General features: G+C 41.0%; 3 protein-coding genes across 3 annotated transcripts in view; 1 reads left to right on the top strand and 2 right to left on the bottom strand.

The window, feature by feature from the left end:
- Positions 1-2685: 2685 nt before the first annotated feature.
- LOC111662344 (potassium voltage-gated channel subfamily A member 2) lies at positions 2686-10004 on the bottom strand. Its single transcript, XM_023416178.2, has 2 exons — positions 9628-10004; positions 2686-8666 (listed from the first exon to the last, which is right to left on the bottom strand). Exon 2 carries the CDS (start codon positions 8527-8529, stop codon positions 7033-7035), a length of 1497 nt encoding a protein of 498 aa, XP_023271946.1. The 5' UTR covers positions 8530-8666; positions 9628-10004; the 3' UTR covers positions 2686-7032.
- Positions 10005-19819: 9815 nt separating this feature from the next.
- On the bottom strand, positions 19820-24752 carry LOC111662343 (potassium voltage-gated channel subfamily A member 3-like). Its single transcript, XM_023416177.2, has one exon. The coding sequence runs from the start codon at positions 24657-24659 to the stop codon at positions 23106-23108; it is 1554 nt and encodes a 517-aa protein (XP_023271945.1). The 5' UTR covers positions 24660-24752; the 3' UTR covers positions 19820-23105.
- Positions 24753-50796: 26044 nt separating this feature from the next.
- Positions 50797-72089, top strand: part of ngfb (nerve growth factor b (beta polypeptide)) — a 23024-nt gene continuing 1731 nt past the window's right edge. The window contains exons 1-3 of the mRNA XM_023416206.2: positions 50797-50953; positions 67948-68096; positions 71664-72089. The exon at positions 71664-72089 is cut by the window's right edge and continues 1731 nt beyond it. Of these exons, the coding sequence (XP_023271974.1) occupies positions 71675-72089 (415 nt within the window). The 5' untranslated portion in view covers positions 50797-50953; positions 67948-68096; positions 71664-71674. The remainder of the gene's footprint in view (positions 50954-67947; positions 68097-71663) is intronic.

Below are 72089 nucleotides of genomic sequence, written 5' to 3'. Positions count from 1 at the left end.
CGTCCCCTGCGAGATGGGATGCATGGTTGGCTGACCCAGCCCATTTTGTCAACCCCAGGGGGGGTGGAGGAGGGTGTGTGTGCTGTTGTGTATGTGTCTATTTGTTCTCATACCCACTCAATGCGGCCATCACACAATATGAGTGTATTGATCTTCCATATGGCTGGGGAGGGAGCAAGGGTAGACATGTGGCCTATTGTGCTTGGAAACCCAATGCTACTGTTATTTATCTAGACCACAGACTGAATTACTGATCAGACCGATGAGGAAAAAGTATTCAGATCCTTTACTTATGTAATAGTACCAATACAGCAATGTAAAAATACTCCACTACACTCCAAAAAACACAATAATGCACTGTACTGTACTGTACTTCTAAAAGTCCATAAGTTTGATCAATAAAGTGAAAGTACTTGTTCTGCAGAAAATGGCCCTTGTGAGTGATCGATATGTTACACAATTAGATCTTATACTGATGAATCAATGTGTAAGCAGCAGTTTATCATTGCATCAGGTCAAGTTGGTGCTAATTCATCTATGTAGTTCAAGTCCAGTGGTTCCCAACGCAGGGGTCAGTCCCCTGCGAAGGATCACAAGATAAATCTGAGGCGTCGTAACATGATTAATGGCTTAAAAAAAGAAACGATGCTACAATCATTTGTATTCATTTCTCAGACTTGTATCTAATCTTGTATTTTTGATTGAAATATTGAATCATTTTATCTCTCCGGGCCTAAAACTTAGCGGTTTTGTTGAAGAGACATTTCCACTCTAAACATCTATCAACTCGCCTGAAATGTGACAAGGAGGCTATCGTCACGGGTCGCAAGCCAAAAAACAACAACAATGCATTCCTTATTATAAGCTTATGTTTGTTTTCTTTTAATCAGTCTGAAAAGTAATTTGTAACTACAGCAGCCATAAATGTTGTAGAATATCAAATGTGGTGCGGTACAAGTTTTAAAAGTGTAAAATGTAAGTACCTAAGTAGAGTAGCTCATAATTGCACTTAAGTGCAGCGCTTTAGTGAATGTAGGTACTTCTTCTACCACTGATACATGTGCAGGATATTTATGTGTTCTTAGTGTCAGAGAAACTGAGGCACAAACATTGTCATTTCTTCCAAAACACCTCTAGAGGGCAGCGATGTTTTCTCCTTCATTTATCTATCACCAAACAAACAAGGTTCCAAGTGAAACTGAACATCTACCAACATTATCTTCTTTTCAAGCCAAACAAGTAAAAAGCCAGCGAGTGCTGAAGAAACACCCATCTGAGCTCAGCCCTTTACAGACTCGCTGCAGTGCCTCTCAGGTGAGGACAGAACAGCCTCACTGGCAGATATCAGGGCAGGAGTTAATGAGTGTAAAAAGCTGAACACCTCCTAATAACGGGGTGTGGTCCGGTGCCAGGGCAGCCCTGTTGGATTAGCAGCAAGTCCCACAGCGCCTGTCTCCTAATTACAAGCTGGTAAGCACAGCGCAAGCCTTTATGACTTGCTCGACCGTGCTCCTGTGGGCATGCTACCACCCCTGACAAACAAGACACACACTCACTCACTCCTCCCTGACAACAACAACAAGAACGACGCTGTGGCAGCCGCGGCCACCTGCAGCAGGCCTGTGCTCCTGCTGCCTGTGTCCTTGGCTGGGCTGCCTCTCCCCTGTTTGCCCTGGTTTCAGCAGAGCGAGCTGCAGAGTGCTGCACTGCATCGCTGGATCAAAGCAAGACTAATGACTACAGCAGAGATGTAGCCACAGAACCGAGTCCCCAAGTGTTCCCGCTCGCATTGCAGCGCTGTAGTTAAACCACAAGTGGACTAAAGATAGCAGATAGCTGCCGTCTTGTCTTGCGCTAACTCGAAAAAAACTGTGCTCTCGGGTGTAGATGTGACAGGTGGAGGAGAGGGGGCTCGATCAAACAGACAGAATAGAAGAGTACAGCAGTACAACATGACGTTAAAAGGTATAGCTGTGACATATTTACATCACCTTGTATTATCTCAGACTTCAGCAGTAGAATTTTATGGATCTGAAAGAAACATCTGTATTTCTTCCCCCAAACAAAAAGCATCTATACAGAAAAATGTCTAATGTTTCTGATTGTGGCTTGTTACACGCGTCAGGCCTGTAGTGACACTGAAAGTTCCCAAACCAAGAATTTTTTCCCTTTCTCCTCTTCTTGCCATTCCTGTCCACCCTTCTCTCTGTCTCCTCCTCTGCTCACGTTTCTCCTCCTCCTCCTGCTGCTATCTCTTTCTCCAACAAAAAGGCTATTAATAGAACACCCTGCGCTCTCTTTTTAAACTGAAGGGAGCATATATTGTGCACTTAAAGGGAGGAAGAAGCTCAAGATACCAGGAGGCGTTTGAAAATGTCCTCCACGCTGCCCGAGGCTACAAAGACGCTGGATGTCCTAAGAATAACAACAAAGAGCCTCTGATCGATTCATGGCATTTGGTATCAGCGCAGACGCTCTTCGGCTAAATTTAGCTCCTCAAATCATTTTGCAGATTAAATACTTTTGCGAACAATGTGATGTGAGGGGAAAAAAAGGGCTGGATAAACATTTGAAAAACACCTCTCACATGTTTTCAGTCACTCGTGCTTCTTCCATATAAATATATATATATAAAAAAAAATCAGAATTAAAGACACACAATAAACACACTGAGAGCAATTTCAGTTGAATTATTATTGGCTTCATTATTGATATTACTTTGTCAGGGTTATGATCATTTGGAAGGATTATATGCATTTTTTTTTTTTTTTTTAAATTCACATGTTTTTCTTGTCCATAGATTGTCCTTTTTGTCTTGTAAAGTGCAGATAATACTACGTTTTAAGTCCAGACTTCACATACAGTATATAGTACATGGTTTTTGCTCCATCATCCACTGGTTATTATTTACATTATTCTCTCACATTTCATTTCATAGAAAGAAAATCAATTATCCACTGTACCAATGTTGATGGATGTTTTCAGGCCTCTATGATGTGGGGGAGGACGTGGGGGTGGGGGTGGGGGTGATGAGGTGAACAACTTGAACAACTGTACATATTGTTTCAGTGGATGCCACACTATCAGGCTCTGGGGTCAAATCAAACAAACAAACAAAAAAAAAATTGTTCTTTCTCAAACACCCACATGCATACAGATTGCATATTGATCATCTTGTTTCCCGTATGTATGAGTTTCTTTGTTGGGCTTTTTTTGTTGTTGTTGTTGTTCATGTAGGAGCCTTGTCTCAAAGAGCTGACATCGCAGTTCAAACAGACCCCGAGGTTCACGAAGCTCATATTCACATTCAGCTAACGTTGTTGAGTGTTTGACGTGCAGCAGCAGAATATTGCAAAGTGTTTCACTTTTCCTTAAAGGTTTGTTTCAAATGCTCTGCCAGCTCTCAGGATCAACGTGTAATTAGTGCCAGATAAAAAACAAAACAAAACAAAAACAACTACCAGCTAATAATCATTCTCTGCATAGATTTCTCAGTGTATTCACTGTTGGGCACCCTTCTCATGGAGTGGATTTTGCTGGTGGGTCCCTCAGCAGGTGAGAGATGACTTTTTTTTTTTTTTTTTTTTTTTTTAGAGGCTGTGGTGCTCCCTATAAAGCAATACAAGATCATTGTTAATTGACTTGGTTTCCACTGAATAAAAACATTGTACAGGTTCGATCTGCAGGTATACAGATGAGGATGATTCTACTCGTCTTTGTGCTTTAAGCAGAAATAATCGTCAACTACACCGTTGTGTTTTCTGGTATGTGAGTTGCTACAGTGAATTTGGCTGAGGTACAGTAACAATTTCAAATGTAAAAGATAAATGTTAACATGTATCGGCAACATTTATCAGGAAAAAAAATGGAATGAAGACAAAAGGAGATGATGCATTTACATGCATAGACAAATATTTTTGGTCAGACTGTGAGTGTGTTTTTTTTTCTCCACATATACAGATATGCAAATGGCTGTTGCATAAATGCAGCTGCACATCCAGGCTAAGACACTGACATTCAGTGGTTCTCTCTCTTTCTCTCTCACATATGCACACGCACACACATACACGCACACACACACTCCTACATAGCTCTGCATCAACTCAACCACATCAATACTCAACTGATGATCAATAAGATCTTGGTTGGACTGTGGAGGCCCATAAAGGTTCATTCTTTTTTCTTTTAAAAAAAAAAAAAAAAAAAAACCCAAACATCTATGTTCTCCACACAGACCCCTCCACCAAAGGATTATGGGAATATTGCTAAACAACTATTTAATCAGGTCCTATCCTCGAGTTACTGACCATTTTAACATGTCGATCCACCTCTATGCTTCTCCTGGGAACGCAACAAATATAACCGCTCAAGTTCAGATTCTCTAAAAATCCTTTTCAAGATGCATGAAAACAAACAGGGATTTCGGACAGAGAGACGACCTCAGAAGCCTCATGTCAGGCAGGTGGACGAGGCATCCTGAGCACATATTGGCAGCGATGGCGTAAAAACATTTTGCTACTGCAGGTTAAAGACTGTAGTGAGCAGAATGAAACCCTAAGAATAAAGATGTACATCCTGGCATGACAGAATTCATTTAGACAGTTCTTGCTACAGACCTCCTCCTAATCCATCACCTTTCTAATTACCTAAGACATCCATGAAAAGATGGAGAAAGGCAAGAGACTCAGGAGTGAAGTCAGAGGACCCCTTGCCAATATCTGCTACACTGCTGCTAATTATCACTTCCCATATTGACATTACTGCCTTTGACTGTTACCTTGGCAGTGTTGAGCAAACGGAGGAAAGTCTCAGCTGGACACAATCCTAGAATCAGAACCTAATTCACATTTGATGCCAACTTTTAAAGACAGATTGAGCTTCTGGCATCAAAGACTTTCTCAGGAGACAGCCAGACTCCATTTAAATTCTGACCAGTTTAACGCCAATAAAAGCTTTCTGATGTAAGAATCTGGTTTAGGGATGATACAGTTTTCAACAGCGCCCTGTCTTTCAACAACTACTTCACAGAAGGCAGTTTTGAAATAAGTGAGGCAAACTTTCAGTATTCAAATCCAGGACATGTGTCAGGTTTGCTGGGTAACTCACCAGTGAGGAAAATATTTTTTGAATCGGCTAGTAAGAGTGTGTCTTTGGCACTCTGAACAGGCTCTGAAACAGGAGAACATAGAACAGTGCTCAGAACAGGTATTATTATTATTATCGTTAGAAGTAAAAACATGGCGATGACCTGCGTATTGTGGAAAGACTCTCACTTTCTTTTAAACGTTGCTATTTAAGTTTTTTTTTAAGTTCTCTGATAAAAGTATCTGTGTATTGTATATGTGTCTTGTCTGTATACATATATATTTTTTTTAATATATAAGAAATAAATATATCTATTGTATAGAATAATTTTTTGTCTCAGAGGCTTCTTCTTCGAGTTTAAACGCATGCTTCTAGGAATGTTTTTGAGGTCATGCAACACTAGGAGAGTAGCGTAAACCCAGATAAAAAGGCAGTTCAGGGGAAGCATTATTCTATACACGAGTCCTTAAAAGTTGCTATTTTGATCAGGAGGATGTGATCATGTGACAAACCTGTGAGAAAGACAGCACTGCAAGTCTACCGTATCTGCAACTGGGATTAATGTCCAAAACTGGAGTGTGAGTTTACGCCTGAAATCACAGCTCAGCTGCAGCAAAAGTTGAACAGCAATGACTCCTACATGGAATGTTAATATTGACGAGGACACCGCATCCTGTTAAGCGAAGGATTTGGGCTTATGATTATTCCTTAAGAAATCCTCTAACATACAGCTTTAAGTTTTTTTGAAACAGCTACCTGCAGGCATACTTTTAAAACTGTGGATTTGTATAGAAGGCAGTGTACAGACAAATATACAGTGGTGTGATGAAGCAAGTGGCAGTCGAGAAACAAGTGGAAATTCTCATTCAGATAAAAATGTCATGCAATAATCTACTGACTACATTTACTACTAACAGCACCTACCTACCTACCTACCGGCTATCAGTTAAGTCACAGTTAACCTACCTATCTATATGAATAAGTACCGTATGTGTGAAACCGTGAAAAAAACAAACAAAACAAGAAGAAACATTCAAGCTGTCCTCAAAGCTCTGCAGTAAGACCAGTTTGGGTGAATGGAAGGGGGAAAGCTTGCATTGCAATACATACAGTACATGTAAGACCAAAGCAGTGAAAAGTCAAGGCCATTCTCAGTCATTCATCAGATACTGATGTCTACTGGGAAAAAAAGGCGTCGAACCATAAGCTTAGCGCTGATGGCTGTCATTCATCCTTGAAATAACGTGGTGTACTTAACCACGGACCTCGTCACAAGTCACCCACAGGCCACATCAGCGCTGGAGTGAGCTTGCTTTATGCTAACACATCCTCTTATCTCTAAACGGTGTAGCATAAGACAGTTTTGTTTCATTGGCTCCAGGAAGCAGCATATGTAGCGCGCAAGTAGGGCTCTTCAGAAAGCGCATGGCAGAGCGGTGTGCCTTGGGAAATGAGGGACCAGGGGACGGGGGACTAAAGCAGGGCTTGTGTTGTGTTGCTTTCTTTAAGCAATAATCAATTTTTTTCTTGCAGTGTTTCTCCCTTTTTCTTTTCTTTTTGTGCACTACTGTTGGCTACTGTTGTGAGCAGGAAATCTTTAGGTATCATTATTATTCTTTTTTTTTTTTTCTTTTTTTAAAACAGCCACACAGACAAAGCCAACTCCATGCAGAAATACAAAATTTGAGATTTCACTCTGTTTGACAGTAATCAGAAGTTTTAAGGGGCAAGTTGTGAGGAGTGAAGACAAGATGAGCGCAGAGTGAGCGAATGGTCTATGTAGTATTTTTTTTTCCACTGTCTATCATCATCATCATCATCATCAACATCCTGAAATCTATTGCCTTGATTTTTCCAGCACACGTGAGGTGGTGAGCTGTACACCTGTCCCGTCCAGTTGCTCAGCTCCACATTTCCGGCTGTCACGGGGAGGAAAATAGCAGATGACTACACGTCTGTGAGCATTTTGGTGATGTTTACATAGTTTGTGTTGGCCAGTGTGCAGTTGGCTGTCTTGAGGTTCTCCTCCTGAAAGTCCTCATTGCTGTTGTTCACAGCCTCCTGGATCTCCATATAGTCCGATTTACTGATGGTGGAGCCGCTCCGGCTCTTCTTCAGCTCCTCCGCTGAGTCTGCTTTCTGCACGTTGACCTGCAGATACTGCGCCTGCTCTTCACCCTCAGTCTCACGGTGATAGAAGTAGTTGAAGTTGGACACAATGACAGGCACCGGCAAGGCAATGGTCAGCACACCTGCAATGGCACAGAGGGAGCCCACGATCTTACCACCGATGGTAGTTGGGACCATGTCACCATAGCCGACTGTTGTCATGGACACCACAGCCCACCAGAACGCATCCGGGATGCTTTCGAACTGTGACTCGGGTTCGTCTGCTTCGGCGAAGTAGACGGCACTGGAGAAAAGGATGACCCCTATGAAGAGGAAGAAGATGAGCAGGCCGAGCTCTCTCATGCTGGCTTTCAGGGTCTGACCCAAAATCTGAAGCCCCTTGGAGTGACGAGAGAGCTTGAAAATTCTGAAGACTCGTACTAAGCGGATGACCCTGAGAATGGCTAAAGACATGGCTTGCTGACCGGCTTGACCATCCTCTGGCCTGTCTGCTAGCTCTGTGCCAAGAGTGATGAAGTAAGGGATGATGGCAACAATATCAATAATGTTCATTATATTACCAAAAAAGCCTGCTTTGCTGGGGCAGGCAAAGAAGCGCACCAGGAACTCAAAGGAGAACCATATAATGCAAAGAGTCTCCAGGATAAAGAAGGGGTCAGTGAAGTAGGTGGAAGTGTAGCTGATGATGGTGGTGTTGGTCTCAGGTGAAAAGACTGCCGCATGAGACTTGTGCATTTCGTCCTCATCGTTGCGGAAAATGGGCAGGGTCTCCAGGCAGAAACTGACTATAGATATCAGGATGACCATTACAGAGATTATGGCGATAATCCTAGCAGGACCTGAGCTCTCTGGGTACTCGAACAGCAGCCACACCTGTCTCTGAAACTCATTGTCAGGAAGGGGCCGCTCTTCCTCCTTGATGAAACCCTCATCTTCTCTGAACATCTCGATGGCCTCCTCACCCAGCTCGTAGAAGCGAATCTCCTCTGAGAAAATATCAAGGGTGACGTTGACCGGCCTTCTTAGCCGCCCCCCTGATTGGTAATAATACAATATGGCGTCAAAGCTGGGTCTGTTCCTGTCGAAAAAGTACTCGTTCCTCAGCGGGTCAAAGTAGCGCATCCTCTTTTTGGGGTCCCCCAGCAGAGTCTCCGGGAACTGGGAGAGGGTTTTGAGTTGTGTCTCAAAGCGCAGCCCTGAGATGTTGATGACCACCCTCTCACAACACTCATGGTCGGCCTCCGGGTCGTAGTCCTGCGGGTGCCCCGGGTGTGCAGCCGCCTCATCAGAGGGGTCGCCTGTGGCAACAGTCATTCTGCAGGGGGAGGAGGCCTGCACTTTTCAGTGAGTCTGGGTCCTGCAGCCTGGAGAACTGCAGGCAGGGGCCAGGAGAGGGAGGGGGCTCAACACCGTAAAGACCTGACGGCCACAGGATGTCACCTAGGATCTGACTGCATGTAGGACAGATAAAGCAAAGACAGACAACAAGGTCAGGTAAACCTGAAACATGATTCAGCACTCAATACTGCTTCCATGTAGTCCAAAGGCAACAGGACTTTGCTTTAGAGTCTCAAACAGCTCAAAACAGATGCAAATGAAGACACCCTCTAAAACAATGGCATAAGATTAGATATGAGTTATGTAAAGTTAGACTGTCGTGAGGAGCCAGTCGATACCGAAATGAATCAGCTCATGGAAACTACTGCTCCTGACTTGGGGAAATTAATATGCAAATAACAATCCGCCTTGCATATAAATTGCTTCAATGCAGGTAAACTCACAGGCTAACTGGCATAGAAAACGTACAGAAGCTCGTAAATTAGGACACTGATCTGCTGCAATGGACAATATCCAATGAAATGAATGGGAATACCTTTTGCAGTGAAGCCATGCATGAATATGGCAATGCAGCAGGCACCAAATTCATACAGACAGCATCCTGTCTAGAATATCATAGATAACCACTGCAGTCTAAACACAAACGTACCAGACACTTTTAAGATTTCCTGCTTGTGCCACACAAACACACCAACACATCATATTAACTGACTTCAGTTTTAGTTTTGTTGGAGCATTTTAGTCTTGAAATGGTGCCTGTCTCTGAAATATTCAAAAACATCTATAAATAATTTATCCATAGAAGGAAATAGGTTCCAAGAGAAAAAACTGTATCTCTTGTGTCTGCATCATCTCCACTCTCAGAGCGGGAGCACAGTTTCACAAAAATGAAATCCTCATGAAACATACAACAAATATGTAACTGCATGTTTACTGGTCATTATCACGATCTCCAGTGAAGAGCAAACCAGTGCATGAACTATGAAATGCCACGACTAAAAAACCCCCCCACATCTAATCGAAATTAGAGCTGATAGGTGAACGTAAGCTGCCTTATATCTATGTCATACATACCTGCTGACATCTTCTTCATATCTGGATGCGAGTGTAGGCTCCTGCTGGACACTGGTATCAGGAAGGTGAAAAACCAGCTGCGACAACCAGGTCTTCTGTCTTCAGAGAGGGTTAAAAAAGAAAAAAGAATTTTCCAATTCGGGACAGTCGATGATATTCACCTCATGTTGTCTGCAGCATCCTCGCCGTGTACACCGGGTACAGTAGATGCGGGTGTGTCCTCGCTTTCCCCTCCCCGACTCCTTTCCTCCGGGTAGGCTGTCGTGGGATGGCGATTGGCAAAAAAGGGAGGAGGGATCCGATCAAGGAGGTGCTGGTGCTTCCCTTAATAACCAAAGGTGCTGGGATCAGCAGAATGATCTGCCTCCACTGTTCCCCTCCAACGCCTGTGTGACTGTGTGACGAGCTGTGGCTGCAGACAGCCGCAAAGGTAAATAGTCCTGATAAGGTGCTCAGAGAGGCAACATCTGCAAAGGGGGGGGGGGGGCGAGGAGGTGGGAGAGGGCTTAAAAAAAAGGATAATCTTATTACCAAGATTTAATAATTAGACGCGTTCAGGGACGTGCGCATCAATAATGAATCCTCTTTTCATTTCAAAATGAGAATAAATCTGCCGCTCAGAGAATTTAAATGTATTCATGCGTCACTCAGCCAATTTACATTTTTTTTTTCATTTCTAATTCAATCACAAAACAACATCTCGACAAGACGACGAGAATCCAGAGAGTGAGCTGCAGATATGCTCAGACAGAGTCAAGTGCGTCCCGGCGTCTCCTGCACAGACACAGTTCTGTGAGTCTTCTAATAGCCTACATGGTGAGCGGAGCAGCGTCCTCAGACACTGACTTGAATCGACATGGATGAAAGAATCGCCCTACGTAGTGGGCTAGAAGATTATGCAATTTCACTGAGCCACAGCCCCGCGTTTCACACATACACATGAACACATATTAAGCGGCTTTTATTGGACCTGCACGGTCCCAGCTGGGCAGGAGGTGGGAGATTTTGTTTTTTGAGGGGTGGGGTTGGGGTGGGGGTGAAAGAAACATTTGTGGTTGAAATATTTCTGTTGTCAGCAGTGGCCGCTGGGCTGGTATATAAAGCTTAGTCAAACCTGCAGTCGGGCATTGCTATGCATACCAAGAGACGTGCTGGTGATGAGAAAGCAAGGGCGAAAAAACGCGCTCTCCATCCGCACTGTAGCCTACCACTCCTTACCTTATCTGCAGTGTGGGCAATTTAAAGGGGTACACATCTCCTGCATTGTTCAGCAGCAATGCTGTTGGTCAGTTTGTTTCGTGTTTTTGAACCGCAACTCCAAATTAATGGGCTTTTTATTGGAGCCAGTATTATTTTATGTTATTTTTCAAGATGCCATTATCATAAGGTTGAGTGAAAAACATGAGAAATATAGAAGTGAATGCATCACCATGACATTTTATTAGACTGTGGCTGTTTGAGTCAATTATCCCCTAAACAATCTACCAGAAAGAAGACACACTTCTCATTCAGGTGTCTTCTCTGAGCTTTAATGTTGAAATTATTATACACAGAGGCAACGACAATCACACATTCTCTGTCTGCCTTGTAATTCCTGTTTCTTTTTTACTTTCAGTGCACAGCAGTTATATTTGTAACCTTTCCTGGCAACAAGCTTCATTAATAATAGATAGGAGGGTGACTAAAATAGAGCAAACCCTCCATCACGGTAGCCTGCTGGATTCAGAATGAAGTAAGAACTGATCGATAGTGAATCCTGTCCCCATTATCATCATTGGAGGTGGGAATGAAAGCACCGTGGCCAGAAGTGACCTCCAGAGAAGTCAAAGGTCAGCGGGAATCCCTTGGTCGTGGAGGGGAGGGAGGTGAATGGGGGGGTGGGGGGTAGGGGTGTTAGAGAGGCCAGCGGGATGATTTGTGTGCGACTCAGCTTTGCCAAGGTTACTCCTGGCAGACCTGAGACCAGCACGGCTCCCGGCGTTGTCCCTTCTGTCTGTCTGCCTGCCTGCTGCCACACATGCGGATACCTCTCACTATCTCTTAATGGCTTTCCCAGGTTCCTCATGACAGCACAGCCATTATTTATGAGCCGGGGGCCCGTTACAAAGACTGTTAATGCAGGCTCTAAAGCTCAGTTCACTTTGCATTATCTGGCTTGCTTTAATTAAAAGCGAAGGGTCCCAGCACTGTAAACGCTGTGCGTGCTTTAATCATTTTGGGACGTGAAAATGGCTGGTTGTGTAAATTGGCCGATGACGGTGTCAATGATGAATTTGTTTCCAAGAGGTATTGATTTCAGGACTCATCCTCCTCTCCATCAGATGTTGTTTTGGCGCAGGGACAGGGAGCAGAGAAAATGAACTTGAGGAATCTGAAGGTTCATTATTAAGGAACAACAGGTCATTTCTTCACTTGACGCCAAAACCTTTTCCTGTTGCAGGTTCATCTGTAGGCGGTCATCCAATCATATGCAACAAGGAGGATTTCAATGTCTTTGGTTAAAATACAAAGTTACGTGACTTGTCACATCTGAACTTCAGCTGCACACGGTGATTTTCTGCAGTCAGACGACATATATATATCCAACAGAAGATTTTCTAAATACTTGTGCTGATACAAAACCTGAGCTTTGCTGGTGATAGAAAAAAACAACACGTATACACAAACGCCTTCCTTTGAGATACATCAACATGCTTTTCTACAAAAGCTTTTTTTCATTAACTAATGACACTTAACATCTTAACTCTAAAACCAGAAAGCCAACGTGGTGAGAGAGAAGACAGACAAGAGACGTACTCTGAACCAAAGTGAGGAGGTTTCATTTAATGCAATGTGTCTTAAGGGGCTATGTTTAAGTTTTCTCTGCCTCCGAAAGTGGTTTCTCTCCAGGAGCAGCTGGTGGTGATTGTCACTTGACAAGAGCTTCCGGTCATTGCTGTGTTTACAAGACAAGAGGTTATAATTCATCCGCTGAGCAGCGCTACGTCTTCAGGGCAGATTGGAGGCTACAGTGAGTCGCTACTGGAAAGTGACGAGACAGGGCAGGGGTTAGCTGGTTAGCGTGCTAACTGAAAGAGACAAGAGTTAACATTGGTGTTGCTCTTCACCGCTGGAGACAGCTCTTGGTGAGTAAATGAATTAAGTTTCATGCTGAACGTTTCTTTTAGACTGGTAAGTAAACAGCTGTTAATGTTAATGTCGTTAATACTATGTAGTAAAACTTACAAACAGCTCCTTTAACAAGTAGGTCTCAAAGACACCTCAAACATCTGATTTAGATTAAGGGCTGTAAGAGTAAGTAAACAAGACTAAAAATCTGATGCCAGCTTTCATTTGAAATATTTCTCTTGTAGTTCCAATTGAAATATTATAGATATAAATAATAATAGTTCCAAGGCTCGATTACCAACTAGGTAAAGTGGGCAAAAGCCCCAGTTTCACTGCATTCCAGTTTGTTTTTAGTCATTGGATTACTTGACATTTTACACCATTGAAATACAATATGAACTATGGCTGGTGCTGGTGATTTTGTTGTCATGCCTTAAAATGAGACAATGTGTCAAAGTCTAATTTAAAAGCTTTATTATTGTAGTTTATATTGTGTCGACATGGTGCACATTCCCAATAAAGTTGTGTTTAATCAAATTCCCTCAAACTAACACAAACTAAGCACAGGAGTACTGGCTGCACTGGACTCAATAGGAAGTTTAAAATTGGCAAAATTTGAATTGAAATCAGCAACTATCTGATTAGAGAGCAAGTCGACAAGTCTATAAATCTGTCCGGACATTTAATGCCAACTTTTGGTCCTTAACAGATTTATATACTGTAGCACTTGGTGATAAAAACTAATTTTCAGTCGCTACCAAATACATTTCATTATGTGATAAGAGTAATGTCTATTTCTGGTGTGCTGTCTATATATAGCAGAGTATGAGGTGTAATCAATCTGTTTTTATTTTTTCCACCCAGATGAAGGTCCTCTGAGGTCAGCGTTTTAAATCAATATGGCTAACTATAGAAAGGCTTTCAGTATACATTTTCTCCTTGATTTGCCTAAAAGTGTCTGAAGAACATTTTGTTTTTGGTGCCGAAGAGTCCTGAGGTTCGATACCTGGCCCAACCAAGGACATGCAGTGGATCGATGTCTAGTTTGTATATGTAGTCCGTAGTAAAATTACTAGAAAATTAGCTGTGCCCAAAGTTCCCATGTGACATGAATATTTATCAGTGGCAAGTGTCAGTGCTGTTTAGCCCAGTCTCTGGTGTGCAGTGCTCTTTTTATGGACGCTGGAGATCTATTGTACCTCCTTGCTCCGAGATACTGCATTGCAGCAGCCACAGGTTTCTAGCACACACACACACACACACACACACACACACACACACACACACACACACACACACACACACACACAGTATGAAAAGGCTGCAAACAAAATGCTCAAAATTCCAAGATAATGCAACTTCATGACTCCTTATTACAAGCTCAATACAATAGTCAACACAATGCAGTAGGATGGAACAGATGAACTCTGCATATCATGCTCACTCTCAGATTTGCTGCTGCATTAAAACTGATTTTCTGCTTCTAGATATGATGATGCAACACTCTCCTGTGTATAAGTCCTCATTAGCAAATTCTCCCATGCAAAAATCATCACCATATTTAATGAGAATCTTATGCTGAAATGATAATATAAAATGATACTGATACTATATATTCTGACAATTTTCTATTTTCTACCATGTTTTTTTTCCCACTCCTCTCGGGGGTATTTAGCAATCCCACAACCTTGCTGCTAAACACTTTTTTTCCAATGCATCTTCACTGAGACTCAATTTATTTAACCCTCTGGGAGATGAGTCATTCCAGCATCACTGCTCAGGAGATAGAAAACTGAGGTGCCCTGCAAAAGAGGCCAGGTTAAACACACAACTACGGGAGCGGGCTCGGCAAGTGGAGGCAATGAATAAAAAGAGTGGATTATATACACAAATATATAGCAATGCAGCTCCCGGTGTCGTCCTCTGTGTCCCCTGGAGCTAAACGGTGCGTCTGAGGCAGAGAATAAAAGAGATGGAGCTAAAGAAGAGAATGACAGGGAAGAGAGAGCAGTGTGAAAAGAGAGGGAGGAGAAGAAAAAAAGGGAGGGAAAGGAGAGATTCGTGCGCGTCAGATTGAGGCCCAGCAGGATGAGGGCAGACGCTGGAAAAGAGCCAGAAAGCAGGGGAGAGACACAAGGACACTGGTCCACTGCGGTATACTGCCAAGCTGCGGCTCACTTAGACTGATAACCTCACAGAAATCTGCACACACGCCCACTGCACAAGCTTATCATCTAAACTTGTGGGTTTGAATAACACTAGTCGCTGCCTGGAGACATTTTCCTCATGATAACAGTTTACTGCATTGACACATGCTGCTGCTCTGGAAGTCAAAAGTTACAGCATGCAGCATTTGGCTGACAAGAACACACATGCACACTTCAGTATACGGCTTCTTCATTTGTCACTTGCACTGACAGCAGCAAAATGAAAGAAAAAACAAAAAAACTTGGCTTCATTCAACGCAGTGTGCTCTCCTGATGCTGAAGAGAAGGACTATGAGTCAGTGAGTGAGTGAGTCAGTGTCACTGTTGCAGGGATACCCTTATGCTGCATTATACAATGTGTCTGTATGAGTGAGTGAAATTCAAGTCAAGGTAAGTGCTTGCTTCAGGAGCACTGGGTTATATTACACCAAGGTCACACAGAAACAAGATACCTTTGGTATGGAGGGTGAGAGAATAAAAATAAAGCCGATTGTTTGTGTGTCTGTGGCATTAAGCTTCTTACATACGGAGCAGGGCTGTGAAAGGGGTTCGGGTTTACTTGCATCACATACAGCAGTGACTTTGAATATTTTAGCTAATCAGTGTTTTGCTCCACTTTTACTTGTTCAAATGTAAATGAAAAAAAAAAAGTCATTAAAGCACGAGCAATAAAAATATTCAGGCTGTTGTGTTTGTTTGCTGCAGCACAGATGCACATTATGGGACTTGTGGCATTTACAGTGACTGCTACTGTGCCACTGTGATGATGCAATGCTAGGTACTTTTTGTTTGCCAGTGAATCAAGGAACCAAAATATTTGGCTCAGCCTCACGCAGCAGCCTCATCTGTAGTCGACACTGCTGCTGCTGGACCCGACAGCCACTCTGACTCACAGGACACCTGAGGGACGAGCCAGGGTTGCACAGTTTCCAGGGTCACAAGGTCCTGACAAGGCATCCGACTCCACCCCACCCCCACTAACAATTTTAATCTCGTCTGTCAAGGTTAGGATAAACAGACTCCTGGAAAGCGCCTAAAAACACCAGAGCATCAAAAGAAATTGTTCGAGGTCAGCATTGCTACTGTAGTCGGGCGAATCTTTTGCTCAGCCTCATTTGGTTGCCATGGAGACCGTTTCTGGGGGCAGCAGTGGGAGGAGGCTGGGCGGTGACATCACGCCTACAGCGTCTCTGGTGCCGCTGGGATATTTCAGGTAAAGTTACAGCACGATGACAAAGCACTTTTCATTCCCCTGCAGTCAGCCGCATTAGTTAAAGATGAATTAGTAGTGTAAAATATGTGGATTACTATTTTTCCTTGATTCCCAGCATGACACCTAGGACATGTTCTCCAGCGTATCCCACAGCTACCTACAGGACACTGGTTTCACTGTCAGCTGTAGTGTGTCTGCCCTCTGGGGGGAGGATATATGCTTTCTTCGACATGCTCTCTGGGCTTTTTCTGTCTCACTGAAAGCCCCGAACACTGAGTCTTGATGCAGAAAAGTGAACTTTATGAATAGCCCCCAGAGTGCCATTATATCTTCTCCAAAGAGCAGATGGATGAATGGCACCCAGAGAAATAATGGCAATATGTCTCATGGTTTCTATTTTTGGCAGCACTGAGTTACAGTTTTAGGGCAAATACTGTACCACATAAAAATATCATCAGGGCAGGAAGAAAAATGTGCAGAGCTGTGAATAATTGCACCAGATGCAGCCGCTGCCTTCTACTCTTCTCCCTCACCAGCGTGTCATGAACGTGCATTGGTAAAGTTCAAAGATGACAAGCGGCACCTCTCCTGGCACACACTCCCCCATGCTGGCATGCAGGGTATCATTAGAGGTAGCGCGCTGCTGCGAGGCATCATTCCTCTCATGTGGCGAATGTTGGTATGATGAGGACAGCGAGGAGACGAGACGAGAGGGGAAGCCCGGGGTCTCCTCTACCACCCCACCCCGATACAATCGAGCACAATCCTGGACTCGTATCCTCTCGTCCGCCTGGAGCTGCAGTGTCAGAGAGGAGGACCAGCTGTGGAGCTGACTGCTTGCAGTTTTCTCCGTGTGTGTGTGTGTGTGTGTGTGTGTGTGTATTTGTGTATCACACATGCGAGCTTATATATGCGAGTGCCATGCCACTGACTGGGCGCAGACTGTGCACACGTCCTCTCCTGTACTTTCTGTTTCCTAATGACCAGGCTCCCTCAGCAGAGCGCATTCAGGCAAACCAGCTGTGACCGTCTTACAGCTGTGCAGCACTCAGGCGTGCTCATTCATACGCACACACAGACATCCACTCAGGGACAGTGAGACAATTAGACATATCATAACATTTCAAGTCATAGGTGTGCAATGTATTGTATGCTCTAAATCTTTCTTAAGGCTGTGTTCTGTGTTGGATCTGTTTAAATTTATAGTAACAAGTGTTATTATGTAACCAGCGGTTACTTCTGTGAATTCAATACCTAATGGTTCCTGATAGCTGAACAATACTCTTTGACATATAAACATATTTTTCTACAAAACAAAAGCCAAAGTTGTCAGATGTTAAATGTTATCTAAACACAAGCAGCTTTTCCACAGAAAAACTGCCTAAAACTGGCAAAGTTTAGATTGAAATCAGGAGCTAAGTGACCGAGATTACAAATACGACAGTTAAGGCTGCATTAATTGATAAAACATTTTTTTGGCCACTTGGTGGCAGTGGAACAAGATGAAAAAACAACTCTGACATAACATCACTTCAGATGTTGTCGCAGACAACTTAGCTCACAGTTACATATTCACACATCCAGCAGAGACAGAGCAACATTAGCCTCCATTTGGATTTGCGTTTCTGGCAACATGACAAATGTAAGTCCAATATTCAGTGTCTCCACAGACTCCTCCGGGAAATATCTGGCTCTTCAGCCACTAAATGCTGCACTTTGTTCACCAACTAGTTGCTCACTTTTCTCCATCAGCAGTTTGATGCTGGGCAGGTAGTGAACATTACGTTTATCAGAGCTTTTTCTTCTGCTGAAAAACAGATGTCTGCTGCAGGTGCAAGTCAGAAACAAAACAATGAGCAGAAAGATGCAAAAACACTGTGGAGAGGAGGAAACTGCACAGTCAGATGATGACACAATTTGATACCCAGCTTACATAGACAATGCAAGAAAAGAGTTTATTGAAAGAACGTATAAAAGAGTGTTTTCCTAATATTGGTGTTACGAGGTCCCAAATTCTGAATAAATATGGTCTTTAATTAAGTTTTTGTAATTCATCTTCTGTAATGAGCTTCTTGAATTGAGATTAGTAAACACAGAAATAACTGATAAGTTTTTTTTAAATAATTTAAAGAAAAGCAACATTAATCTCCTAATGAGGCCACAATATATCGGCCAACAAGTTTAGCCCCGATGCTTCTCTCTCCACAGGCCAGAACAAGACAGGCTGAACTGCAGGTGTCCCTTTAGCACTGCTGCCGACCTCTGCAGGAGATGATTAACGGCGCTGGGTATAACTTCGAGGCACGTTTTCATCTTCCCCTGGTTAAAAATACATTGAAGAAGGACTTTAACTCCAGTGGAGGAGACAGAGGGAACAAAGACACTCAGCAGTTCTGAGGCACAGCACCTGGAGCTGTGCGACACATGGTACCTGGCCTGGAGGAGTCGGGTCTTTGTAGCTCCGCATGTAAAACTGAAGACTCAGCAAAGCGGACAAAGGGTTAACTAAAATCTGTGAATTTAACTGCGTCACATTAAAAAGATTCTGTAAGGACAATCATTTTATGTTACGATGTCGGTGTGTGGAGCCTGATTTGTAGAAGAAATTAAGCATCAAATGTGGAGCAGGCGTTACTAAAACAGTCAGGTGACATTTAAAATCACTGTCATCAAGAACAAACTTTACCAAACAAATATTTAACTTAAATTTAGCCAAATTATTTTCATAGCAAATTTGTATTTACAGTCAATTATGAATAGAATTATTATCATTCATAAGACATCGTACGAATCGTTCTGCAGGTATTTTGGTATTTGTACGTATAATTTTCAAACACTAATAAAGTTTTTTCTTCTACTCTGCTCATGGCTTCATGTCTTGTTTTAAATTTAGCTTTGTTTAAGAAACTACATGAGCTTCCATATGATGCTGCAAACGTACATTTTGCTTTGTAACAGCCCGGGATACCGCAGAGTGAATTTCAAGTAACCTTAACGTCCCATTCTTTGCTTCCTCAAAGTCATGCAAAGTGTAAGTAAGGAGGAGTTTTTTTTTCCGGCTCACAAAGTGTACTTCTCTTTGTCTCCTGGGAAACAGAAATTATGGGTCAGATTGAAGCCTCTGGGTGGAGTTTTAAGGTAGTTTCCTGACCTGCATGAGAAATCCCATGAGAGCCACATGGCCATGCAGATCTAGGATAAACACTGTTCCTTCCTCACTGCTTGAGGTCTCACTAATCCCCAGTGCTGCATGTATAATAATAATGTAATAACAGCAATGATCAACAACAGCAATTCTAACTCTTCAGTATACATTTTTATTTTCCTCTGATCTGAATAGAACCCAATATGTAGTGTACTGAAGTTGTAACCCTTCCTTTTGCCATAAAAGGGATTTCACGTTTGTTGAAGGGAAAATATTTGATGTGCTTTGCATGAAAAAATATACCGTATACACTCAGTGGACAGGTTATTGGGTAAACCTGTACAGTCAAATGTAATCCAATACAACTGTCTTGCTATAAACTTTACTTTTATGATGTTTATAAAGTTTAGTTTTTGCCGACACCATCGTCAAGGTGTAAATGAAATGAGCTGTTTTAGTTAGTGATGGTATCGCGCTGGACTATATTTTATTCAGAGGTGTTTCTAATATTCTGCCTCTCTTATGGATGTAAATGGAAAGAATAAAAAAAAACCCAAAACAATCAGAAAGACCTCTCGGTATGAAGTAGTCCAGTACAACAACCACCTCAAACTATCCCCTCAAAAATAAATGCATTATTTAATTTACACATTTTTGACAATGTCAACACAAACTGTACATTATAAACTACATTATAAACGATAGAAGACTTTACGGCAGAGCTGCTGAATGGGAATTACACTGCCCAGGTGTACCTAATAAAGTGACCACTCCTGTGAATATTCGTTATGTCGTCCATAGAGAAAAACGTACAGTATGTTCTCCTACAGTGATATTAGGGTCAGATATACACAGAGGTTTAACTCCCTGTCGACCTCTTATGAACAAACTCTTCTATACTCCACTAAGGGAAACCCACATAGACTCATTTGGGAATTACAGATACAGATTAAATGAAACATTATTTGTATTGAACCATGTTTTACAGCTGAGAACCTAAAATGAATCAAGTTGTGTAGCTGTTTATAAACAGTTATCATTCATTTTGGAAAAGTCGTGAAACATCACGCTGATAAAACAATGTTTCTGAGTGAGTGTTAAAAGAGGGCACAGGGAGTCAAGGTAGTTCGGACAAAACATGGATTTAAATTATACTTTGTATTTCAGTAGCACGTTTATAAAAAGGCACAAAAATATATTCCCTCTTCAAATCAGTAGAACTTCACTTAAGTCCTGCAATTAGCATTGACCAGCAGTACAAACATTTAATACATGGTTTATAATACACTGTAATGTAGTTGTACACAGACAAGGATATTTAAGTGTTTAACATTATACAGTATTTGTCAATAATAATTGCTCCTATGAAGATATATTCCATATGATTATGTTATAATATATTGTCTTTACTTATCTGTTTATACACCAGCCTCCACTTGTGAGTGACCACAGGAGGCGTTAGAGTAGTTGATAAATTCATTAATATACACTTAGATTCACTTACAACTACATTACAGTGTTTATAAGTGCTACACAGGAGGGCTGTTGCTTTAAAATCTAATAAGAAGGAGTTAAATATTATCAGTGAAAGATCAATATTAAACTCCTACCCAACAGTACTGGCTCAGATGATCCACTAGAGGGCAGCGCAGAGCTATTCATCAATAACAACAACAACAACAACAGAGCTCAGCATGAAACCAGGCGGGACTACGCCTACAGTTCAGCAGCTTTACAAACATCATTTTACTTAATGATTCAGCAAGTAGTTTATAAAACTTTTTTACCTCATTATATAAGCTACTAACAAATGACAACAAAATGACACGGACAGAGCACTCCTCATTACTCTACAAAGTAAAGTAATTAGAGGTGAAATTATTATTATGATTAATTAGTCAACAGAACATTAACTGGCACCTATTCTGGTGATAAATTAATCATTTAAATCATTCTCTACGCAAAAATGTCAAATGTTCTCCAATTCAATCTTGGTCATTGTGAAAGTTTGCTGCTTTCTCTCACTGTAAACTGAAAATCTTTGGATTTTGGTCAGTTAGTCAGACAAAACAAGACATCTGAGGACAGGGCAGCCATTGTATTCTGGGAGGAATTACATTAAATCATTCATTAATAAATCTGGAAAAATAATCAACATATTAATCATGAAAACAACCATTTGCTGCAGCCGCCACATTAGCAGTTTTAAGAAGCTCTCATGCATATTGCAAGCCCAAATGAGATTCGGCCGTGTAATTAATTTTCAGTGGTCTCCTTTGAGTTTCACTGTTTGTTTGTTAGTGTCACTTTGTGGTACAAGCACACGTGCGAGTGTCTGCTGGAGGGGATGAAAGGGGGCTGACGTCAGGCTTAGTTGGCATGCCAACTCAGAGAATGGAGCTCACATCTGAAAAACTGAGCAGCCGAGGTGGTCTTAGTGAAGGGAGACGAAGGCCAGGCAACTTTTTTTTCTTATGATTTCCACATTTCTACATATGTGCCAATACACCACCTGAAGCTACAAGTTATTAACCTCACCGACCAACAATATTGATACCGATTTAGAAACCGATAAATGATTAAACTCATTGCAAACTGCATTTTAATTTTACATGATATCAAGAAAAAAAAACAAAATCATGCAGCTACAGTTCCCCCTTCAAGGACAAAAAGGTGAGAATAAAGGTGACAAAGAACCACAGTGGGGAAGTCTGGCTACACAATGCCATGGTAACATTGGTGGGGGTAACCCAGGAAACCACCGTCGTCATGGAGACTGCATCACAAGGCGTGAGCAGGGAGGCAGGACGTGCTGCACGTTCTCCCTCCTTTCATCCACTCTGTTTTCATCCTGTCATTACGTGAACTCTCTCTCTCTCTCTCACACTCACACACACACACACACACACACACACACACACACACACATACACACAATTTATATGTTTCCTCGCTCTCTCTCTTTGGACCAAATTTGAAAAGATATAAATAATTATCCAAAAGGCCATAATGACATTTAGAGTCGGGATCACTTCATGTTCGTTTTATTTAATATAGGCTTTATAGGCAGTTCTGAATAAAAATACAATTTGACGTAAAGCTCGACTTATAGTTTATGATAAGCGTCTCCATCTACACCACTCTGCGGTTTATTACCTGAATAATAATCAGCACAAGACTCAAGAGTCCATATCTCCACAGGTTATGATATTAAATATGACCTAAACAGGCATTTGGCTATGTAAAAATGACCAGAGTCTATTCTTTACATTACTGGACTATGAAACTTTTCTCTCCACGAAGCACGAGACGTCGTTTTTGACTGGCGCATACATACAACATAGTAGACTATAAGCTACACGTGTATCCCAATCATGAACACCGACAACTTCCGCATTATAACATCAAGATATGTAGGCATCATGTGGCAATATACACTGAGAAATATCTGTTTTAACAAGCCGCTTACTTCTTCATTAAATGTAGTTTGTTTTTTTATATCGACAACAGCTTGGATCGCATATGGATGAATACTCTTCCAGTGCAAGTGTTTGTGCGTCACATTAATACTTCTCCATCTCTTAGAAATACTCGAAACACATGAATCTACACTGGAGACGAGCAGAATGATAATTTCCCATTTGCGTAAATGAAAAAATAAATAAATAAATTACTTGTTAAAACGGACATTTCCACAGCGTTCATCCACAGATATGGACTGACACATTACGATCGGCTATATAAAAAAATAATATTAAAGCTACAGTGTGTTCATGCTCCAGAAAATGATCCGCTCTGGCTTCATTTACACGTCTGTGAAGATCTTCTTGATGTTCACGCAGTTCTGGTTGTTCTCGGTGGTGAAGTTGGGCTGTTTGAACGCGCTGTTGTTGCCCTCCTCTATCACCATGTACTCCGACTTGCTGAGGGACGAGGAGCTGCATGACCTCCTCAGCTCCTCTGAGGGGAGGTGCTCACAGCTGCCCGTGTTCGCGTACTGTGAGTGCTCCTCTCCGTCTGTCTCCCTGTGGTAAAAGTAGTTGAAATTGGACACAATCACAGGCACGGGTAAGGCAATGGTCAGCACGCCTGCTATTGCGCACAGCGACCCCACTATTTTCCCACCAATGGTCACCGGATGCATGTCCCCGTATCCGACTGTGGTCATGGTGACAACTGCCCACCAAAACGCATCTGGGATGCTGGTGAAGCTGGACGAGGGGTCGTCTGCTTCTGCAAAGTAAACCGCGCTGGAGAAGAGAATAACTCCGATGAAAAGGAAGAATATAAGCAAACCGAGCTCCCTCATGCTGGCCTTGAGGGTCTGCCCCAGAATCTGAAGTCCCTTTGAGTGGCGTGACAGCTTAAAAATGCGAAAGACTCTCACCAGTCTGATCACCCTCAGGATGGCGAGGGACATCGCTTGCTGGCCGCCGTTGGTTTGCCTCTCCGCCAGCTCTGTCCCCAAAGTGATGAAGTAGGGGATGATGGCGACAATGTCAATGATATTCATGATGTTTTTGGAGAAGCAAGTTTTGCTGGGGCAGGCGAAAAATCTGACCAGCAACTCGAAAGAGAACCATATGATGCACAGTGTCTCTATCACAAAGAAGGGGTCTGTGAACGGGCTGGGCACGTAGGGAGCAGTGCCGTTGACCGCGGGTGCCACCGTGGCTTGGTCTCTCTCATCCCGAAATTCCGGGAGAGTCTCCATGCAGAAAATGACAATAGAAATTAAAATAACAAGCACTGAAACGATGGCTATCCCTCTCGCTGGTCCCGAGCTTTCAGGATACTCAAACAAAAGCCAAACCTGCTTTTGGAAATCATTTTTGGGCAGCACGCGCTCCTCTTCTTTTATAAACCCTTCGTCCTCTCGGAATTTCTCCATGGCCTCATCACCCAGTTGATAAAACCTCATCTCCTCGGAGAAAATATCAATAGGGACGTTAACAGGTCTCCGGATGCGCCCCCCTGACTGGTAGTAGTACAGGATGGCATCAAAGCTCGGTCTGTTCCTGTCGAAGAAGTACTCGTTCCTCAGTGGGTCAAAGTAGCGCATCCTTTTCCTGGGGTCCCCCAGCAGCGTGTCTGGGAACTGGTTGAAAGTTTTAAGTTGCGTCTCGAAACGCAAGCCCGAGATGTTGATCACCACCCTCTCGCAGCATCCCTGGCGGCCGCGCTCATATCGATCCACCGACAGGTGAGGCGCCGACAGCACGGCGGACTCCTCCAGCATGTTTTCCACCGTCATCACGCCCCTCTCCACCTCGACATAACCCCGGCTGTCAGACGCGTTGCTGCCCCTGTGCCTGGCGGACGAGGGCGAATGGATCACGCTGGAGGTCTGCTCATCCATACAGGTGGTTATTGGTCTTGGGGAGGTGTGGGGGGGCAGAGTGCGCCACGCCTCTCTCAACCAAAGCCTACAGCTTTGGGGAGCTGAGGCCGACGCCACTTACATCTCTTCTAACCATCACCTATCTGTGCGTATCCACACAGTGAAGCGTGGCACTCCACTCTGTCTGTGTGTGTTTTTTTTCAGTCCAAACACGTTGGCACCCGCCCACGGCGCGCATATGTCTGACATACGTCCGCCACCCGTCCAATCGGAAATTAACTTGACACTTACTGTCGAGCACGCACCTTCACACCTTCATTCAAGTGCGGTGGAACAAACCCACTTGATGAATCACCTGTTTGATCATTCACACTTTGCCTTTCCTCGACAATCAAGAAATGACAGTGGCGCTAAAAGCACAGCGTGTATGCAAATTTTACTGCTTGAAAAATCAACAATAACACTGAGGTAATCTTTGCTCTGCAGTAAAGTCTGGCTATGATTGTGTCTAGCACTTTTGACAAACACCAAGTCATTTTTTGGCAACTGGCAAAAAAAAAAAGGTGTGCACAGTTGGTGTGAAGATATTCACCGTCCAAAATCTACAAAGCAGAATATTTAATTGCCTGTTCTTTTATTAAGTGTCTTATTTGTTGTTGAGGGACTTTTGCTCTCCATGGTGCTGAAAACAGGCGCGCACCAGTGTGTACAATCAATGCGAGCGCTCCTCCGCGAACGACCGCTGAGTTTAGTTTGTTATGTGCACAGTCCATTTGTGTGTGTGTGTGTGTGTGTGTGTGTGTGTGTGTGTGTGTGTGTGTCCGTCTGAAGATGCGTTTGCAGTTATTGAGAACATAAGACGGAAGCCTCGGGATCAGTCACCTCAGTTCCACTCTCCTTTCCGCCGCGTGGTGATAGAATCGCCTCAAAGAAGCGTCTCGAGTGTCAGTCTTTGTTACAGCTGTGATTAATGACGAAAATGCAAAATCCGAGTTGTTTGTAATTCATCCTGACAGGCTTCATCAAAGGCGTCTGTCCCCGTCTGTGCGCGGGGTTAATGAGTTCAAACGAGGTTCAAGTCTCATGCGCTGTGAACTCTGCTTTTATTTATTTATTTTTATTGTGCCACTCTGGGCTTTCATTTCAACACGTGAAACCCGAAGGAAAAGCTGAGCCTCTCTTCCATCCAAATACGGCAAACATCTAGTACTCAACTATGAACATACTAGAAAATCCTCTTAAAGCGGATGACACTCATCTAAAAAACCTATTGACCTCTTTTGCAGCTGCCTGAAAAAAAATTTGTTCACGCCATGGGAAAACCTCTCACTATCAGGAATACAGTGCAGTAAAAGAAAAGCACACTTCAGCAGTGTAGTGAAACTGAGGTAATAAATTTGAGATTATTAGCCAGTGTTTAAAAATATCAAGACCAAAAACAAATTCCACATTTTAATCCATTTAACTGTTTCACTGCTAGTTGAGGAACCACAACATCGGAAGCCCTTAACTTAAACCTCCTCCTCTGTGGAACCAGAGACCTGAAAGTGCCACAGAGACGCAGTGTTGGACCGTCCTGACAGGAGATCAGAAACACTGAGGTCTGGAATCTAAATTATACACACATGCAACATCCTAAGAAAGTTTTGACTTGCCACTGAATGCTTGAAAATGTATTCATTTAAGATAAGATTTCTGTTCACAGCAAACTAGCAAACAAATAAACTAAATATAAAGATAATCAGAGTAAGACTTTCAAAACCCCATGTAAGTGTCAGATGAAAGTTGATGTACCCACAACAAGTAACACAAAAAAAGTTGACTTTTATTTAATCTCCGAGTAAAATACTGGAACTCCTCTTCCACCCTTTGCTTCAGCAAGTGACTTGGTCAGATCTGAGTCTCTCCTTATTTTCCCACACAGGCTGAAACTCTACCTCTTCCAAGTCCATCTGCAGGGCTGCAAACACCCAGCCCTGATGTACAATTATCAAAAGACATGATGAAGCTAAAAGCTGATTTCTATAGTGGTAAGACAGAGGGAAGAGAACGATGGCAGATCGTGATGTCAGGCAAAACAGGTTCAAAACATTCAAAATGATCACCAATAACAACATAAACAAAACCCGACAGTTTGCAGCTACTAGAAAGTTTTGGTCTGGGCTTTCGTCTCCATGGCAACAAAACATGAAGCGCTTTGTTAAGAGAAAAGGAGTTAAGTTGAAGAAGTTATATAATTTCCGGTTCCAACCCGTGCAGGAGCGAGTCGACCAGAGACTAGTTTTCACATTTCCACTGAGGAATGAACAATGTTACATATCAGGATTAAAAGGAAACAGCCTGTTTTCTTTGTGTGTGTGTGTGTGTGTGTGTGTGTGTGTGTGTGTGTGTGTGTGTGTGTGTGTCTGTCTCGACTACAAGGCCACTTATCAAACACACAGAGATCGTCTCAACAAAAAAGGGGACAGATATGAGGCTTGGATCCTGGGCAGGAGAGATTCTTTCATTTCACAACACCACTTGTTATCGAAGAGCCTTTGGCTATAATGCCCCAAATCTCCCTGTTTCCTCCATTCAAACATAATATATATAAATACATTAAATTTAATTTCCCCTGGGCCATGAAAGCACTATTTACACTTGTAAACACAGACTGAGTGAGTGTATCAGCTCAGGGTCTGATTTCAGTTCATGTTTTGATTTGCTCTGTGGCTCTGACCAAACTCTGAGTAATACGAGGGTCAGGGATAACAATAATTGATTGCCAGAGCAGCAGACAGGGTCTCATAGGAAGTGAAATGCTGTCCCGATTACATTGTTATGAGACTGAATGCATGTGTGCCTCTGTAGGTTTGAGAGAGAGAGAGAGAGAGAGAGAGAGAGAGAGAGAGAGAGAGAGAGAGAGAGAGAGAGAGAGAGAGAGCAAATCCCCCCCAAAAACCCTTTGTTTTATGCATTTCCCATGCAGATAAGATCAGTCTGGGAGCCGAGGTGTCAGACTTCATATCAAGACTGTTTTTTTTACACTACAGCGGATTTATTGTCTTTGCAAACACAAGTCAAAAGAATGTCCCAAGATACTGACCTTGTTGCACACATGCTTATGTCCAATCTCACATGCATTCATAAAGAGACCATATATGCCTCAAGGTCATTCAGTCAATTTTCTCCATCATTTTCTAGCCCATCCTGTTGGCTCCCTGCTGAGGATAAAACAGGCCTATTATATATCCAAACCTCTGGAGCTGCACGCAGCTAAAGATAGAGTTTTTATCAGTCTGGGAAGTTAAAAAAATGACTTATTAACTCTGGCAGAAGCTGGAATTTTAAGTGACGTTACAAATGACACTGCGTCTGGTCTGCAGGGGGATGAGGGCATTTGATATAATAATCCCTTCCAAAATTTCTGAAGTGCATTTTTCATTCTTCAACACTGTCGACAGTGTCGAGGGAAAAGAGGTCTGGTTTCCATCAAAAGTGACGATGCTTGGACTGCTCTCTGAGTAACGAGGAGCGAGGCTGCCGGTTCGGTCTGGCTCGCAGGCACACACTGACTGATCAATAAAGGCAGAGAGAGAGAGAGAGAGAGAGAGAGAGAGAGAGAGAGAGAGAGAGAGAGAGAGAGAGAGAGAGAGAGAGGGACCAGCGTCTATTGATCAGTCACGCATTGGCTGTGATCCCTGCCAATGCCGGATCATTACAGTCACACTGTCCGCTGCCACAGCTATCATGAGTCAAGGTGAAGGCCAAGGTCATAAATAACGCTACAACACTTTTCTTGCCACGACTCGAAGCAGCTCAGTGAGGAGTTAAATGAGCAGTGTGACTATTGATTTCTCTTTCACGCCATATCTTGTGAAATACTGAAACCTCGTTGAGAAATCCAATAATATATAAATATGTATAAATATGTATATATATATATATATATATATATATATATATATATATATATATATATATATATGTTCTGCCACTTGGCCAGTAAGTTAATGAGAAACTTTTTTGTTGAGTAAGAACATGGCTCAGGTGGCTTTAATGTTCTGTCAGACTGTATGTTTCCTCGCAAATTAGTGCTATATAAATGTAACTTGTGTTGATGCTAAGAATTTGGATTTGACATGCTAAATGCTTCAGTAAGTCCGTCTCACCACCAAGGAAATGCGAGCAGCTGCTGCCACAGTGATGCATAAAACAAGTGTGACACACATGGAGGCCGATGAGGGAATTAAACTCATCAACTTCCTTAAGGCGCCTTAATGTTATGGCTGCTCTTGAAAAAACAAACACACAGGCAGCAGCACAGACTTGCCACTTATACTACATACTTATACATAGTGCATGATTATGTTTGCACATGTCACGCACACACACACACGCACACACACAGAGGCCAGACTACGCAACAACTTTCCAAGACAATCTCTTACAAATGTGGACAGAGAACAAAAAAATGGAAATGATTTTTGCTCAAACACAAATCCCATAACTGAATGATAAATACTTCTGATTAGCATCATCTGACCTTTAACAGCAAATAGGAATGTTTATCAGGGTGCTCTCGACTCAAAGCAGGTCAAAATTGGCATTTGAGGTGCAGCCGCGAGCGAGAGTCACGCAACCCCTCTGAGATGTGACAGGATGTGATGCAAGTATCAAGAATTACAGCGCCAGATATGGCATGTGACGCCGTACGTGTCATTGCTATTCCAAATGGCGTCCCTGCAGTGAAATTGTGAAGGTCGTGGGCAATGAGGAGGGCGTATGTTGGGGAAGAGATCCAGCCTCCTGGATTAGAGATCCCTGGGGAGAACAAGCTCTCTGGCCCTCTGCATGACATGCTGTCACAGTTATGGATTGGTATGGCTACACAGAAAGACCCCCCCCCCCCCAAGCTTTTGGCCATTGCTTTATATCTGAGCTGAGGGGAGTTCGCTTTCAGACCACAGGCATGGGCTTGGATGCTGATGAAGTCTCTTCGATTGAATATATTTTGTCATGATGTTGATGGGAAGGTGGGGACAGGGCCAAAGGAATCGAGAGAGGAACATAGGCCCTCTGGGATTTACCTCCACACACACACACCGCTTGTGTTTAATAGTTGTTTCTCATCTGAAGCAGAACCAGATTGAGTCAAAGCCTGAAGAAGAATGAGTTTTAATCACCAAGCCCACAAACAGCACACAGGGATTAAACTCTTGCATACAGTGCAAACTGATCAGAGCTCCAGTTAAAGATTATTTTCACTATTGATCAACATGCCAACTATTCATTATTTAGCCAATACAACATCAGACAACAGGAAGTAGATGAAAAACACCCATCTTAATTTTCTGGAGCCCACAGTGATGTCATCAAATGGCTTGTTTTGTCTAACCACCATTCAAAATCTCAAAAGTCAGCTGACGTAGATTAATGTAAAACAGGTAAGAGAGCAGCAACTTCTCATATATGTGAGGGGAGATCAATTTGACTCCTCACTGAAGTGCAAAGCTCATATTGGTCAATACATGGTCTGCATATACACATTCAATAGGTAATATTCATTAGTTATCAGCATTTGATCACCAGGGTGAACAGTATCCGTGAAGCCTGGAAGGGAAAAACTAATTTCATTCCTTCAACTTTTGTTCTCCAATATGTCTCAGAAACAGCACCCTGCTGTATTATTGCCCAAAGTTATCAGGCTTGCACCTCGCTGCAGTAGCTGGTGCGAGAGACACCTTTGAAGTGCGAACCACAGTTTGTAAGGAGCAGATGGGCAGACTAATGTAACTCCTGACCGGTGCTGTGTGTGTGTCTCGCTGCCAAATCACAGTGAGAGATGGCAAATCGGCTCATCTGGGAGCGTAGACGGATGCAGCAGGAAGCACCAGGACGGAGAGGAACAAGAACTCAATCTAAATGGTTATCACAATAAACAACAGCAGACGTATGCTTATTCAATTTCGGTCTTCTCAGCTACTGATTCTCTTGTCTCGTTTATCTGACATGATGATGTTGTTACTGATTCACTGTGAGCCTCAAGATGTAGCTGTCTCCAAGTATCTCAGCACAAGAATACTGATGCAAAACATATGCCAGTCATTTAGAGGCAGGTATCTATTAAGAGTGTGGCAGCGGTGACACATTAACGGAAATGTAGATAATCTGACCGATGTGTTAGTTTCAGCCCCGACATTGTGCGTAAATGAATGCTGATGGTAATACACTGACTGTGCGAGCAAACACTGCCAAACTGCCATTTAGTGGCAAATTATGTATTCCAGAGTGAAGGACCCCAGAGGCACGCCGACCTTTCAAGGAAAATTCATATGAGAAGAATGAGGAGAGTGTGTTCGTACGATGAGGGATGTGCAAAAAAGATCTACATACCTAATATTTTAGAGTCTGATTTCAATATCTTCAAATCTGTCGTTGTTGTTATTTAACATTTTAGTGAGTGATGAGTTAAATACAGATGTAACCATTTATTTAACTCCTACCTGCTGCCTGTGCGACTATTGATACTACTACATAGCAGAAGGCATCTACTATTCTTTCTGTGCCTTACACAATGATTGAACAAAGTAGTGGCCAAAAGTGATTAATATTGCCATTAATCCAACTGATACAAATAGACTTGCTTGCAGCCAGACATTGTTCCATGTTACAGGCACACACACTGATATATTTGGGGGGGGGGGGGGGGGGTGTACGTTAAAAAAAAAAAAAAAGAAAAAGAAAAGTTGTGCCAATCCATCAAGCAGATGTGGATATATTTTACTGGACCACTAATATGACTGAAAATCCAATACTGCCATGAAGCAGCCCTGACTTTGATTTTGCAACATTACCCACTGTAGCCTATACACACACACACACACACACTGATGGGACAGAAACCAGGATATAAATAGTACAGCAAAATGTATTCTGTCTGACAGAATATATCAACATGTTCCCCAAAGACCTACATTTATTGAAAGTCGCAAAGTCTTTTGTGTAACAAGAAAAAGAAAAAAGTAGATTGGCTGCTATAGGGTCAGCATTAGGAGAGCTGTTTTTTTTATTTGGCTTCAGTGAAAGATAGTCAAGAGGAGGAGGAGGAGGAAGTTGTGGAAGAAGAAGAGGAGGAGGAGGAGGAAGTTGTGGAAGAAGAAGAGGAGGAGGAAGGTGAGCAGTCCTGGTGCAGCTACTTAACAGTACTTATATATACTGTACATATAAGACCAAGTCAAACTAATATCAGCACGCACACAGATGGTAACAACGCTTTGATGGTATTTTGGCATGCTGGGGGTAACCATGGTAACCATGATAAAAAGGGGGGATCCCAGTGCCTCAGTGATGCAATGGGAATTTTCCTGCCCATATTCCTGGCTGTGAAATTAACACTTTGAGATTAAATTTCACAGCCTGCTGCCCACTACACACCGCTTTCCAAGCAGCTGAACCCCCACGTGTATACATACACACACTACACTAAATGCTTTTACACACACACACACACACACACACACACACACGGAGATATGCAAAGCAGGATTAGCAAGATCCTACTTATTTGGCTTTCATTTCCTGCGATAGGGAGAAAAATATAAACATGGCACGCATTTACATTGAGAATATATGGTACACGTGAACGCTTACGTGCACGAATGCAAATCACACACTTTCATGCACGGCCAGAAACCTAAATGCAGAACAGTGAGACACCATGCACAAGTTTCATACAAATAACAACTGCAGTTAATGATGTGTCTGTCTAAGATGTTTTCCAACGGTCTGCAGCCCCGGGTACAGTTGATTCTTATTATGTTCCTGCCACTAGTGACTGACTGTCTCAGCATAGGCACAATGGCAGGAACATCATGAATACTCCAATTATTCCTCCCTGACACCTGCTGTAGAGGTAGGTTGCATTAGATTGCAGCTCTCTGTAAAGGATCGTTGTGATGTTATAAAGTGGGTCTAATTTTTTTGTAGTTTTGTCCATGATTCCTGTCCATAATATTAACATATTTCATTGCTGAGATTGAGAATGGGAATGTGCCGTTCAGTAGTTGTGTCTTTCACTTTCAGTTTTACATCCAAATAAATTTGTTTAGATAACCTGCTTAATCTGCTGGCTTGTTTACAACAGCTGTGCTCGACTGGCCACTAGTGTTTCAATATATCAGAGTGGAGTCTGGCGATGTGACAATAAACTGTATTTGACATGAAACAGTGGGGTCAATGGATGAATGGAGGGATGGATAGGTGAACAAAGCATTGGACTTCAACACAGCAGACCGCTGTTCATCTCCTGTTTTCTATCGACAATCAATGTTGGTCTCTTTAAACCGTGACAACGATCACTCCCTGACCTCAGCCACGTCTTTATTCTGACGAAGCTCCCCCTAACCTTATCAAAGCAGCCATTTTAACCCAAACCTTCGCCTTTGGTATTAACCTAACCAAGTCGTTTTAGTGTGTACACCTAACCAAACCTTAAACATGGAGGTCATAAAACAGATATCATAAACAGTGACAGTTTTAACAGTTATGGAAAGGACAGACTAGTGATGTTTGTCTGTGCAGATATGGACAGAATCTCCAGTTTTATTACAAAGGCTTTCTGTCATAAATTTGTCATCATATACCCTAAACTGAGATAACCCTCATGACATCACTTGTGATATTTATCATCTCCTCCAGAGCCATAGAAGACTCTTTTCACAATGCAGCACTGATTAGTGCCCCTCATTGTGACCTTTGTTACTTATTGTAGAGTGCTATACAAATAGTATAGTCTATAGAAGTATAGAGTAGTCTTATTTTATTATCTTTATTATCTTATTTTTATTATGTACAGTCCATGAAATACCTTTGTAATAATTCTGGTTTTCAGAGGCCAATGTAAGCAACAAGTCTTGAAAATGTTGCATCCATATGATGACTTACTTTTATTTGTTGTTTCCATCTGGTCAGTTTATCAATGGTTGTTGTTTTAAATGCATTTCAAAAAAATCTATTATGATTTAAAGGAGCTATTTGTAGGTTTTCTCTGCTGCTGAACGTGGCCTCTTGCTGGATGTGGGTTTGGTGAATGTTGCTTGACAAGAGCTTTGGCCATCATGGTGTTTACAAGGCAAGAGGATGTAATTCGTCCTCTCAGCAGAGCTACGTCTTCAAGGCAAGCATGAAGCTATAGTGAGTCGCTATTGGAAAGGGACGGGGCTAGCTCATTAGCATGCCAACTTCAGTAGAAGACGCAACAGGGACGAGGATTAACATTGCCGTTGCTTTGCACCCCTTGGCGAATAAAGGAATGAAGTTTGATGCCATTTCTTCTAGACTGCTAAAAGTTAACATTTGTTAATGCTAAGGCTGGCTATAGCTCCTTTAAATCCCTGTTGCAGCATAACATAGAACATACTGTGATAAAAGATTTCATACCTATGACCCATATCAGATTGTATGAATACACTGTGAGGAAATATTACAACAGGACTGTGGATAAAAGTGGATAAAACTGATATGAGATGAAGTTCAAAGTTGCAAAGCTAGATTTATGATCCTGCCTGAAATGATGTGATACAAAAAATGAGAATGTGATAGAAACTATTTTGGGAAGTCAGTTTTCTAGGAAATGTATTTTTGGCCCTATCACTGTACAATATGTACAAGAAAAAGAGTTGCTACCATTACAATGCACTACATTCATGTCTGAGCTACACTACTACTATCAAAAGCCGCCGACTGCCGCCTACTTCCTGTATCCCCACATGGGCCGGCAGATACGAGACCATGACCACTTGTCTGTGATGATGGCGACAGCATCCTTACATGACTCTGTGTTACAGGACCATTTACCCCTCCCTCCCCAGCATCAGTTTGCATGGAAATATTTACCAATAGTGCTGTAAGGGCCTGACTGAGATAATGATCCAGGTCAGTGGAGATGATGAGAGAGCAGCTGTGGGAAAAGACCCAGTGAAAAAACACATCCTGTGTTAGCTCACAGACACAATGTATTATAGAGGAGATAGTGTTGTAGTGCACATTCAATCAGCATGATAATGGACATTTATTTATGCCTAATAATAATAATTATATAATAATGCAATATTTTTTTTCTGTGTGGCATTTCCCAGAAGGAGGAAAGAACAGAGGAATCTTGTGTCTGTAATAGGTGTGTTTCATCTTAATGTGTTGCGTAACGAGTTCATTGGACAGGCAGTGTGTAGGGGGCTGTCGCCCTCCATGAACCATGCTATGTAATCTTTAGGGGTTATCACAATAACCAAACCGCAACAATCAAATCCAATCATCCCAATGATGAAGCTGCCCTTGATTTCTTTTTAATGGTAATGGCCTCGTAATTCATCTTTTCTAAAAAAATCCGAACAAGAGAAAACAAAGCAGAAAGCTTTATGAGGGCGGACTTCAAAGCGCGAGTCCTCATCAGACATATTACGCCTTTGAAGAGACATTAGCAATCCTCAGTGCTAAATCACAGATGGATCTCTGTGAAAGCTGCATTTTCCACTGGGGTTCCCATAATTATGAGCACATTAGCAGAATGTATTGTTTTTGGCTTTAAATGTGCAGTATATCTGCAGACCGTGACAAGCAAAGTGGTGGTGTGCGTGTACATATACTATCACTGGCCGGTCTAATCAATTCCACCGCCGGCACTTTGCTGCTGAAAGGCAGTGCAGTGCCAAAGCGTACCCATAAATCCTGTGGAAGTCTTTGTTTACTGGCTCTATTAAGAGGTCTGGTGGCTTGTACTGATTCCGGCTCCAATGATCAAATGTGATTGAAATAAGGGCAATAACTGCACAAAGCATTTAAGGAACGGTTTATAATTGGCTTGTTTGTGGGTTTGGAATATATTGTGTAGCCTCAGGGTTCACAGTTAACAGAAAATAATAGATTATAACTCCCTATCAAGTATTAACCCCTTCCCATCTACTTTTCCCCTTAAATAATTTGGAAAAAAGATATGAAGTGCATTTTACATTGTAAGGCAGAATCTGCAGGGCTGCATCTACTTATTATTTTCATTATCCAGTAATCTATTGAAGCTCTTTATCTATTTTGTTTGATTAACTATTTAATTTGACAGGTTGTTTAGTTCATAAAATAACTGAAATTATGAAAAATGCCCATCAGATGTCCCCTGAGCACACTGTAAATATCTTCAGCTTCATCCAAACAACTGTCAAAATCCAAACATATTTATAATTTACAATGAAATAAACCAGAGAAAAGCAAATTATCACATCTGAGTAGCTGGAACTTTGCCTCCTCTTTCAACTCTGCAACATTAAAGGTCAGGACACTTGTTCTCTGTCGATACCTGTTCTGATACCAAAACTCATATGTGCCAACACTGAGTACCAATGTAATGGTTGTGCTCTTTACCCCTAAATTTAATCTGCACATGTTGCTGCATGGAAATTGTTGGAAATTATTTTTATTCAAGGTAAGGTAGGAGAGTTGGTGGCACCTTGTGACTGAATAAACTAATCACAAAAACAATGAAATGAAATACTGACACTGACAAAGACGTTGTATTTAATCTGGATTGGTCACGTAATGTCCAATACCATATCCGGTCAGTGAGTTACACCAATACTGATAATGCACGTCGAATCAGTGCATCCCTAATGTGGTGGAAATCTTGTCACCAGGAGCCCAGAGGTTTTTATTGTAAGCTTGGCGCCAAGGAGAAAAAGATGAGCAGTAACACAGCCAGCAAGGGGATCAGAGTAATGCCACATCAATTTCTGAAAATGTCTGGTCCTACAGGATGAATATATTTCTAGGTATCACATGGTTGCAACCCTCTCCTGTACCTTACCCAAATAAGTCATTATCACATGTTTTTTTAAAAACTAATTAATATGTTGTCTTGCCCTTTGCCAACTTCACTCATCCTTGTCTGGAACAGGATTCAGGCAGTTCTCTCAAAGTTATGCTTTTTCCTGCATCCTTATAAGACCTTGGGTACCCTATAGCTGCGGAGGATAAAGATGGCTCCTTCTAGACACACACACACACACACACACACACACACACATACACATACATATATATATATATATATATATATAAAAAAAAGAAGCTCAACAGTGAACCATTGTCTAATATTGTGAGTTTGTTAGGACCTGAACTCTTGGAGGCTTACAAACATAACGAAACAACACTAACAGGACTGAAATTCCTTCCCATCTTAAGAGAACACTCTCATGAAAAGTACAACCCTTAAATCAACATATATGAAGCAACAAAACATAAAAGGGATTTTTATCTTCAATCTCACCAAGTAAGATCACAATCAAAACCTCCCTCTTCAAAGGAGGAGTTTCTATAGCGAGTGGTAATGCACTGTGTAATTAAATGCAGACTGCATTTCAGATTATTTAAATAAATCTCTAAATACTTAGATTTAAGGGAAAAGGGAATTCAACATGATGCTTAAATAAAAACCTCCCCCGATGTTTCCCAGATCTTGTAAGAGCAGACATCACAAACACTACAGACATCTCTGATAAAAAAAAAAAAACAAAAACAAAAATTAAAATATTAAAAACAGAGTGATGAAACTTTCCTATGACTGCAGCTAACCAAACACTCAGGTGCACACACACATACATATAACAGAAAATCTTCCTAAGCTCTCAACGCTGTCTGTTATCTTGAGTGAACATATTTGTGCAAATGAGATAAAACATGAGGCGTGCGGGGCTCATTTACTGTAGCGAGCGGCGCCTGCAGAGCGCTCGCACCGGTACAGTAATTCATGAACACAACAAAGACGCCGCAAAGTGACACATTCATTCAAAAACATCCGCTCAGATTTGAAAATGTGCCACATTTGATACTGCTCACATTTGTTCTCTCAACACATCTCGCTAAACAAACAAGTAAGAGATATTGGACACAGTGGCTGCTCCTGCCACAACACAGGGAGGTCTCACTCCTTCCTGTCTGTGCAATTGCCTTAGCTCAATGATTTATGAAAAGGAGAACAATCTGTGCACAGATGGGACATAGATATAAATATTTCGACCCGCCACAAGCAGCCCAGACCACTCCGCTCCTGGCTTCAGGTGATCTATGACAAGAGGATTAGCGCTGTGCAGGAATCAGGTACCAAACCGTCTCCAACAAAAATATTGGAAAAACTCACAAAACCAATGTGTGCGAGTTGTGTTTGTGCTCTTGCTCCAAACCATCAGGCTTATCAAACTAAGTTGTTTCTATTCTCATCTTTAATACAGAAATCATTAAATGTATGATTAATACAACACACAACAAAGAGCTGTTTTATAATCACACATGTGATTTACTTGTATGCACGGTAGGTCAGGACATCCACAGTTGTTTACGACCTACACCTGATCTTGCCGGCAGCCGAGCCAACAATTCATTACATGTTGTTTTTTTACTCTTTCGAGGGTTCCCAGGAGAACTGGAGGCAATTTTCTGTGATGACAAATCCCCCCGAAAGCAAAATGCTCATTTCACTATCCCATTGTTTTTGGACAGTAAAGTCAAGTCTGCTTGGATTGCAAACCAGAGCATCAAGATTTCAGTGGCTGGTGTTATCAGCAGAGTACAACGGATATGTTGGAACTGGCTGATATAAGCCGCTGGTTTTAGCTCAGCAGCTTCTACTGACATCGGCGTATATGGTATGTCTGCTGATAAGTGCCGTAACAACAAACTGCACTTAGTTTGCTTAATGTCTCCCCACCTCATTAATATGCACATTTATGCAGCAAAGACATGCAATAATCTAATCAGGCCATCTACTCCATATGGGGTAGCTGTGGTGTTCGTATGTTTCTACTATGTCCTATTGATCTGGAGTTATTGTGGTCAAAGAATCTGTTCCCTACTTATCAAGCTCATTAAATACCAAAGATTTTTCATACCAACATGTCTGTCTCTGCATGTGTTCCCCTCATACATGTGCATATTTACGCTCCAGTGCTGACAAATCTAATCATATCGGGAACCTGTGGTGTAAGTATGAAGTTTCTACTATGTATCTTTGAGTTATCGTGAAGGTGTCTACAGAGTCACAGACCCCAGCGACCCACAAACCAAGTACCATAGTGGCGGGACATGAAAACATCGATATGTGCGAGGTAAATTAGAAGCTCTGTCGCCATTACACACTGTTGTCTGTCCATCAGAGAACAGTGACACTTTCAACATATCAAAAAACTCTAACTCGAATTCAGTATTGACCAGGCTGTAGTTATCAAGTGTCACTTTCTAGAGTTCATCAAAATAGTGACACATGGAAAGCAAAATCTGGTTGATTATTAATTTCTGAATTTATAACAGACTCCGTGGGTTCACAGAAATTTGTCATATTCCTGTAAAATTGTGCAGCCATCAGACGTGCTTCATTATTCACACTCTATGAAGCAGCAACAAGTCCCCAAGAGGATGTGATGTTGTTTTTAAAAAGAAAAAGGGAGATATCGGCACACACTTTCTCTCCAGGAAGACATTCAAAGTTTTGCACTCGGTTGTCGACGAAATGCCACAAATAGTTGTGTAACAAATGATGAACGAGAGCTAGAGAGAGAAGTTTAAACCCATCCTACTTCCTCAACTCCACACAGCCGGCCAATCACAGCATGATCATTTCTAATACACATGGCCGCAAGAGATTCTTTCCAGGTTCAGTTTGTTCATGAGCCGTTTCAAACATTTGAACAAACGACTAATGCCGTTATTTTTTGTTGTGATGACAGTCTCAAATGAGACTGTTTGAATTCAAGAGTTCTGAAGTTTAAAACAGCTATAACGAGGGCAATTTTCATTTTTAACTTACAGAACTGCTTTTCATCTTTTTTGTTTTTTAAATAAAGCATTCCATACCGACAAAGGAAACGTACTGTACATCACTGTTGAATATTTTGATTAGTAATGATGTTCAAACAGCAGATAAAATAACACAGCTAACTGACAGAATACTATGTGATCCATCAGTGTTTAGGTTCACAACACTGCATCATACATACATCATCCTACACTACATTACACTCCCATAAGGCTCTGTGCAGCATGAAATGCATGTTGCCGTCTATATATAGTCATCATTATGCAGGTATACGTTATGGATGAGCATGCATAAAGCATTCGTTCTAAAGTAAATGTCTGTGTGGCTTTTGACTACTCCTGAACAATCAGTCACTCTGCATCATGATACAATGCTATACCATGTCTACACCCAGTCAGACCATAATGCATTCCAGTCTTGGACCATCACAAAGATGAAGTCACTCGTGCCTTGGGGGCTTTACTCAGTATGCTGAGCTGCGGCTGCTGCTGCGGCTGACATTTAGTCTGCTTCCACGAGTCCTCACAGTACGATCTGTAAAAACCTTCCTTCACAAAAGAAAGCTTAATTAACCAAAACTATGGAGTTTTCCAAGCAGCCTGTCTGTGCATCTGTTGTTGATGGCCTCGCATAGTGAAAATATCCCTAAGAGGATTAATTTGCTCTTGCTTCTAATGAGCAGTTGGACAGGCGTCTTGCCCTGTCGCTGCTCCTCGGAGGATATAGGCATCAAAACAGGATGTGTTATTCTATACAGTAAATCCAGTGGCTGGGTAGAGAAACATCATGGGATAAATAAAAATAAATAGATAAATACGCATCTAAATAACAATGTGTTTTATTAACATTTTATATAGGTTCATGAAAACTACTTACACTACTAACTTTTTTTAAATAATCAGCACTGGCTTCTAAATATTTAGGTTCAATGCACAGAACAATAATATGTTGCAAGATGTTGGGTCAGTAATATAAAATTGAAAGACTGATGGATGCATGAACTAGCCATATAAAAGTGGAGTAATCCAATTAAGCCATATTACAACAATCAATCTATAATCATATGACAGCTCCTTCGGTTATGTTTTTTAATCTACTATAATATTCGAACAAAAACAATTTCACTGTGAATCCACAGGAGGGCAGCAGAGAGATTTTGCTAATTCGACACTGCTCTCTCTCTCATGGCAGCCTGTGAGGTGTTTTTAGCCATCTTGTTTCACTTCTGTGGACATTCAGCAGCAGCACTGTTGTGCTCAAACACATGCCAGATGGATTAATTGAAATTGACAGCAAAAGCTTAGTAATGCTTCCCCCCCCCCCCCTCAAGCCTCTCATGTGGCAGACCGACCCACCAACCTGAGTGTGGATTACGGGTGTTTAAACTGAAAATCGCATGCTCACTGCAACTTCAGAGCCCTTGGGGTCTAACAGGCCAAGGACAAAAATGTGCAGTTAAGCATGGTGCACGGGAGTGTGCGTTTACTCTTTAGGTTAAATCATCCCTGAAGGTCACAGACTGGATAGTGACCATATCGTCATATGATATATTCAATCAGCATTCAGTGAGTGGTAGCACCTGTTTGAATGTTATTTATGTTCTAGCAGATTATACTATAGAAAAAGAAAAACAAACATATGTTCATTTACATTTAGGACCTCTGGGACAATATGAATCCACACAGGATACCAGAGTAAAACATTACCCATAAATCATCTACAGTACATCAACTTTTTGAGAACATATTATAATTCAGGCAGTGTTAGAGAGCACCCGTGTTGGGAATTATGTTGCTATAGATTGGACACATCTGGTGTCCAGATTGCCAAGTCTTTGGGAGACGTGTTAGTTTTCATGCTACAAGTGGGCCTAATTAAGTTTAGCTGAGTTTAGAGACTGCAGCTATATGCTCATATGTTGCATCTGGTCTTGATGGATTAATTAAAAGGCACATGTCAATTGCAGGTCGGGCCAGGCGCCAACTTCAGTTTCCTACATGAAAGTTTGACTTGTTATACAGCTATCCACCATACCGACCTCCACACCCTTAAATGGTGTTTATACTCCTTCCAAACTGCAATGGTAAGATACTGTCTACCTATATTACCTACTTATATTTATATCTGGCCATTTCTGTAACTTTCTGAAGTCAATGATCACAACCACTTCACAGCATTACTGGAGTAATTGGTGATTTTCTTTTGTTAAATAACAATCTGCACTTTTAATGAACAAGTAAACTGTTTCTGAGAGACTAAAACAAACCCCTATATTCTGCCTCTGTACATGTAGATGTAGGGCACAGTACTGATTGCATTGGATGTGAGCCGTGCAGTGCGGATTCATCCAATATGTGCCCAATTCCTAGGATACTGGGCTGTTTGAGGGTTAGGACAAACAACAGAAACTGCTGATACAAACAAATATGCCAGTCTTTTACACAAGAGTACATAAGTTGCATTGTTCCCAAACATACAAGATGAGCTTTTCCTCACTAATCCAAGACATTTCCTTATCGCATGAGGAGAGAAAGCCAAGACCGAACAACAAAACACAGGAGAAAGGTAGCTGAGGAGAAGAGAGGGGTCCCTTAGTGGGGAAAGTATGTTTTAAAATAGGAGAATACAATTCCAAGTTGGCTTCATTCATTGTTACTATTGACACAGTACTCGCCTTTCTCTCTCTCTCTTTATCTCGGTCATTGGGTCCTTGGCAAGAATTAAAAAAAAAAACAAAAAAAAAAAACAAGAACACTTTGTTGGCCCTAAACTTACAACATCTACTGTATTCATCCCATCCAAGTATCTGCAACCACAACATGACAGGAGAGAAAAATTGCCTGTGAAGAGGCACAGGCCTGTGTTTCCCTCAGTGTGTCCTTAGAGAGACAGAGACTGAGACAGAGAGAGAGAGGTTTGATCACATACACAGTTGAAAAAAAAAAGGTTGGAAGGTCACCTGATCCTCTGTGTGTGTGTGTGTGTGTGTGTGTGTGTGTGTGTGTGTGTGTGTGTGTGTGTGTGTGTGTGTATATATGTGTGTGTGTTAGTTGGGGGTCCTCAATGCCCTGGGGCAATAGTATAATGGACACCCCAGGGGCCCAAAGCGCCACAGCCCACGGACAAAGTGACCTGCCTCAGTCATATTTAATTTCAAGGGCCAAACTTGGAATTGATGAGTCAGAGACAACGAAAGAGACCGAGGGAGAGGATTGTGCTCTTCTGATTGTGCTTGGTGAAGTCGTCTCAGCTGATCAGAGTTGTCGATGTCAAGCACATGCAAATGCAGATGAAGAAAAGAGAGCTTGTAAAAGATCAGACATTTATATTGATGTCTTTCTGGCCTTATACATAAGGTTTTGCTTATTTCCACCATCGAGTAAAAGCAAATTGTTTAAATTATGAAACAGTTGTAAAATCAGTCCTAGCCTTGGCAAACACATTAGACATCCTTGCAGAGGTCTCCTATGACTAATGCATTTGTCAACCACTTCAAAGGATTTGTCATGGCTTATAAATCATTGTGTAGTTCATAAATGGAATAGAAATGTATTTCTGGATAAGTTGGTGTTGGTTTTTAAGTTCACTGGCCTTAGCAGGGCAAATTGAAAAGATGTAAATCTAAAATGTATGGCTACATTAAGATGCAAGACACTAGTTGGTTAAAAACACTCATTTACAACAATTAGATGTGTTTTTGTTACAGGTAGTATGAAAATAAATTTTACAACTTGGTTGAAATGAAACAAACAGTGGCTACCAGTGTGGCTCTCGAGAGAATGCGATACTTGAGATCTTACAACAATGGCTGTACCCATATGAGGACATAAGACTAAATACTACGGGCAGTTTATAACAAGTGCATTTGATATAGGGAAACATTCCAACTGGATAGACAAATATTCATAGAAAAACCTTGGTGTAACGGACAGTAGACTCCTCTGTCAAAATGTGTTTTCCATTGACTCAGTCCATCACCCTCCAGCACAAAACTGCTGGGCAGTAGCCTTGAATCAATGCCGCAGGCATCAGTGTTGGGAAGAGAGCCAAACCGGAGATATAGTGCCTTGTATAGAATGGTAGACCATATCACAAACCCTTAATCTGGCAGAAATCCATTTTGACTGACGTACATGGCATTGAGATCACACAGAAATTGAAATTACAGTATCGTGGACGATTTAAATGTTCAGTAAAATACAACTGGCAGAAGTTTAAACAGCCATTCTTGTGTTATCTTGAGCCTTAGTTACAAATTGCACAACACTTTATCATTTTGTAAAGCATAGCTTCTTAGATTATGTTTGTTCCTTCAAGAGAGCCATTTGTTGGCATTCTTTTGATACTTAAAACTTCCCTGAGATAGCAAATACATCACAGTGAAAAACTCTTGGCCTTTAGTTATTTATGCAAAGTCACATTATCAGTCGGTAATGTACGGACCACTGGGAAAATCCTCTTGGTTCCACCAAAAGATTTGAGTGAGTGGCTGAAAAGGTTTGCATTAATGAGCTATGACAATCCACATGTTGTGAAGAGGACGATATAAGTTGGTCATTTCTAGCTTTAATAACTGTGCAGTCGAATCTGAAATTTCCAAATGTGCTTGAATATATCAATAGGGGCGTCTCAAAAGAGTCCCGGCCCACAACTGCACTGTGACGGTAACAAAAAATAAAAAGTGAAAAACCGTCCATTGTGATGATATAACTATCTCAAACCATTCCTAAGGCTGTGCGGGTGGATTGTCACACATCATAGCAACCAGTGAAACAAGTGGCTTACTAGAAGGTAGGATATCAATCTGAAGATGTATGCTGTTCCATACAAAAGGTCAACAATAATATAAATTTTAGCAACTGTAGTTAATGTGTCTAAATCATGCAAGACCACAACCTTTGAAGTAATACAATGATACTGAGGCAAATATACTGGGAAGCAAAGGTAATACGCGACAGAATTGCATTTTGCTCTAAAGGGAAAGCAAATAAAAAGCAAATGACAGACGTGTCAGAGTTCAAAACTCATTCAAATTTTAGGCATTTAGTCCTTGCAACTAAGCAGTGTGAGATAGGATGGTCATTCCACCTTCAGGGAAGAAACCAAGTGAAATACTGCCCTAGTGTGATTGTTTGAACCATCAGCACTTCCTTTTGACAACTGCGGTAAATGAGAGCTCATCTGTCAGGAGTCAGTCCTCAGAGAGCGACACAACCTCCCACCAACCACACACACTGAACCCCTTGTAAACAAACAGTAACGAGAGAGAATAGATCCCTCGATCATCATCTTACAGCTGTAAACACAGATGTGCTGAGAATCATGTCATCTAACAGAAACGGACAAGGCTGAACAGGAAGTACAGTAGATTGTGAACACATCCAATGTACACATGCAAGGACTGGTGTAGCATACAGTCTAAAAAGATATAAAGCCACATATGGTTAATAATACAGGGGAACAGTGGAGAACTGAAGTCTAGATTACAGCTGTTATACATCACATCTGCTGCAGATATGGATTTGAGAACCATTAAGCTGCCAAGACAGCAAAGACTCAAACAGTCAGACATGAAATTACATTGAGTGGTCGGGGAATTTTTTGAATTCTTCTGTTCTATAAGAAATTTAATCCAATGCAGAAATGGTCTTTTCTGTCACATACAAGAAGGCCATTGTCCTCCAGAGTTTGGGAGCCTGTTCCTGAAAGGCTATCTGCCTGATGGCCCCAGGCTAATCTGGGCTGGGTAGAGTGGAGGTCACAGGGCACATGCTTCGCCTGTTTTTTGGCTGGTGGTCTGAGCACAGATCCTTCAGATCACTGCTTAGGTCAGGTGTTCAATTTGCTTAAGATTATCTGACAAAAGAGATTACATACCTATGAAAGGTTCTCTCTTTTCTGGCACTTTTGTTTCAGAAGAAGCAAGCGACCACTGGCTGTGAGACTCAATTTCAGATTGATAGCTGAACTAAAACCACATCAAGACGACCTCAGGCAAGGCAAACAGAGTGCACATTGCCGGCGTAATGGTCTTTTTTTCTTTTTTTTCCCAAAAATCATCTTTTGGACACACAATTTGTTTGATTTAATTGAAATACCACCTATGTTGCCTATCCAAAAATACATTGTGGCTGTGATTATATCGGCTTCCTCTACTCATTCAAACAGAACCGTGTAAGCGTATTTCCTAAGATGTCTAACTTTTGCTTTAAAAGGAGCTATTTGTAGGTTTTGCTATTGCTACATAGGCAAAATTAGCATTAAAAGATGTTTACTTACCAGTCTAGAAGAAATGTTCTGAGTCCTGCATCAATCCCTATTCCTTCACTTGCCAAGAGCTGTCTGCCATGTTGGAAAGCAACACTCAAATGTCACTATCACGTCTCTTCTTCTACTGAAGCACGCTAATCAGCTAACCCCGGCCCGTCTCATCACTTTCCAATAGTGACTCACTGTAGCCTCCAATCTGCCCTGATCAGGATTTCACCATCTTTCCATCCTCTGCTGCCACTGCAAGTCATGTCTGGAAGAGTCACAGTGGCAGCAGATCAAGCAAGGTGGTCCAGAGGTCCCTCTCGCCAGCAACGTCTTCCAGCTCTTCCTAGGGGATCCCGAAGCATTCACAAACCAGATGATACATGTACCGAGGGGCCTCCAACCAGTTGGATGTGCCCTTAAAACCGGCAATGGAAGACACCCAGGAAGCATTCTGATCAGATGCCCAAACCACTTTAACTGGCATCTTTTGACATGAAGCAGCAGTGGCTCTAATCTGGATGTCCGAGCTCCTTACCCTTTCTGAGTCTGTGAGTCTAGCCACCTTACAGGGGACACTCATATCAGCAGCTCGTGTTCGCGGTCTCGTTCTTTCGGTCACTACCCAAAGCTCATGACCATAGGTGAGGGTTGGAATGAAGATCAGCTGGTAAATCGAAAGCTTTAACTTCAGCTTCAGCTTCCTCTTCACCGCAATTGTCCAGTAAAATGCCCACATAAAAGACTGAATATTTAATTGAATCCCTGTCCCTGAATAAAAAAAGTGACATCCCTACATCATTATTATTTCAAATGTTCAGTTTTATATTCCAGTCGTCTGGAGTTACCACTTTTCAGAGTTTAACACAATTTATCCGTTTTTATCTAATACTTGTTGATTCATAAGCAAGAGAATCAAGTTCCATATAATCTGCTTATCTGAATATGACCTCATTCCATGCTAGCATCCTAAATAATGTATAACACAACCACTGTTGACCAGGAAAGCTACTGCTGGCTGAGAAAGATGACCTGTGCTACATCTTGCTCTGCTATGTCTTTGTGGTAATCAAATCTGAATGTTTCATAGAATGAAGATTAAGCTCTTACTTCCTGCTCGGTTCCACGAAGTCAGCTGTCTTTTCAAACGCTGGGTCTGAGTTGATGTGGCTAATGAAGGCCAGATGTGGATCACCACAGCACATACACACACACATTTTCTTTCTTCAGAGAAATTGAGAGTTACAGTGTGACTTTACAAACACACACAAACTGATCTGTGGTCCTCCATGAAATACCGCTCGTGTCACTGGTAGTTCACACTGTATTAAGCAACACCCCGGCTTAGTTTTGGAAAGGATGTCTTTAATACCGCAAGTATATTATTTTTTGCAATTTCTGGTTTTTATTTCTTTACAAAGAACACATTCATCACAAATGATTAATGCACAAACATTACAGTTGTTTTTGGATCCATTTTTGGGGCTATTTTTCTCCCTTGGGATCTTCAGCAACCTACTGTACAGCTGAACCTTTTTCATGCTGTTCCACTGAAACAACTAGGTAAGATATTTTTGTACTGGAAAATTTAAGAATGGGGGGGGGGGTTAAATTTTAGCTCAAGGTGTTGAATCCTTGTTTTTTTACTATGCGCATGTCATGCTCCCCTAAAATTAAATTTCACAATGAGAACAGAGGATGAAATAAGAGAAAGATCACTTCCTTTTTGCCAATCATCCTTCAACATCTCCCCACTGGAGATACTGCAAACATGAACCATAAGGCTCTTCCTGTCATTTACTGTGCACCCTTTGAACAGCTTATCCCCCACCAATAAAACAGCGTATCATTACATGACCGGCCTGAATCCCATTATATAAGAACAGATCTGGATTCTCAAATTACATTGATTATAAGATAAAGTAATAATGAGCAGTAGATCTCATGCTGACCTTCACACAACAGCACAGTTACTGGACTAAGAAAGGCTCATAAAGCCCAATAAAATGTACACACATAGTTTCCCATGCAGGGACTGTCTGTGTGAAACTGCCAAATTTCAAAACCATTTTGTGTTCGCACGAGATGTTAGACATACCAAAACAAACAATGAAATGAGCTTTCTTGTAATGTGTTGCCCTCATGCAACCTGTCAGGTTAAACACAGCATATAAAAAGTGCAAGTGTAAAGTCGATTGTATCCACCCCCCCCCCCAAAAAATGTGTGACTTATGTTTCCTCCTCAGCTACTTTAACTCCCTCCTCTAAGTTTATTTCCGGTCATGTCTAAGTATGTCCAAAATCTGTGGTAAACAGCAGAAGAGTCTGGTCTGGCTTGAGTGACTAAATGGGCTCCTGCAAATGACTTTTACAGGAGATCAGCGGGAGGCCAGGTTTCAAATCCCCAAAGCCCTGCAGTGCCAAAGCAGGAAGAAACCACTGATGTAACTCATCATCCATGGGAGTCTGGCCATTCAGATTCCCATAACTGTAATGTTCAGAGATGACAAATTGGGTCTAATCCATTATGTAGGCTAGAGAAGCTATGAAGAGGCTCCCACCAAAAAAAGATCACAAATCTAGAGAGGGCAGCTTTTCAAAACATGACCATGACCAGTCTTAAAAATACCAGCCGTGCCGAAGCCAGGGTGTAATACTCATGTAATATGGTAAGCAGATTTTGCTTCCATATGTTCTTATTAGGATCCAGATGTTGGAGACTAGTGCTGACATAAATATGAACACACTGAAGCCCTTATTTAAAAAAAATAAAAAAAAATCAACTATTATCTTATTTATGAGAAAGGACAAAGAAAAAAAACTTCAAACACAAACAATCAAGTGACCTTGAGTTAAACCTGTTGTGAGGGTGAGATGAGAGAGAGAGATCCATGCAAACACACTCACAGTCACATACTTGTGCACCTGGATTAGTTTATGCTGTCTCACCTCTAAGCTCAAAATCTCCTCTTGAAATATTAGGACATTTCACTCAAACACCCTCTCAGAGCTTCAAACACAGATGCACTGTGTAACTCTATCCCATGTCAGAGCTGGTGTCGACAATTACGTCAGTTGGATTTCACTAATTTAACAAATGGGGGAATTCAAACGCATGCAATAACTGAGGAGAAATGTAAATGAATAAATGAATGAATTCTCAAATTCCTGGTTAGCAAGATGTTGTGAATCTCCTTTTAGTGTCATAGAAACACAAGCATCAGAGTTCATATTCAGCAATGCTGACTACAGTATCAGCCAAATACTGTGTGTGTAATGAAAAACTCTTCAAAAAGCACTGATCTGTGGAACTGATTAAACTCATGGACGGTGATCTCATAAACATGTGCTTCTGTTTTGACAGGAAGAAACCAAAATATAAACAGTGAACTGGCTAACATTTATGAGACATGTATACTTTTGGGAATTTGGGGAAATCGTAAAGAGACAGAAAAAAATCTGCTTTTTTTTCCTCTCTTTTTTTTTTTTTTTTTTAAATGCATACAACATAATCAGATTATAGCTACATAACCTGATAAAGGCCACCTTTGGACCTTCCATAGATGGATAATGAAGTAAACCCAGCCGATCTTGGATTTTTGGGGCTGATGCCGATACGAATATGAGGGAGTAAAATAAATATCGATATATATATATATATAAACACTTCTGAATAAGATATGTAATGAAAGCAGGATATTTTACAGTTTAACAATAAACTTAATTGTCCAAAATGACATCAGTGCACTGAAACGGTAAACCTCACTGGGAATTAAATAAAGTAACTATATTAAAATAAATTACTATATATGAAAAACATTTAAAAAAAACTTGAACTTGAATTAAAACAAACAAAGGATCAAATATGCATAAAATGCTGCCTATATAGCTTGACTTAACCGAGCATTTCCACTGCATTATTGCTTCTTGATAAAATTATTCATATCAGCGCATATTGGAAAATATATGTCCCAATACCGATCTATCTGTGATAGGCTGATATTCGCCTATAAAATCGGGCTTTACTAGAAATGTTCAGTTCTGTGTAGTTCAGTTCAAAGTGTGTTTGAAAGAAGTTCAGTGCACATAGTAAAATAAATGTAGGGTGCAAGTTACTATAGAAAATTTCAAGCAATGAAAAAATTATCTTTTTTACAATTTGATAATGTTACTATGAACAAACAGAGAGTTGAATCAGTGTTTATATGTTATAAATTACAAGCATAGAAAACTGGAAAAAAGTATAAACTGTACTAAGGGGTTCGTCACACTCCAAGTAGAAGATAACAAGTGCTTTGAGCTAAATGCTAACACCAACATGCTAACACGCTCACAATGGTAATGCTGGTGTTTAGCATTCATCCTGAGGGGAACCTGAATGTCTGGATTGAATTACACAGCAATCAATCCAACAGTTGTTGAGACATTTCACTCAAAACAACAAACGTGAACCTCATGGTGGTGCTAGAAGATAAGCCAGGGGATCACCAGGGTCAGTAGGATTCATCCTCTGGGAACAATGAATGTTTGTAGATTTACAGATATGTCATCGGTTAAATGAAAGTACTCTGGGCGCCACTTATATCCAGATAATAGAAATATTTCACTAAAAACAAATATGTCAACTTATCAAAGTCTTTAAGATTCAACTGGGGACCATCAATTCCTGTACAAAATGTCATGGCAAGACAACCAATAGTTGAGATATTCCAGTCTGGACTACAGTGGTTGACCAACTGACTGACACACTGCAAGCATGACTTAATATGTGGGAAAAGGACTTTGAGAGAGAAAGAAAGAAATAATCCCCACCTCTATCTGTTTTAGTAGATAGTAGTAGTTACAGCAGTAACTATAATAATAGTAATAGCAGTACTGTACTGATTTGCTTCATGGAAATTTCTCTGAGTGTAAACTACCATACTGAAACATATAATCAAGTGAATGATCAACCCTTGCTGGCGGCTCACACAGAGGCAGGCACTAGGACCTGCAGCAGTCCACGGTCAGACCGAGCCTGCAGCCTCTGGGACACTTCTCACTTACTTTCAGAACAATTTTCAAACAAGTGCAAGACTCAGAAAGGACTGTTTGGGATAATTGACAAAGAATTTGTTCTTCCCCTCCCTGGCATCTCGTGGAATTAGACACAAACCGGAATATATTTCAGGAATCCTCAGGAGTCTTACGTCAGTGGGGAGAAAACAGAGCTTTTGCAGAGGTAGAAATTTATTTTACTTTTACATACACTGCATGGATCCACACTAACTTACTACTGTATAAAATGCAAAGCAACAAAGTCTATTCTATTAAACAAATTGAAAGACAAAGGAAAGAGGGTTTGTTTTTTTTTTTTAAATAATGAATAGCTTTAGATGTGCAGCTTTCAAGGTAAAACAAACCTCTTTAACAAGGTTAGGAAGAAAATGTTTATCAAGGTAAGGTGTTCCACTGTTCTGAAACTTCTGAGACACTTTTACATTTCCTGTTTCTGTAAGTTATGATCATTTTAATTAAATTGTTACGTGTCAGACTGCTCGTGAGGGTTTAGGGTTGAAGATCAGACCGGTCGGGGGGCTGATCATCTCCTCCATCCCCTTAGAAACTGCTGAAGCTTAGCCTCGGGCTCATCAGGTTACAATAGCACCGATCAGACCTGCACTCGTCTCCTCGGGCTGAAGAAAATATTCCTGCAGAGTTTTTGTATTTGTATGGTATGTTGGGTTGGAAACAAGGAGCTAGCTGCAGGGTAGTTTTCTCAAATTATGTTTGCCACAGAGTGAAACAAATTATTACATTCTAGACATAATAGCAGGTGATTATACCCGAGAGGACTTGCTATGCTATTTTTGATAAATGGCTCTTTTTCAAATAGACCTTTAAATGTGCATATGGTTTGTTTTGGACACATCTGATTGTATTTTCATCTTATTTTTCACTCTTTTGTTTGGTCACATTTCTACATTGAGAAAAATCACTCAAATTCTTTTCTAAATGTTTGCTGGGATACAGTGGTCACTAGTTTCCAAGTATGTAGTGAGTTTACAGACATCATACATACATCAAACCATATGGTTGTGATCAACTGGCATGAAAAATAGAGCGCTTTATCAATAGAGAGTCTTCTCCGCACTCAAACAATAGAAGCAGCGGTCAGTTTACATTGACAATGAGAGTGATGAAGTCAGAGTGATGAAATCAGAGGGGGCTGGGCTCTCGGTAGGATGTTGGTCTCAGGTACTTTTCATTAGTAAAGGACATGGCAGGAAATAACAAAAGCAGATTGCAGTGTTTGTTTCCTCAAGATCTTTCTGATGGTATCTGTGGTTGGTCAAAAGTTTTTCTGTTCACCTTCACCAATGGCAGCTTCATTTCAAGGTTGGTTTTACTCTACACGACAAGGGGTGGAGTTTGTCATCTTGTCTTTAGAGGCATCTTTGAACTAGCCATCAATACTAAATGCTCCCGTCTAAGGGAACTTGCGGTCATGAGCACACAGTACGCTTGGCAGCTGCGGTTAAACTCGCACTGGCTCGGCTAAAGCTAACAGCAAACAGTGGCGCTACATGACTCGATTGTTCTGTATTTAAACCAAGGAAAATGAATGTAGACAATGAAGCTAGTTACCCTCCACAGGCCACACCCGTAAAAAACTAAAGTCTCTGATCATTTCTTCTTCCTAATGCACAAGTTTTACAACAATTCAATTCATATGGACTCTCCTACTTATTGCAATAAACGCAACCACATTTGAAGGCACCATAAAATCGAGTCACTCATTGCCAAGCGAAGACTATAAAGTTCAAATAAAGCTTGAAGATACATTTCGTCAAATGCCAGAAACATGACAGCTGCAACTAAAATGAGAGATCAGAAAATAACATAATATTATGCTATAAATTATACGATTTATTATTTGACTACATGCCTGCTTCTGTGTGTCTCGGCTATGATACATGTCGTTGATGATTTAAACATGGAGTAATTCAGTATGTCTGAACCTCCCTAACTAAGGTGCTCATTAAGGTGGAGGATCTTTGGAGGGTGTTTTCCCCATGGCTTGTCCTCATCTGGCTCGTCTTTCTGAATCTCCGGTTGCGGGACTGTTGTGGCATAAACTCTGTCGAGTTTACATTAGATCAACAAGCTACAATTGGTTTAATTATCGGTTAATCTCTTGATTATCTTTTAAAATTAAATGATCAATTGTTTAGTCAATAAAATGTCAAAGAGAGGAAAATTTCCATCACAAGTTCATGTCTTTGATATGGATGACACGAGCGCAAACACTGAACACTCATACGTTTTAGTTTTAAAAACCCATCACTTTGCCACGTTTATGTCTGGTGTCCTCACTACTCCAAATTTAAAATGTTGAAATAAACATGATATTGATTTGAAATTATATCACCCTGTCCTAAGCAAAAGCCAATCGCTTAATTGATTAATCAACAAAATCTTTCAGCAGTAGTCCAAACACTCTCCTTGACCTAGTAATAAACAGTAAAACTGCCAAGCAAAAAAAGAGTTAATCATATGTATGTTGAACTCTACATACCTTCTTTACTTCCTCAAATTCCTGAAACAGTATTTTGTACGTTTCTGACGGCGGACAGCTGGAACACTATACGACTTCCAGCGCTAATCCAACCCAAAACTGACTTTTCTATTCGGCTGCAAACTAACTGAACATAAGACCACACACTGTAACTATGCTCCATTTACCAGATCTGTTCACATTCTAACATCGTTCACATTTTTGTGAACAGTGCGTGACATATTCCGTCTTAGACTCAGTCTGAAAGGTGTTGCAGTGGAAGATGGTAAAAATGTGGAGTGGAGCTTTCTCAGTCTTTTTCCATCTCTTTCTGGTATGCAGAGCAACAATGTATATCAGTGAGGATTTCCTGCACACCAGCTGTAATTCCTCATTGCTGGACAATCTGTTCCACAGGTGGATGAACAGGGTCTGGCAGTCCAGGCTCAGGCTCTTAGGAAAGGTTACAGAGGCGGTATGGTCCATCTGAGTGGAGTGAGCGCACCACAGAAACATCCGTCCACATACTGGACAGTCACTGATACATTTTTCCAAACTAGCTATAAACCAAAGAGGAGAGGAGGAGAAACATCCATTGTAGCAAGGAGATGTGATAAACATACAAATGCATTCAGAGTTGTGTGATACTCCTGCTGTTCTTTTCATTTAATTGACAGAGACACCTGACTGTTTCTCTTTAGCTTTGTTGTGCTGTGCTTTGTTGGAGATGTAATGAGGTCCAGTCCTACCTTCCAATGTTTCAAACTGAACTATTGACAAACTGGAAAGGCACTCAGTACATGCATATCTCTGCCAAGGCCAAACATTGATCCGGATTATCATCTGGATCTGCACAAAATTTTACAAAGACATGGATCCCAACACCATACATCATTGTTTCCTGAGAAATTGACAAAGTGTCAAAAACTGCCCTATCTCACAATGCAATGTTAAGGAAAGTGATTAAAAATAAAATTCCTGGATACGCCCCTTTAACTGGATCTGCACCAAATTAAATGAGCTTTTCCCTGGCCGAAGCCCCATCCCTCCACCAAGTGTGGTGCAAATCAGTTCAGTAGTTTTTGTGTAATCCTTCTGACATACAAACTTCGCTGAGGTAAAAAGTTGCTCTAGAGTTAGAAGAACTTCTATCAAGCAACAAAATTTACATTTGGTGGTTAACATTTGTTGTTGTTATCAACAACGAGCCTCAACATAGGGGTGTTTAAATGCTAACAGCAGCGTATCGGTTTCCTGAGTACGTCACTGTGTGTTTTATAGCTACATTCACCTGTTATACATTCAGTTTTTAGCTTATTTAACTCTTTCGCCACTTCGATATGAACATATGAGGATCACCAGCCTCATCAACACAGCGACAGGCATTCAGTAAGATATCAGAAAATAAGGCTAAAGAAGAGCAACTCATATACACAAACAATTGATCCTTTTGGATCTGCTAAGTTGGATGCTACAGACTTCATAACTTAACGGCACTGAATGAACTTTTCCTCGTGTCGCTGCTGCACATTGTGAAGGACTTCAAAGTTTCAGTTTAGTTGATCTTGGGCAGCAAAACCAGGTGGAAATTCAGGCCACTGCTAGCTGCCATGGCTCTCTCCATTGGAAATAATGGCTTTGCTCTGTGCAATGACCTGCAATGGTTACTTCATGGCTTCTGTTAGAATCCATCTTTTGCTGGCCGTGCATAAAAGAATATTTTAATCAAAACTATGCCATTAATTTATGAAGCAAGTGAAGAGGGGCTGCACCTTACCATCAAAAGCATGTGAAAGAAAGCAGGAAATCAGAGACATTAAGGCTCCAATCTCAGGGATGTGCAGTTATACACTTACAATTTTGTTAAACAAATCTCAAGGACGGTGATCCCTGGGCTAGAGAGGACCTAATAAATATTGATGAAGGCGAACACACATTTTCCTGACAGTTTTATGGTGAGCAGCTGACAAGTACAGTGGGATAAGTGCTTAAGTGAAAAATGAGTGAAAGAATTTACTATTTTCCACCTAAAAACTCCTGGAAAATCACTGTAAAAAGTGTCTAATCTAAGACTATGTGCACTGACTTCTTACTGCTCAACTGCTTATATGTCTTACTATGTTTAGAGATAATAATACACAACATGAATATTTTGATAATTTTCCTCTTCTCCTGCCCCCCAAATAAGCAGAACTGTAATTGCCTACTATTATAGAGGCTCGTGTTATTCCTCCCCTCACTGGGATTAAAGCTGATTAGCCAGCCTTCACATATAATTGTATTAGCATCATCCTTCCATGGCAGACATGTCCCATCATCTCTTACAGCCTCAGGCACAGTTCAACGAACACGGTCCTCACTCACAAAACATGAATGAAAAAGAAAAATATAGTTAAACCTACTGCTGTGCAATGGCAGACACTGTCATCTGTCTTAGTAACTCGGGGGGACATTCTCCTCTGATATCACATTTGACATCAATGCAGTTGATTGGTTCAAGTTCAACCTTTTAATTAATATTAATAATGTAATTATAACTATAAAAAAAAGAATATAAAAATGGCATATATATTTTAAAAAAAGTGTAAAAGTGAATATATGTGGGACAACAGATGCCTCTCTCCAGTGAAGTGATCCTGCAAGCAGGAGTGCCTCACCATCGCAGAGTGCGAGTTACAATAAGGCCACACACACAGAGTGTGAACTGTGACTCACTCTCGTCCAGCACGCCAACTACAACTCAACCCTGTAACCCAACATCTGTAACTCTCAGAAACAGTCAAATCATATTGAGATGGGAAACTTGCTTTTGAAATATAAATGACCGATGTTTTATTTTTTAAGTATATAGTTACTTTTTTATTTAAATAAGTGTTGCAATGCAAACTTGATACTGATGATGATTGCTTTAACTGTGAACACAGATCAATGGGCTTGTCCAGTATCCAGATTTGTAGTCTCTATGGCAGCTCCACTTTTAAGGTTGTAATTTGTGTGAGCCCGTCACCTGTCACAGGTACAAAGGACAGACTAATTGTTTAAAGGAATCCTCTTTTTTATTTGAGCCACTAAAACCAAATAAGGCAAAAGCCCACATGACCACTAAAAGTGACAGGATACAAACAGTCAAATCTGCAGAAACAGAAAACGTCAAACACAGCACCACGTATGCATTTTTACATACACACGGCCGCGTCAGTGGCGTCACTTTATTTACCCTCCATAACAGCAGGGGCGAATTTATTTGGAGAAGGCGTAACCATAATGTAGGGATACAGAAAAAACTGCAGTGACGAAAACAGAGGCTGCAGTAAAAGAGCCACAAAGGTGTCAGAGTGTATGTGAGAAGCCGTCTGATTGGCCATAAAAAGGTGCAGATATATGACACGCTCGGTGGACCGAGACTTTAAACAATCAATCTGGACAGACTTCACCACAAAATGTCAAAGCAAAAGGTGGAAACAAAAGCCAGAAAAGGAAAAGGGAGTTCCTTTTCCACAAGGTGGCTAAACGATAGCGATAGTTTACACTACAACTTCGTACCGCCTCATATTTGGAGACTTGAAATTCTTCAGCTAAGGAGGGTTGACAATTCACAAAGCCCAAAGCCAATATGTGGTGCTTTTACTGCAAATACAAATACGGCTTCTTCTATAAAGAGTCACTACAAGCCACTTTGGCCCCTCTGCATCCTGGTTTTCATTTGGAGAAAATGAATACAACAGTTTAATAAAAAATATTGAGTGACACACAGAAGAAAAGTCACCACAAACACAACAGACCACAACTCAATATCTCACAGACCACCATATGGACTGCTGGGGGCTTGGTTAATACTCTGAATATATTGTGTTTTCAGAATAACATAGCTACTCAAACCAACATACAATCTGAGTGTGTTAGAGCTGGCGCTCCTTAGTAATACTGCTGACAGACACAAACAGGACTAAACAGCTGGGTCCCTCTTATTTCTACTGAAAAAATAGTTGGACTGTGTTTTTCAGCCGAATTCCTGAAACGTAAAAAAGATGTGTCTGGCACTCTGTCTTTAAAAGGATCTGGATGATTGTTATTGGTAAGACTTAACAGTAATAGACTAAACAACAGCCAAGTGTGGACACGGGGGGATGCAAAGGTCTGGCCAAACAATTTCCTTAAGTAAATGGAGGAATCAAAGCAGCTATTCCGTCCAAGCGCTGAAAGCCATATCTGATCTGGCATTTGCCGTTGTAGCATCCTCTATTAATTGTAATTGGCTGTAATCCTGAAAAAATCAGTGGGGTTACAATTGCATTTGAGACAGCTCCAGGTCACTGTGGCTGCTCAGCTCTTAACTGGGCCAAAGTTAAATCACAAGTAGACTTGACGATAATGTACTGTACAGTTCATCTCAGGCAACTAGAGGTCTGTCAAGGTTTGAGCAAACTGCACAAACTAAACTTCCGCTGCGTTGTTGAGTGTGTGCCAATGGATGATGAAAACGGAGAACAACACGCATACTCTGTCTCTCTGGAGTCATTGATGGACGAGTTTATTTAACTAATTTGGAGTACTTGAGTGGAGCCTGTTTCTCCGCTGAGTCTGTTGTGTTTAGTTACACTGTGTATAGAGACTGGGGTCAGCTGCGTTTCCTCAGCGCACTGAGACCAAACACAACCATCAGTGAGGAATGAAACTGTCCTTGTTAAAATCTGCCATTTACCGTTCTCATGTGGTCATTTCTGTCTCAGTCGCTGATTATATTTCAGGCTGTTGGGTTTGTCCGATATAAAGAAAGATGTTGTACACTTTATGACACAAGCTGTTTTCACTTATCTTTGACATCATGAAGTTCATTCAATTTTGTTGCGTGAGTGAGTGTGCATACAGTACAGATTTTTGATCTGCTGCATAATCTCATTGGTCAACAGGAAATATGTTCTAAGTCCTTTTGTGGGAACTACTTAGCTTATAAATACAAAATAACAAAGCTACATTATAATTTCTGCAGAGTGTGTACCCTGACGCAGGGCACATAAACAATAGGCTGCTATTGTCATCCAGATGTTGCAATCAGAGCGTCTGTTCTCAGTGATAACTCTGAAGTTTCTATTTGTTGCATCACTAAAAGCTTTGGATGAAAAAAGTTTGAATCTCTCCCATCTTTGAGCATTTGCTGACTGACTGGCCCTCCCTGATCTGCTCTTTGGCTCGAGTCCGTTCGGTCTCAGTTTGAACGTGATGTGGTCTAAGAGCCAGACAGACTTTCACACATCTGCCTTAAATCACGACCGACTGCCAGCAGAGGCCCTGTTTCTTAACCAAAGGTCATATTGTGTTTGAAATGATTTCCCACATAGTTGTCTGAGTGGTAAAACAGAAAATTGCCTCAACTAGATGCAACAGGACAGCGGTGTCAGGGAAAAATGGGAAATTATGAGCTTGCATGCTATTATCTTCTTCTTAACGCATATCCTTTGACTAGTTGCCAAAAGACAAAATAAGACATTTCACTTCCCTACAACTCATGGACAAGCTGAGGCAGGTATGCAATGGCGCAAATCTTACATGTACAATAACCTTAAATGTGTTGCATGTGTGTCCTTGAACACAGCAATGTTCAGTGTCCAATAGCACATGTAAGCATGATTCCAACACAAAGGTAAAGCTCAGATGTAATTTACTGAACACTACAGAAGCTCTGGATGTAACACGATACTTACATCCAGAGCTTCTGTAGTATTCACTAAATTACATCTGAGCTTTACCTTTTTCACGGTCATACTGGAGACTGCTGGGAATCCAGGGAGAACAGTGCTTACAATTATTATCAAGTCCATGACCTTTATATCACATTTTTGTCAATGGTTTCCAGCTGTACAGCATATAAATAATCCCTAGTGTTACATATTTTAGCTTCCTAGCTACTGTAGCTAGCAGTAGCAACAGTGTTAGTAGTGAGTCTGGAGGCACTGACTGAAGCTCTGTAGAAAAGGATTAAACAGGCTCCTGCATGTACAACCCAGTGTTGGATTACAGATGTATAAAATCTTCCAACAGCCCCCAACCACACAAATAAAAGACAAGGAAAAATGATTTAAGACAATGCTGAAAGAGCCTTTAATATCATCTAAAGACTTTTTTTTTTTTTTAAAGGAAGCGAATTCAATTATTTTTTAAGATCAGCATTTACTCTGTTCATCATATTGTGGTGGTTTTTGATTGTCTCCTTAAAACTGGGCTTTAAAAATATGTCAGTTTCCATTCTGTGGTCAGTTTCTTTTTACATTTTGACTGAGGAAAATAAACATGGGCAAAAAGTTTGTCTGAATCTCTGGCGTAAAGGTGATATTTCTTAATATTGTTCAAAAACTGGAAACGATTCATCTTAATCTGAAGGAGGAGATTGTGTTTACTGGAAATTTCCGAAATGGATCTTAACTGACATTTAGTGACTTCATCCTGAAGCAAAGCTGCTGCCTGTTGTAGTTTATCACTCAGTAAGGCAGTTTTTTTTCTGCTTCCACCAAGGTTTTTTTTTCCAGTATTTTAAAAAGGTCAAAACAGCACACTTGAAGATTTAACTGAACACTACGACCCGCAAGGACAGACGTCTCTGCAGTTTATCGTTCACACAAATTCATAGTGTCTCACTGTCTTTATCCCACTGCCAGCTTTCACCTGCTAATGCTGCGCTGCATGTTGGTGTGTGGGTGCGTTCAGGCCGTTGTCAAACAGACTCCAATTTGAATACACTGAGGGCAGCCTGATGCAAGATCTGTAGAACATCATTTCTCCAAGGGGAGTATCAATGAGAGGACAAGAGCTGAACTATCATTCACCTTTTTGTGCTGGACCATAGTCAAGAAGTGAATTCATTAATCAGGAACAGGCCTCACTGTGTGTTTTAAACCCTTCCTTTATTTTGTAGTAAAACAGAACGGCTGCACATAAGCAGTGTGTAACTCTAAAGTGCCACTGCCTTTTCTCTTTTCCATGCCTCTCAATGCTTTTTTCCCCCCCTCTCATTTTAACAGCACCTCCTCCTGTGTACCTAATCGACGTGGCTTGTAAAAAATTGCCTCAGGAAGGAATATACTGTACAGTTGCCATAGCAACAAAATTATGCCCTGTTTACCTTTGACGGAAAACATCGTTCAAGCTCAGAGATGTTTAGACATTATCATTGCTGTATCTTCCTGTTGCTCCTTGTGTATCTATGAAAACACCACAGCAGAGCTGCATGCACGGTTAATTGAGGGATTCTCATCCATCAATTAAGATGTGAATGGCCCAAGAAACAGGACATTACTGTAACAATTGCAGAGGCTGAAATGCTCTGCCAGTAACTAAAGTCTAATTATAGTGGCAAGCGGCAATATGGTGACAGTCTGGCAATTTAGTCACAAAGGAGAAAAATGGTTGAGAATTTCTAGCATTTGTTCAGAATATCCCCAATGAATCTGAATCTATTGTTGAAATAACCTACAATAACATTTGCTATAAACCCGCCATCAGTAAAACTGTTTCCGTAATTAGGTCTGCTCTTTAGATAACATATGATCATTCTGCAAAGGTGTAAACTTTCAATCAAGACTGTGGAAAAACATTAAAGATAAAATAAAATAGTCCCTATCGATTGATAATGATAAAACGTATGCTTTACAAATTCCTCTGATAAATGGATGAAATTCTGCACAAGCCATCCACTACATGTCATCCGTCAAATTTATTTCACATAGCTTTGATAAACATTGCCTTCAATATGGAGAATAATCTTTATAGCAGAATTTATGGACATTTAACAAAATTAAATAATGATGTTTGCATGAAATTTTAATGACTTACATAACAGTTGAAAAATGTGTATTTTTAAGAGTCATTGTGGCCAGGTTGGTAAATTTCAATAAACCTATCAAAACTACAGCAAAAGTAACTGATTTTTGAAGAAAGAAAGAAAGAAAGAAAGAAAGAAAGAAAGAAAGAAAGAAAGAAAGAAAGAAGGAAGGAAAGAACATTCTAGGTCCTATCATCACTAGGTAAGTATTCATGAACTTCATACGTTAGATCTCCAGGTTTTACTTCTGAGTTTGATGACTTCGATTCAGCACAAAGCTACACTTCAACCCGGTGAGCAGTTTTGCACGAATGACCGCAGCAACATAATGAGCGGCATGTCATTCAAAGCCCACTGGTGGCTTTCAGATAAAGTCACCTGCACCTCCCTCCCTCTTTGAGCGAGAGCCAGCCTCAGTGGATCAGGTTTCTACAGGGACTGTGTGACTTTTACCATATGAATGAAGCCACTGCCTTTTTTTCCCCTAGAGGGGAGGGGGATTGTCCCTGGTCTGCAGACTGGATTGTGAGCCACGCTGGGCTGCGTGTCAGTCAACCCAGACGGGGTTCATTAAACTGCCTCCATTAGAGCTAATGAGTTGTAGGTCAGTGGTTGTGGGTGGCCTTTCCATTCAGGACTAACAGACCACATAACTAACTGGCTTGCTGATTCAGTTAATTCATGCCAACAAGTGAAGAAACTGTTTTGTCTTCCTTCAGAGCATATCTGAAACCATAGCAGGTTATATAATAAACAAAACCCTACCAATCTACGTTGTTGTATTGTGACAATAGTACAAATAGGAAATAATAACCTGTGGATTATTCAAATATTTAAATCAACAGTAACAAGCGCTAAAAGTTGTGTAACCAAACTGCAGAGGAGAGTCCGTCCACAGTCCACAGGCAGCAGGAATCAGGAGGAAAGTCCACAGGCTAACAAGCGCGGAGTCTAGCGTCACTCCGGTACATGAACAAATCCGGCGAGCCTCTAAGATCCCAAGCAGCTACTTCTGAATTCTTCGGTGTACAGGCTGCAGTTTGGTATGTGCGGGTCATGATCTGTACGAGAGCTAGTATCAGCAGCAGCCAAGTCGAGTATACGAGTTAGTAGTACTGAACGGTCTCTTTGCCAGCACTAGAATAAACAGTTTTACAGTATTATGACATCCAGAATGCCTACAGCATACAGTAGCAGAGCAAGAGACTAGGACAACTACACCAAAATATTGCAAAGTAGGGCTCCAAGTAGCTATTATAGAGCTGCAACAAACAGTCCATTAAACGAGCTGAACAATAGAAAAATATTTTGACAATCGATTGATCATTTGAGACATTTGCAGACATGACCTTGGACTCTGAGAAAGTGGGTTGGACTTTTTCACTGACATGATATAGACCAAGTGATTAATTTGAAATGCTTGAACCAGATAATATTTGACATTTTAGTTTGAAAAATGACTCAAATGTCCAATCATTTAAAATAGTGGCAGAAACAGAAACTGTCAATTGACTAGTCGACTGATAGATCATTCGACTTATCTTCAGCCCCAGAACCTCGTTAGATACAGAGACAGACAGCCGCTGTTATATAAAGTGTACAATGGGGAAATAGGAATTTGGAATAAGAATGAAACATGGCTCAAAAACATATTCCCTGGCAGGCCTTTCCAACATGAGGCACATAATCCAGTAAGCATCTTCTACAATACCTTAAGGCATGTGGACATTCCTCATCAAAGCATGTCCAGCTACTGTAAGGGATTATACTCCCCGGATTAGGCCATTTTCAAAGCAGACAGTTTGATATGCAATAGCAGCGAAACCACATTTTCCTAATAACAACCATGTCTTCGTTTCATTTAGGTTCCCCAACCCCAAGACTTTGGTATTTTGCATGCTGGCTCAGTGGTATGGTTTATTGAGACATTTGAATGGAACATAACCATCATGAATATTATTATTTGTACCTGTGTATTTCCTGCAGTAACAGGTAAAAAAAAAAAATACAATCTGTCCACCGATATGCAGCAGCAGGCGCAGACACAACTATAACTACAACGCATATTAACATAACAAAAAACTCAAGGTTGGGGCAGACAGCCAATTAAGACGAAATGTTTACTGTTCCACTTCGGCACTGTCGAGTTAAAGCTGAAGACGCAGCAAAAGTAAGCTTCAGGTTGACAAGAGTTCAGCAGTTTAAAGTAATTATGATGGCAAGAATACAAAGAAGTTACAGCCAGCAATATATTAAGTGTGTTGACAAAATATGAAGGTTATCCAAGCAAGTAATCATATGCTTGTGTGTTATGTGGCACACACATTCATTTTTACACCTCTAAAGCCAATAAACAATATTGGCCTGACAATCTCTGCACACCTGGTTTCCAACAGGAAATGTCCCAGAACAATATCAACAACCAAAGAGGAAATGCTGCAAAAAACCAACTCAGCCGATAATACTAAAACATCAATATTCATACTCCTAAACAGAGTATTTATAAATAAACAGTATGACAGCATTAAATAATCAAATCAACGCTCACATTAATTCACAATGAAGAATGCAAGTGCTCACACAGGTAAACGAGAGCAGCACGTGAGAACACCAGGCCACCAAACAGCCAGGGAAGCCTTTAATCAAGCTAACTGCTAAGCATACAAACACTCGCTCACAGATCAGCACATTAGCTAATTGGCTACTTACTTCCTGTGTTGAGGTGCAGCAGTGGGCCTCGGCATCTCAGTAGGGGGGGAAGTAACTTGTCAGAGGGTCCCACAACTCTGCTATCCCGGCTTGAGGTGTCCATGTGTGGCCGACTGCTGATAAGAGAGTACAATATGTGGCGTTTATGACCTCATAAAGTGACATGACGACGGCTAGCAGTTGAGGTGTTACCCCAGCAACGATCGCTGAGGCAAAAGTTTGTAAATTAGTTTGAGAGTGAACATGTGGGAAAGTGTGTGATTTTAAAAGTTTTCTTTTAATGGTATGCTCAATCTTCCTCCACCGAGAAACACCTGAGTTAATTGTTTTTTGTTTTCTTTGTTTTGTTTGCTTGAATGCGAAATCACACGCTTGCGTCACCGGATATGACGGTCTCAACATGTGACCGCAATTATTTCCCGCCTGCCCGACCAATCATAACTTCTGAAATAAGATACATAGTAAAATACTGACAATACATACAAATAAAATTAATGAAATATAAGGAAAGGAAAGAAATGCAACATATAAACAAGGATAATGAAACAAAAATTGTAAAAAATATATATATTTCAAAAGGTGAAAACCAAGCTATATGCATAGGGCTACCATGAAACAAAACAAAGATAGGCTATAAAAGGAAAAAATATTAAGGCTTTACAAGTTTCTACTGCTTTTATTGCTTTACTGTTCTTCAGCACATGTAATGAATCAATATAGCTGTCCAAATATCATTTTATTGTAATTGTTGTATGTGTGGTTTCTTTTTAGTCCATTTCCATTGGAGGAATTTTTCATATAAAATAAAGTAATCGACTGTGTCACAAGACATGGAAATGAGGTGCTAACTACTTGTTCTTCTTTCTTGGTCTCTATGGCAAATGGTTTGAAATACTAAGATATCCATTACGATACGATACACCGACTTAGCAGCCGTTGCTGTGTTGATGATGCCACTCTGAGGCACAAATCACATTCACAACACTTTGTCACTGAAAATTGAATTCATAAAACACAGAATTGTTGCTCAATTCCTTTGACGCTGACTCAGAATCTGGATGTAAATTGATCTGTAATCGTGACGTTTGACGTTTGTTCACTTTCTTTTGACAAGGACACACTCATTTGATAAAAACAGTGGTGGAAAGTAACAAAGTAAATTTAAAGTACTGTACTTTGAGGTACTTCACTTGGGTATTCATGTTAGCCTAATTAGTACTTCTTCTCCACTAAATTTCTATTTCTATTATATATCTATGTGAAATCAATAAAACTTTATTAATCCCACTTTAATTAACTGTTAAAGCTGTAAAAAGAAGCACGAGTCCAGACACAAAGAAGAAACAACAGGGATAAGCTACCATGTACATATATGAATGAGAAAGACATTTAAATAATAGGTTAGTAGGTTTTGCTGTACTTTTCAACTTTTGTCCCAAATAAAAAGATATGACCCCAGAACAACCAGAATTATCCCACCAACATGATTGTGGAATTGCTCCACAGGTATTTTATTCATGCTGATTCAACAACCTTTCCTGCAGTGTTATCACTGGCACACTGTCCTACAAACATCCTGCTCAACACCACTCCAACTGTGTTTTATTGGGTTAGGTCTGGGAAGTGTTAAGACTTTTTTTCAAGTCAAATCCAAAGTAACATGACATGGTAACATTATCCAGCTGAAAGAATTTAATAATTACTAACCCTAAGCCATGAGGGACCTTAGCTGTGCCAAGAAATACCATTTCCTTTACTGTGGCACCACGTCCATTATCGGACCAAGCAACATATTTCCACTCTTCAGTCATCAGGTGGACGTGTGCTGCTGCCCATCTGCTTCAAGGCTCGATGAGTAGTGCGATGTGAGATGCCCCAGTGCGCACTAATGTTGTACAGCGCTGGTATGTGCATATTTGTAGCCCACCTAGTAGTTTGACTGAATGTTGCCATTCTCCTCTCACCACAGAACGGGACTGCTGACTGTATGTGTCTTAACCACTGAGTAGCTGTTAGAGCTGTGTGTCGCCAGTCAAAATCAGAGCCTCATAATAACTGAGACTAACTTATTTTCTACTAACACAATCTCTCTTTTTCATGATATGTTCAATAATATTCAATAATGTTCCTGTTGAACAGCAGCAAAAATGATAGGACAAATGAATTGTTTCATTTTTAGGATTTCACACCTTGTTTTTCTCCACATCTTTAATAACATATTACAGGCTACATGACATGAGTATGTGTATTTTTCTGCTGCTGTAATTCAGTTGATCTATGGTGCATCCTGTGGTATTGCATATTAAATCTCCAAATGGCCCAGCTGCCAGCATCAGCGTGAGTAGATCATGTTTCCTAAAAATTTCTGAATTTTCAGTTTTTAATGAAACTAATCAAAGAGAGTCACAATCAAGATCAAATAAAGATTCAAACAGTTGTTATTTATGTCTCTGTGGCATCATTCTTGGTTGTGATTTACCCAAAATGTCAGGTATGTTGTGGGCTCAGGACGGATCTGACCTTTGTACTAGAATATGCAAGACATTAAGAGAGTTTAACAACATTTTATTCTCTTGTATCCTGATACAAATTGTATAATAGTTTGACAAAACAATCCCAACTCAAGGTTTACTTAAATCCCAACTTTTGTTTTCTTTCATTTTTACATTTTTTTCATTCAATCCTCAGCAACAGTCCAATACACACATACTGTACATGGTGTGTTCAAGTCCGACACATTCACAGTGTGCAAGGCAGAACCCGAAACATCCATTCAGTGGTAGAACCCGTTATGTACTGTTTCTACAAGGTCCACTTATACGAGCTTTAAACAATATCACAGGGGTTTCATCTGCACATGGCGTTCGTTCAGTTGTCATGGATCTGTTCACATGCGAGTTTACTGAGATCACACATCAACAAACACACAGCCGGAGCAGACTCTCTGTTCCTCCAAAGTTTTTCTATCACCGGCAACTTGGTAACTATTCAACCTCTGTGTTCGTCCAACAGTTTCCACAGAAAAGAAGAGTATGTTACACTTGGACTTCACGGCAGACACATGCTGTGGTTGAGCGGGTTAGAGTGAGTACAGCGTCAGTGTTGCTCATTTCGTTTCAGAAAGTGCCAAATCAGGGTGGCTTCTATATTAAACAGCCCGTTCGCAGGTGAAAGGTCACACGTTTAAATCCCCTGTCTGCCAGAGACCGCCGTTGTTGAGGAGCTGTCGAGCAAGAAGACCTCCTGTGCCCGTGCAGATTCTTTACAGGAGTACACTGGTGTCATTTAGATTTACAGCCCATTAACTTCTGTTTATGTTTAGCTTACATTCCTACAATTGCACCATACATTCCTGTAAGTGTGCCGTATCCTAATGACTGTTTCTGACTTCCTCTGCTACTGGAAAGTAACTTGAAAAGAGATCTGAACTTTAAAAAAAAAAAAATGAAAAGGTTATTAAATTTGTTTGGGAAGATGTTTTCAGGGATTGGTGTTGGAGCCTTTGAAGCTTTTTGGGAGCTTAATTCCTGCGGGTTTCAGGTGACTGACACCAAGTAAAGTGTAACAACACATAGACACATAGTGTGTTGACATGAAAACACTTCACTCAAGCACTCTTGAGCACAGAAACATAACATGAGGGCAAAATGACAAAACAAAATTAAGACTTCTGCTTTACTGTGATGGATTATCCAGCTGTAATGGTAGCCATGTTTCAACACTGCTCAAAAATGAATCATGGTACTTTGAGTGTAGGAAATCAAACCAGGTGGAATCATGAAACAGAGCAGGACAATGAACAGCAAAATCCCGATTTAAGAAAATGTGTTGACCAAGTGTTGACATGCACAAAAAAAAACAAACTCCTAAATGATCCGGTTTATCGGTTCCCAAATAACTTGAACTTGAAATGTTTACACATTTGTAATGCAAAGTTTACACATACATACACACCCTACTGTGCACGTTTCCACAGTAGATAATCTACATTATGCAGGTCTGCTTGTTTTATTTTGGTATGTTCAGTATGTGAGGATCTGGTGAGCGGGAATAACATATTAACTTTCTCTTCCTGTATCAGTCTCAGAAAGAATGTGTTTATAGTGGCTTTATGAGCGGGGCTGAGACACTTTGTCTGCTTGTCTCTCAACAGCGCAGAGGAGCGGAGGCTGTGGAGGGCAGAGCTGTGCTGGATGGGGGCCACGGCCTGGCCTGATGGCAGGAGCCCGGAACACAGAGAGCTCTAATCACGTCCTCTAGGAGCCTCCGAGGTGCTACAGTTCACGTGGAGACACTGAAAAGGTAGAAAGATGGATGGATGACTGTCTCCAAAAGAGGGAAGTGCACCAAACAATTCATGCGTTTCTATTGATCGATGCAGCAGCACATTCATCAACCAGTCGAACCTTGTGCTGGGTCACAAACACAGCAAACAAAAACGCGTTGCTCACTATATGATGACGTCATAAATAAGACCAAGCTTTATTTAGTACAGACTTGCACTTGCACAGCCTTTCACAAAATGTATATTTAGGCCTAAAATAAGTAAATAAATGCTGTAAAAATTCATTGTCTATTCTTTAACAAATCCTTACACTTTACACAGTTGTATGTTATTCTGCGAAAACTTCTCATCCAGGGTAGCAAATATAAATACACAAAGAGATATAATATAATAAGTGACTTGTTTGTAATCGAGACAAAAAACTAACTTGAGCAGGGAGGAAGTTCTACAGCTGGAGGACGAGGTACGTCACAGAAATCTTATAATAATAAAGAGAATTTGATACCAGCAGACAATGAAGATGCATGAAAGGTGAACTGTATTCTCCCTTGACACACGCAATGAAAAAACTAAAAGAAAAGTGGTGCATCATGCTTTCAATTGTTCAAATCAAATGCTGCTAAATGGCTAAAACCACACTATTCTGTATCATCTCCAAATGTGCTCCCCTCTGTGTCTGCACTGCAGTCATCTGGGATCTAATCTCAACCAGACTTCTGGAGTTCTTTTAAATTTAAAAGCAATTTAAAAGTTGTGATGCTAAATGTGACAGTTTTGGTCCGTTAGCATGTGGGCAGGCGTAAAAGTGAAGATTTCTTACTTCCGTGACATTTTTCACTGCAGATGATTGAACACAGGAAACACAGGTGTTACTAACATTAGGTGTTTCAGTAAGCCATGCCAAGGATGCAGGGAAATACCAAAACCCTGGAACTAACACGCTTGGATGGAATCCACCCATCATTAATCTTATTCATCACCTGTTCTCTAGCATTACATATCAAAATGTCTGCTGTGAAAAGAGATTTTTTTGCAGACCTAAATCTCTCTCGCTTTTCATATATAATAATGAATGCCCTAAGGAGTATTAGTAAAAATGCTACAGATAGCATTTTAAGCATTAATTGATTTAACTGCAATAACTTTGTGTCATTAACTACATTTTTATCCTTTGTCTCACATCAGTGATTCTCTTGCATTTCTCAACATCATGATCCTCTTACTTCCTTTTGCAAAACAGTTGCTGCCACTGGGGAAGCTCATTTAAAAAAAAAAAAAAATTTTTCATCATCATCATCTTTCATCTTCATCTCTTTTTCATCAGCCTTACGCTTGACTCCAAAAGTTTTAGTTCTTTTATCCACTGGGTGAACGTCTCCTGCTTCCTGCGGTAAAGCAACCTTCCTGTGTGTCCTTCCTCTGCCGTGATCTGCTGTTTAGCAATAATACTAATCATCCTGAAAGTGATGCAGTAATGATTTTTTTTTTAATGTCCAAATGATGCACCTCACTCAGGGAGACAGGGCCCAGTGGTGAGGTGCGACGAGAGACACTCAACTGAATTGGACATGCCTCAAAAGCATTTATTAGTGTAATCATAGCTCACAATATGTACCTTTGTACAAGCTGTGTTTTTCTTTTGATTTGTTGTGCCAACAGTTTGAATCCAGGAGCACTCACTGTCACACCTGAGGCAATCATAGCATATAATAAACCTACCTGACACAACCTGCCAGCAGCGCCATCACAGGTGTTAACACGCCTGTGATTCCTGTTGTAGTGTGTTAAACACAGTACACAGGCTGTCAATTTATGCAAACCAGTAAGGCAGTAACAGAGAGTGGAGTGGAGCCAGGGTGTGATGAAAAGAAAATGGTCTCACACTGATGGGATGTCACAACAATGTCAGTTATATTCCTGTGGGTAATGTGACACCTATTTCTCTGGATAACAATAAACCAGATCTTCTTTTCTATTCCACAAAGGGAATTAAACTCTTTTTCTGATATACTATTCATGTTGTTTCCTTCTCAACCAGAGACAGACTCATGGATTCCTTCTTTTTTTTGTGTCTGTGAACACAGTTTGAAAATTAGATCAAACTAAGAGCTTTGCAGAGCTTAGATCAAATCGTAGATTTCTTTGGAGTCAACTTGATATTCAAGGGTAAATCATGAAAATGCAGCACTTCCATGATCAACCAATGCTGAATACAGAACATAAGAAGTAAATATCCATCTAAGAAAAACCATAGACTAAAAGCTCATTTCTGGTTGTACTGTCACATCCTCTGTGAAATAAAACAGGGACAATACCATTAACTGTGTGTGACACGTTATCTAATCTCATAGTGCAGATGTCCTTCCTCCTTCATAAGAACATCAGAGACAGCAGAGGACATTGCACTGCGCAGAGTTCACTGTCCTCTCTGTGGATACAATTAAGTCAACAATTTCACAATTAACCATTCAATTAGGTATTAAACTTTCCACCACTTCCTGTTTACACACACAAATACAGTACAAATACTGGGACATTGTTGCCCTCTGTTGAGCTTCTCAGGCAGTGTCCCACCTACTTAAATAGGATTGTTTTTTTCAATAGCTCCTGTGCTTAAAGGTAAAGTCTGTGATTCAAATGATTGGACCTTTAACCATCTCTCACCTTAACCTAACCTGCGGTCAGGACACAGCCTTTGATGATGTGCTGTGGACCAAAAAAGTCCTGCTCAAGTCTTGTTAAACTATAAACATGTCAGACACTGAATTTTTTATAGACTGTAGTTGAGGCTAGGACGTCAACATTTAATATTATGGAAGACGTGTTTTCCTACTGTAACGAGGAGCTGCTAAAAGCATCTTAATTTGGTTATTATCAACCACACTCTGAACTGAAGCTCCCAAAACTTCCAGTCCAGTAGTCAAATCCTCTCTCTGTCATCCTCCCTCCAGGCTGTAATACCATGGGATGTGCAGTTTCTGTACCTTGATACTGCAACAGATATATAAAAAAAAATACTGTATTCGTTACTGTGTGAGTCTTGGTAAGTAGGGAAAAATAATAAAATATTTTTTAAAGGCTGCTATAATCAATATTTTTCATCTCAAGCATTGATCACCAGACTGCTTCGATGGGAAAGGGGTCAGTCAAAGTAATGAACCCACAGAGAATTACCAGTTCCCTGCAGTTCTATAGAGCTTTACAGCAACTTTCAGCTCATTGCGTCGGTTTTCTGACCTGCAACTTCATTGTTGTGGTTCAGTTTCCCTCAGGAGCTGGTTGAGATCAAAGACAGAGCTAAATGGAGAAAATACTGGACTTGCGTTCACTGATGGCTCGAAACTTGACTCCAAATGAATACCAATGCTGCTCCCTATGAGCTAGATGTGAAGTGTTTGGTAAGAAGTTCACTACATCACTTTAAAGGTGATAACATGTCAGTGTTCTGCTCCTAGTTTGTTCCCAGTGCCCTCAAGTGCCCAGAAAACCAGTTATTGCAGTATTCAACATACCAGTCCGAGGCCCCGTCACCATGTGGTTACACTACAGTGACAGATGTTTTCTGTGCTTGCTGACACCCTTAGGTTGTGTGCCCATGAGGTCGTCCGTGCTGGTCCTGTTCCTCTTCTTCAGTGCCCAGGCTGTGGCCACCATCAGAGGGGACTCGTGTGACGCCACGACGGCACAGCAGCAGGATCCAGGCGACAGCCCCGACTCCATCCCCACAGTGGACCCCAAACTCTTCACCAAGCGCCACTACCTCTCACCCAGGGTGCTCTTCAGCTCTCTGCCCCCTGATGCGGAGCCGGCGGCAGGGTCGCAAGGTGCCGGGAGAAGGAGCCGCAGGCGAACAGGGCAGCCTCAGCACCGCGGGGTGTACTCGGTGTGTGAGAGCATCAGCGTCTGGGTCGGCAACAAGACCAAGGCCACGGACATCTCAGGCAACGAGGTGACAGTGCTCCCAGATGTGAATATCAACAATGTCAACAAGAAGCAGTACTTCTTTGAGA

Source organism: Seriola lalandi, unplaced genomic scaffold (genome assembly GCF_002814215.2).
Source record: "Seriola lalandi dorsalis isolate HSWRI2012SDOR001 ecotype SW California unplaced genomic scaffold, Sedor1 jcf7180002054561, whole genome shotgun sequence".
Taxonomy (NCBI): Eukaryota; Metazoa; Chordata; class Actinopteri; order Carangiformes; family Carangidae; genus Seriola; species Seriola lalandi.
The sequence above is the reverse complement of the archived record's forward strand: the minus strand, read 5'-3'. Positions and strand labels throughout refer to the sequence as shown.

Excerpts from the sequence above, each read along its gene's own strand:
- LOC111662344 (XM_023416178.2), bottom strand. The coding sequence starts at position 8,529 with ATGACTGTTGCCACAGGCGACCCCTCTGATGAGGCGGCTGCACACCCG.
- LOC111662343 (XM_023416177.2), bottom strand. The coding sequence starts at position 24,659 with ATGGATGAGCAGACCTCCAGCGTGATCCATTCGCCCTCGTCCGCCAGG.